Source organism: Crinia signifera, chromosome 19 (assembly GCF_055691185.1).
Source record: "Crinia signifera chromosome 19, ASM5569118v1, whole genome shotgun sequence".
Taxonomy (NCBI): Eukaryota; Metazoa; Chordata; class Amphibia; order Anura; family Myobatrachidae; genus Crinia; species Crinia signifera.
In genome coordinates, this window is record NC_139226.1 from 28,197,037 (window position 1) to 28,257,803 (window position 60,767).

The window sequence follows — 60,767 nt, forward strand, 5'->3', positions numbered from 1 at the left end:
CCATGGAAGTTCCTGCACAAAAGGAGACATATGAGAGATGGTTACCCTTTGCGTGCTGCTACACTTACCAGGAGGTGAACTCCACCACGTACAGTATGTCCTTGTGGCCAATAGGATCTGCTCATCACTGAAATTGGGGCTTTTTTCACCTTATTGGGGCAGGAGAGATGAAAAGCGCTGTGACCATACTGACACCAGCAGTTACTATGCACGATGGATGAAAAGAGCCCTGTCTGTCATCTGTCTGTGGCTTGTGGTAACTACGCCCTCACTAGCTAAGAGAGGGGGGTATTACATAGGTGGCCAGAATCCCCTCTCTAGACCACAAATGCTTTTAAAATGTGAATTATAGCATACCACCACCACCACGCCTAGGAAAGCTCTGATACAGTAGTTATTATGACTCCTTTCTGCTTATTTATAGATTGGCAGATGTAAATAGCTAAAGGAGCCCATACACGCTCCGTTCCTGTCCGTCCGTTCTGTACTATGAGATGCGCGCTCCCGCACATCTCATCGTACGCTACAAAAAGTATGTGCTGCACATACTTTTTGTACTAGCTTTTCATCGCATCGCATTGCATGCACAATGCATGCACAAGGCATGCGATGTGTACTAATTAAGTACCGAACGGATCCGACGAACGGACCGTGTATGGGCACCTTAGGCATAAGTATTATGTACCATTCAATATGGGCTCTCCCTTGCCTTAACTTTTTTTTTCACTCAACTATGACATCAGAATCTGTTGCAACTGCAAGAACAGGTTTGTGTGACCTCTAGTGGCAGAGAGGTGCCAGTGCAGCCGTTCATTTGTAGGGATGGTCATCGTTGCCTTTGCCATCGATGGCAAAAGTGCAACTGACCACCGATAGTGTATTTGTATTCAATGGATGACCATCAATGTTTTTGCGTATCGATGGTCATCCATTTTCTTTGATTGATTGGGCTGTGGGCCAATCAAAATACGGGGGGTGGATAGCAGGATAGTGGATAGCAGGGCATGAAATACCGCCTGTCGGCACATGTCGGCTAAAAAAGACCACGAAAAACGTATAAATCTTTTGACTGTCGACCTTCCGACTGTCGTCCTTAGTCATGTCGACATATTTCAGGTGTCGACCTTCAGTGGTCGACCTAATGTCCCTATCCCGATTCAATTACCCACTGGATTTTCCAGGGGGTTAGTTGCTTTGCCTAGAGCCAGGCATGTCCAAACTGTGGCCCTTCAGCTGTTGTGGAACAACAAGTCCCATCATGCCTTGCGACAGTTTTGCTATTAGGGAATGCTAAGACTATGGCAAGGCATGCTGGGATGTGTAGTTTCACAACAGCTGGAGGGCCACAGTTTGGCCCTGCCTGGCCTAGAGGTATCCAGATAGCACTGCTACCGTACACATGAAGCTCCGGAGCGTGCGTGTAACGCAGATCTGTCCACAAAGCCATAGCAATAATCCATATTAAATGACCCATTGGGGCTTACAGCATAGGGGACGCCATAGACGACCTCCCACAGTGTCACCTCCTGAAATCGGCAAAATCCAGTGGTGCCTATGGCGCGCACTTATAGTACCACTAAGAAATCATTTCTACTTGCGCCACTGACAAAATCCACATTATTAGATTGTCTGCAAGTTGTCCTGTCCGGCATCAGCCTCAAAACTTACTGACTGCTCAATAACTTACTAATAATACCTCGAGTAATGTTATCTTTTATTATGTACGGAACACAGACTAAAGATATTATATTCAACTATTTAAAGAATGGAGGAGGTGCTGGATGGAGGTGACTAGACCATGGTTGTCTACCCTCCTGCATTCTGCAGGAGACTCCCTGACATAGCAGCAACCTCCCTCTCTCCCTCATTAGTCTAGCAATCTCCCTCATGTCACCTAGCCCACATTACACTGTTACACCATAGTTACCTACCCTACTGCATTCTGCAGGAGACTCCCTGACATAGCAGCAATCTCCCTCTCTCCCTCATTAATCTAGCAATCTCCCTCATGTCACCTAGCCCACATTACACTGTTACATCATAGTTACCTCCCCTCCTGCATTCTGCAGGAGACTCCCTAACATAGCAGCAATCTCCCTCTCTCCCTCATTAGTCTAGCAATCTCCCTCATGTCACCTAGCCCACATTACACTGTTACACCATAGTTACCTCCCCTACTGCATTCTGCAGGAGACTCCCTGACATAGCAGCAATCTCCCTCTCTCCCTCATTAATCTAGCAATCTCCCTCATGTCACCTAGCCCACATTACACGGTTACATCATAGTTACCTCCCCTCCTGCATACTGCAGGAGACTCCCTGACATAGCAGCAATCTCCCTCATTAGTCTAGCAATCTCCCTCATGTCACCTAGCCCACATTACACTGTTAGATTTTCAGGGGGAAAAGGAATGAGAGACAGATACATTTACATTGAATCATCAGCTCCATTTCCCAGCGCTGTACCAAGTATAGTATCTCTTACTAGCTGCTTTGGGGCTCATCTAAATTTGGATATTAGAATTTTTTAAAGATTCCTCTCAGATGTAGCAGTACACACCCACGCATCTACGTATCACATTCACAATCTCTTTTCACAATCTCTTCATCCGCTGTCCAAAATTCTACTACCAACTATAATCTCTCTGAAACTAGTTTTCAAAAGTAGGCAAGTATGTACTAGGTCATAGGTTGAAAAAAGTGTTGTACTTCTCCACAAGGGAGGGGTACGGGGTGGGTGGCGCTGTGACTTGTGTTGAGTCACTAGCAGCTGCTGGTTTATGTCGGAGTTGTCACGTCCGAACTGTGCAAGAAAAACAGGGGGGAGTGTAGCAGCGCTGGTTTGGAGTAAATAAAATTAAAATACCATAAAAACAGTGCAGATTGGACTGATTGTACAATTTAAAAGAAATAATTTATTAAATGGTGAGACCAAAATATGCTGGTAAAACACAAGGGGTAGGTCCTGGGGGAACAAGTGGTGTGGGACTGTCCGTTCCTATTACGCCTGGAAATATAGTCATAAAGTGCAAATGCAATAAGCGAAATTGGGTTACCGTCCACCTGCAGACACGTTGTAGGGGTGTGATGTAGTTCTCCCTGGGACTCAAGGCCCTGAGTTGGAATGTGGGCCGAGTCACCGTCCAGAGTAGGGGAGACACCCAGGGTGGAACTCCCAAAGATGATGTCGGGGTCTTTCAAGATGTAGTTTGGTGTCCACGGTTAGGTAAAACCCGAAATTGAGTCCACGGCTGGTCTGGAACAGTCCAATCAAAAGTAAAAAGGGGGGGAATTGCAGTACACCTGACGCGTTTCGCCGTCTCAACGGCTTTATCAAAGGTGACATACTGGTGTGGCTGAAGGTTTTTTATACCAGACTTGACAGGAAATAGATTTGGTCACATGGTACATAGTAAACACATAATCAGTCCAATCTATAATTAAAATTAATGAAGGTATGTGGAGGAGGCAGAAAGAGCATAAAATTAATTGTAAAATAACATTTTTTGTGAAAGAAACACAATATAATACATAATGAAATAAAATAAAATAAAAAACGGGGGAATTAATTGTGGGTGCGCTTGAGTCATGTGGCTCTGGGAAAGAGCCATCTTCCTATTGGTTATATTAAAATACCTGGTTAATCAATGTGTCCCCGTATTGGTTGGGCATATATAAACAGGAAGAAGGGCAATACTTGTAAGGGCGGAAGTAGTATGTCCGTCCGTTTATTTATGTATCATGGAGCTGGTAGGGCAGCGCCGGCCGTGTACGCGGTGACGTTGTACCTCCGGCCGGCTCCCTTCACAGCAGCTATCTATTGTGCGTCTAGTAGGAGCAAGGGTGGTATATTGGTTCCACAGCTTAACTACAAGGCAGAGTGTTTACAGAACAGCCGGGTGTATGCGTGATGACGTAATACATCCGGCATTTCCGATGTGGCTGTGAGTGGCTGGGTTTAATCACATGGTGTGCGTGCGTCACAGCGTCACGTAACCTTCGTGTGCAGACGTGTTACTTAGATGACCATAATTATTGTCTATTGGTCACATGATCGGACAAGGGAAATCATGTGATCTACATTGTGATTACTGGTTGCTATGGTTATTTGAACAGACGGGGGGATATAAACAGTACTAAGTCCGGAAATATTTAAAGCAGAGTTCTAGTAGATGGAATTATCATGAACTCACAGTGCAGTTCCAAACAAATATCAATCGCATATTCAGAGAAAATACATCCTATATAGGGGACATATAATGTCTTCATATAATTTGGTTTATGCAGCAGAAGGTACAGTTTTGCCTAAAAAATGTTTATAAAAAATGTGAAACAATATATTAAAGAAAATATATATATAAAAAAAGGTACATACATTTTGTTAACCCTTACATATGGGCAGTGTTGGAAAGGGTGTATAGTGGTTTCTTAGTTATACATGGCCACATTTTATTAGTGAAAATTCGAAAAAAGAAAGATATCTATTGTGTCAAAGCAGTATTAGACACGTTTTGGAATACTTTTAGTAGGACATATACGAAAGTGGTCGTTAGGGGGTGAGAAATAAAAATTTGTTGGGTATGTACAGATATCACATGTTCCTTGGATCATAAATTGTTGGGCTCATATAACTTCATACTAGTAGTAATTGAATAGGAACAACAAATTCCTAAGAGAGAACATAAGGAATTTATAAAGGAGAGTCAAGGAATCCATGGAGAGAGAGAGGAGAAAGGCAATTCATTCTGTTTTTAGATCAGAACGTTCAGTTCGACGGCCTCGTTTAGGCCTTCCGGATGTATTGAACCAAATTGGTGCATCCAAAACACTTCTTGGCGACAGAGGTTCCTATATCTATCGCCACCTCGTGAGGTTATGTCAATATGCTCAATCCCCAGAATCTTTAGACTCTGGGGGTCTTTGTTATGGTAAGTGAAAAAATGTTTAGACACACTATGAGTTGTTAGGCCGTTTATAATATTGCGCCTGTGTTCCAGGAACCTTGTTCTTAGCTTTCGGGTTGTCCTGCCTACATAAAAGATGTTGCAGCTGCAGGTCAGGACATAGATGATATATTTAGTATCGCAATTTATAAAATTTTTGATTGTATATAGAATCTTAGTGGTTGGAATTATATAAGTTTTGGTTTTAAGGATATGTGAACAGGTTATACACCTATTTCCGTTACAGTTGAAACACCCTTTTGGTTTCTGGGGTATCCAGGTATTGCTATCGCCTATATTTGATTTTTCTTCTTTCAGAAAGCTTGGAGCTAAGATTTGTTTCAGGGAATTGCTTTTTTTAAAAATAAAGATGGGTTCTTTAGGAAGAGATTTAGCCAGAAGGGGATCTTGTTTTAAAATAGGGAAGTTTTTCTTTATGATATTTTTTATTTCTTTGCTAGAGTTGTTGAAGGTTGATATATATGCGACTTCTCTATTAGATGTTTCTTTTTGTTTATTGTGGTAAACCAGAAGATCTTTCCTATCAACGCTCAGTACTTCATTATAGGCTTTATCCACTATATGCCGGGGATATCCTCTTTGTAAAAATGCTGACGACATTTCTTGTGCTTGTACCACAAAGTCACTGGTGTTAGAGCAGTTACGCCTTAACCTGATAAATTGGCTTTTAGGAATGGCCCGTTTCCACGGGAAATAGTGTTGACTGGTGAAGTGCAGGTAGGCATTTTTTCCTACATCCTTTATATAATTTTTCGTGATAATTTTATTATCAGATATTTCTAATGAAATGTCCAAAAAAGTGGTTTTAGTGGCGTGGAGGTGGTGGGTGAAGGTTAAGTTAAACATATTGTGGTTAAGGTGATCAACAAAAGATTGTGCTGAACGTGCATCCCCATCCCAAATAATAAAAAGATCGTCGATGTACCGGCCATAGAGGACCAGGTTTGCGCCAAAATCACTGCCCCAAATTAGTTGTTCTTCTACCTGTCCCATGTATAGGTTGGCGTAACTCGGCGCAAACCTGGTCCCCATGGCGGTACCCATGACTTGCAAATAAAAGGTGCCAAGGAAGAGAAAATAATTGTGTTCCAAAATAAATAAAATGGAGTCCCGAATAAAGTGTTGGTGTTCCACCCTCAGGTCATCATCACTCGCCAGTCTATCCACAATTGCTTGGATACCTGTGTGATGTGGAATATTAGAATAAAGGCTCTGTATGTCCAAAGTAAGAAATTGGTAGGTGTTTTTCCATGTAAAATCTGTAATTAAATTTAGAAAGGAAGTTGTATCCTTGATGTATGACCTGAGGGTGGGCACCCGTGGTTGTAAAAAATTATCAACATAAAAAGAGAGATTAGAGGTGAGTGAATTAATACCCGAAATGATAGGTCTCCCAGGGGGTGCTGTGAGGGATTTGTGCACTTTGGGTAAATGATAATAAATAGGCACCACTGGGTGTTCAGAAAAAAGAAGAAAGTGAAATTCGTCTTTTGAAATGATTCCATCTATTCTGGCTTGTTCTAAAAGAGTATGTAGTTCTGTAAGGAAAACAGTGGTCGGGTTTTTGGTCAATTTCTTGTAAAAAGTAGTATCTTCGAGCTGTCTGTGGGCTTCGGATACGTAATCCTCACGATTCTGGATCACGAGTCCTCCGCCCTTGTCGGCTTCCTTGATTATTATTGTGGTGTCAGATGTGAGTTTTTTGATGGCTTGTTTTTCCAGTTTTGATAGGTTAGGTTTATTTTGTATCTTATAGCCTTTTGGGGAAGGTTTGCTGAATAGAGATCGGAAGTCTGATAGAGTGGTTTTGTAGAATGTCTCGATAGTTGGGCCCTTAAATTTTATGGGAAAGAACTCGGATTTTGGTTTGAAACTCCCTCTTGTAATATCGAAGATCTTCTCCATCGTTGGTTCTATTTCGACTGAGAGGTTTGTTGATTGGAGTTCTTCTAATATTTTTAGGGCCTGTTGGTCATCTAGGTCCAAAGTAATGGGGAAGGCTTCTTCATGTTCATTCTGGATACTCTTGTTCGCGAAGTACCGATTCCTACAGAGGCTACGTATGTACCGATTTAACTCTACAAATAATGTGAAAATATTAGTGGTGGAAGTGGGGGCAAATTTAAGGCCACGGCTTAGAAGAGAGATTTCTGGTTTGGTTAATGTTTTGTTAGACAGATTTATGATGTTAACTGTTTCTTTTTCATTTCGTTTAGTTATTGATTTCTTGAGTGCCAGTCTTCTTCCTCCTCTACATCCTCTATGCTGTACCTTCTTTTTTTGGGGGGGTCTGGTATTCTGTCCGGACGTGAGGTCCTCCTCTGGCTCAGCTCTAAAAAACCTAAAGGTTCACTTGATCTAACTGCTTCTGAGTACAGTCTTTCCTTCCTCTTCGGTCTTGCTCCAAGTCTATTTGGGGTTTCGGCTGTATATGATGTTTGTTCAGGTCTTTGTCTAGGTGGTGGTGTTGGGTAATTGGGTCTTGGTTGATAGGGTCTTGGTTGATAGTAGTTCTTTTTTATCGATTGTGAGTCAGGGTATACATTTTGTTGCGATCTGTCCCTGTAACGTATGGGATGTTCCTCTTCGTTTCTTCTTTTTTCATATGTGTTTCTATTATTATACTCTCTTGGGTTCTGGTAATTATTTCTTCTTTTAATCAAATTAGTTCTGTTTAGAAGTTTGTAAGTTCGCTCCTCTCCTCTTTTGTAGTCTTCTAGGTCTCTCTTGAACTTTGAGCATTTATTATTCAAGAGTTGCTGTTCAAAGTTCTCTACTTTCTCAATAACTACCTTGTCTCTCTCCTTAAATTCCTTATTGTTACTCAGTGGTTCCATTGAGATCTTGAGATCTTCGATCTCTTTTGCTATGGACTCTGCTCGTTCTTTCCTATATTTAATCACCACCTCCATCAGGGAAAAGGAACAACGGTCGAGAATGTTGTTCCATTCCTCCTGGTAGATGGTCTCCTCTTTTATATATTTATATATTTTCTTTAATATATTGTTTCACATTTTTTATAAACATTTTTTAGGCAAAACTGTACCTTCTGCTGCATAAACCAAATTATATGAAGACATTATATGTCCCCTATATAGGATGTATTTTCTCTGAATATGCGATTGATATTTGTTTGGAACTGCACTGTGAGTTCATGATAATTCCATCTACTAGAACTCTGCTTTAAATATTTCCGGACTTAGTACTGTTTATATCCCCCCGTCTGTTCAAATAACCATAGCAACCAGTAATCACAATGTAGATCACATGATTTCCCTTGTCCGATCATGTGACCAATAGACAATAATTATGGTCATCTAAGTAACACGTCTGCACACGAAGGTTACGTGACGCTGTGACGCACGCACACCATGTGATTAAACCCAGCCACTCACAGCCACATCGGAAATGCCGGATGTATTACGTCATCACGCATACACCCGGCTGTTCTGTAAACACTCTGCCTTGTAGTTAAGCTGTGGAACCAATATACCACCCTTGCTCCTACTAGACGCACAATAGATAGCTGCTGTGAAGGGAGCCGGCCGGAGGTACAACGTCACCGCGTACACGGCCGGCGCTGCCCTACCAGCTCCATGATACATAAATAAACGGACGGACATACTACTTCCGCCCTTACAAGTATTGCCCTTCTTCCTGTTTATATATGCCCAACCAATACGGGGACACATTGATTAACCAGGTATTTTAATATAACCAATAGGAAGATGGCTCTTTCCCAGAGCCACATGACTCAAGCGCACCCACAATTAATTCCCCCGTTTTTTATTTTATTTTATTTCATTATGTATTATATTGTGTTTCTTTCACAAAAAATGTTATTTTACAATTAATTTTATGCTCTTTCTGCCTCCTCCACATACCTTCATTAATTTTAATTATAGATTGGACTGATTATGTGTTTACTATGTACCATGTGACCAAATCTATTTCCTGTCAAGTCTGGTATAAAAAACCTTCAGCCACACCAGTATGTCACCTTTGATAAAGCCGTTGAGACGGCGAAACGCGTCAGGTGTACTGCAATTCCCCCCCTTTTTACTTTTGATTGGACTGTTCCAGACCAGCCGTGGACTCAATTTCGGGTTTTACCTAACCGTGGACACCAAACTACATCTTGAAAGACCCCGACATCATCTTTGGGAGTTCCACCCTGGGTGTCTCCCCTACTCTGGACGGTGACTCGGCCCACATTCCAACTCAGGGCCTTGAGTCCCAGGGAGAACTACATCACACCCCTACAACGTGTCTGCAGGTGGACGGTAACCCAATTTCGCTTATTGCATTTGCACTTTATGACTATATTTCCAGGCGTAATAGGAACGGACAGTCCCACACCACTTGTTCCCCCAGGACCTACCCCTTGTGTTTTACCAGTATATTTTGGTCTCACCATTTAATAAATTATTTCTTTTAAATTGTACAATCAGTCCAATCTGCACTGTTTTTATGGTATTTTAATTTTATTTACTCCAAACCAGCGCTGCTACACTCCCCCCTGTTTTTCTAGGTCATAGGTTGGTTTAGGCCTCCATGAGGCAGATGAGAATCTCATCTGAGGCTGAACAAGGGTGGCAGAGATAAGATCCTCACCTTGTATACTCAGCCTGCCTGCCTCCCCTGCTGCCATCCCTCTGCCAGTCACTGTCCTTCGGAATCATTGATCGCGCTGTGACACACGCACCAATTACCCCGCTTCCGTCTCTGCTCATTCTATTAGCGGCAGGTAAAGGATCCTTTCCGTTCTCAGTACTTCAGTCAATGCGCAGCTAATACAGTGACTGCAGGCGGGCCGGGTGACAGGCAGAAATGCTGGAAGACAGGATCTTGGGATCATGGCTTCCCAAGCAAAGCTTTTAGCTGCCTCACTTTCATCAAAGGCCCAGGCAACCCGAATAGTCACTCGTTGGGTCTAGTTTTTATGGGTGTGGATTGAAAGATAGACAATGTCTGTAGATTTGAGTCATTTTGTTTCTGTGCAGGGTCAATACTGTCTGCATTATTTTTACACTGCAATTTAGATTTCAGTTTCAACACACCTCACACAAATGTAACTCTCTCTGCACATGTTTCATCTGCCCCACCTGCATTGCACATGGTTTTGCCCATTTTTAGAACAATTTTGTACTGCGATCAGATCTGAATAAGGGCCATACTGTACAAACATTTAGTCCCATTTAAGAATAGGCATACCATTGGCAAGAACATTTTTCCCCTTTTCACCCTTAGGAGTGCAATTTAAAAAAAAAAATCACTGCTCAGTGGTTGTCTGCAAATAACTGTTTCCAGACCACCTGACAGGTCACACATTTTCCAGAGCACAATGGTGATGCATTGTGATTGTCTGGCAGACGTTTTGCCACATAATAACTCCAAAATGAAGCAACACATTACCACGCCAATACTTTTCTGCAAATCTATGGGCCAAGACCTTTAATTTGATAAAAGCTCAAACAACAGCATAAAACTCATCCTCCTTCTACTAACAGACAATAATAAGAAATGGAGAATAATAATCTGCAATATGCACAGGAAGCGCCGCTGTTTTGTGCAGCAATCCTTACGGAACTAATGTGTGTTTACATTGGGGAATGCTGCCACCTGCTGTCCTTATTAACAACTGCATATGTATGGATTTGCCGTATGGAAAAACTTTTATATTTTTAAAACTATTGTACATAATTGAAACAATATACATGATTCATTCCCCATTGCATGTATTTCCTAAAAATGCACCCATCATCATACATTTACAATATTTTTCTGCTTTGATCCACTGGTTGTATGAAGAATAATTAGCGGAACTTGTCTTCCACCTGGCCCAATCTCTACCTAGACTTGTGGATGTTTTTTTTTTATGCAGCCCTATGGTTAAGGTTAGGCCTTAGGTTGCGAAAGGAAAGGGTTAGGGCTAGACTGGGGGGATTAGGGTTAGTTCAGTTCAGTGCCCCTATCAGGATTTTTGGCAGTTGGAATGTCGGTATTTTAAACATCAGCATTCTGACTGCCAGTATCCCGTGCCCAACCTGTACACAAATTCAGTATGAGGAGCAGCCAGGGAGAGTAATCTAGAGACACAGCCCAACATTAATAACACGAGGCAGTTGCAGTTTCTCCATCTGACAAAAGCCTTCAGCACCACGTGGCAGGGGCACTGATTTATGTTTTTGCTGGTGGGTGCTCAAGTGAGCGTGTTCTTTAGAGAAGGGGTGTGGCCCTGCAATGGGCCCCCACAGACACACACCAGCCCCCCCCCCCAGTCCGGGACGGAGGCAAGCGGGGATCCGGACAGAGCCGCAGCGGGTCCCTGCAGCGCTGGGGAAGCAGCGGGATCCCAGCAGCAGATGGGCAGTCAGCGCCGGGGTCCCTGCGGCGGATAGGAACTGGTAGCGGTATTAATACTGCTACTGCTTACCATCTGCCACAGGAACCCCGCCACTGACTTCCCATACCGCTGCCGGGACCCCACCTCTGACTGCTTTCAGGCTCGGCTCAGTGGCACAGGTTGGCGGCGAGCGGCGGGCGAGCTTCGGCCCTGGCTTGTGGGTGATCATCCTTTTCCATGGGTGCTTGTGCCCCGGAGCACCCACGGTTTTGGCGCCTATGCACAGTGGGTTTCTGTCCTCGCTGAGATCACCTTAGGCCGCCTGCGTTATGGTTTAACAGGTGTAACGCCCCAGTCCTACTCCCCGCCTGCCGCTGTCCCCAAAGTGGGAGATTGTGGCTGTGCGTCTCGGAACACAATTGCTTGTATTGACACCCCCCCCCCCCAACACTCCCATAACACGTCCACTGAACAGACCATTTGTGTGCATACTATTACTAAGACCTCCAGTCTCCACCCAGGAACACCCCTCATTTTTCCTCCATGACATCTAATATCATTTATCACCCCCTGTAGAGCTAAGAAGAAGTTAGCCTGTTGGTATATATAGAATTAGCGCCTTGAGTCCTGCTGGAGAAAGTGCACTATATAAATTATACTTACTAGAATTAGATGGTCAAATTTTCTAACTTAGTAGAGATGTGTGCTAAGCAAATTTGCTAATCTATTTAGGGTAGGTGTTTTCCCTGTGTCCAGATCTCACAATGTGAGCACATACACATGCAGAGATTTGTGCTAAGAGATTTTGCTAACCAATTTTGCTTAGCCAAAAAAAGGCCGGGTAGTGGTTCAGAATGAGAGATTGCCATCAGTATCTCTCATTCTGTACACACAGAGAGATTTGCAGTCACTTGCTAGGCAAATTGACTAGATTTTGACTGCATGCACTGACTTAGTTAGCAAGAGATAATTAATCTCTTGGAGCATACACACGGAGAGATCTGTGCTTACTTTCTAAATAATTTAGTCAGATTGCATAGAAAATATCACAAAATCGCTCCGTGTGTATGCCCCTTAACAATTTCATGTTAATTTGGGTGACAACATCCTAATGTCTGCAGATGCAGATGTGAAGCAAGTAGAGTATGTTTGCTAACGCTTATTATATGTGATGATTAAAGAAACAGTTAAAATAAGCCCGATGCCGAAACACTTTAAGGAGCAGCATCACATGAGGATGTTACGTATATGTTGCGCTACTCATCGTCAACTCAAATAAAGCATTGGTTGTTTTATTGACTTGGTGTGCTTTGTCTTTGTGCTTGAATGTATGCTACCTATACCTGGCCCATCACAATGGGGAAGTGTGGCCTCCACAAAGCATAACACTTTCTTTGAGGCAGTAGAGCAGATCTCCTGCTCACATCCCCCTCCCTCAAACCAGTCACACAAACAGTCAGCCTCAGCCTGGCAGAGGTACCAAGGTCCAGACTTCAGTGACTTGTCCTGGGTGGGATCGCGGATCGAAAAAGCTGCAAATCAACATGCCACCCTTAATGTGGGCTGCACCTGCCATGATAGTCCTGATGGTCCTCCCAGGTGAGTCTACACATATATGATTGTGCATCATTTACTGTAGACAGTTTGGGGAGCAGGACTGTTGGGACCTAGACTTGCCTGAAGAACCCACTTATCGTCTATTGTCACATTTCATTGTCCCTCTGGCTTCTAGGTTTTGTTTAGTTTTTTGGGTTCTATCTAAAATGTGTCCATCTCTCTTCTCATCCATGGGAGGGACAGTAAGGAACCGGTTCCACCTAGCTGCTATTTGTAACACAGCTGACCTAGATGAAGGAAGCCTGTGGGATTGTAAGTTCCTGGCTACCCCTGTAATTGGAGTGGTAGAGACCGTACGATAGAGCCACTGCTATCAGCCTCTTGGTGCAGAAATAAGAGGAGGAAACACCTGCGATTAGTGTTTATGCATCTACAGTAAATCTCCGGGGAGACTAAATGTTGAGTAGGAAAATCACCGCGTGAACCTTGGAAACATGCAAGGTCGCCTGCCCGCGCCACGTACAAAATGGTAGATTTTTAAAATTCTCCAAATCTATTAACACATGTCATGCGGTTTTATTCATAGCTGTACAGCAGATTAGCTAATGTTCTTTAACCCTTTGAGTGCCACGTGAATTTGTCCAAATAGGTGTGAAAATTGCCAAGCAAACATTGTTATTCATCATAATGACCTGCAATGGTTGCCTTATATAGGAAATATAACCTTTTTTATTATTTGAATTTATATAACAAATGTGAGTGACGCCGGCACTCAAAGGGTTAAAAGAGGTGTCCCCTGGAATGTTTTATATTTACATCGGTATGTTTTTTTTATATTTTCCATACGGAGCCGTTATCTAGGCAGTACAATACTACTTAGGCACCTATTTATCAAGCACAAGAGCCCTTTAAATCATGAGGGAACTGTAGTTTCCTGGCAATTCCCCGGAGACTGATTTGCTGGTTAGAGAGCGGTAACGGCCTGAGGGATCCGGCATTAGAGCGGAGGGTTAGACAGGTTTATGAAGCAGGTGGCAGTGCTGCTGGGTTCAGGGGCAAACGCAGGGGGTTTCCAGAGGGGCGGAGCAAAGCAAGGAGATGGACACTTAGGTGACCTAGTATATGCCGGGTCAGTTAAAGTATTATAGATATACAGTACCAAATGTATATTAATAAAAATAATAATAATAAAATATATATATATATATATATATATATATATATATATATATAAACAGCAGTGTAGACCCCTGGGCATAGCAAAGTATTAGGGCCCCTACCGATCCTCCAGCGGTAGGGGAAACTTTGATGTCCCGCGGGTGGTAGGGGGTATTATATCAACCGCTCAGCATGTAGGGCCTGGATCAGTAATTTCCACTAATTACCCCTTTACTGCACAGATGGTGGGAGATGGGGTGGGAGAAGGGGGCATTGGGCTGAATAAAGGGGTCCTGATACATAACTTCCAGGGTGGTAGAGGATGTTTAATATGCAGAGGAGGGGTGTATAGTGGAGTTTCTGGTGGGAGGACAGCTTGCTTGACTGCAGATATCTCCATTTTCCGGAAATTGATTTCTTAGATTTTAATGGAATTAAAAACTAGAGAATCCCACCTACCAAATGGTATTAGGGACTAGGTGATCAGAGTTCAGGAGGCAGAGCAATCTGCCAACGAGAATATAAAACTACATACCAGGTGTGTGGAGCTGGAGCAGTAACCAGCTGCTGGAAGGCTGATATCTCTGGTTCTGAGCAGAGTAGAGACAAGCTACTATGGTCCATCAAAGGGGGAGAGTCCCAGCTTTTAGAATATACCCTCAGAAAGAAGTCAGACAGAACCTGAAATATCTGACTGGGACAAGCAATTAACAGGCTTGGATGGGGACCACTGCTTTGAAGTCTGATATCTCCGGTTCCCAAGGGCCGATTTTTTTAATTCTTGTACCCATGGAAAGAGGGGACCCTCAGCTTTCATCCTTTCAGCTGGCATCCTTAGACTCCTGGGGGGGTTTCTGCGTGCGCTACTGTGGGTTATATATTACAGAACCCTTGTGGACTTACATTAGAACGGAGCAAGCTATGATGTATATGCAGCAAACCTTGTGGTTCAGGAATAATGCACTAAATACCAAATATGTATTTATGTATCCAGCATTCACCTAGGCCCAAATTTATTCTCCCACTTTGTAGATGTCATGCTTACAGTATTAAGCTTGAGTGGCGAGGGTCTGACCCCTTATTACAGGACAATTGTTCCTTTATTTAATGTATACTGGACCTTATAGTAATACGTGGTCCACAAGAGTAACCAGACAATGATCTCTACTGCACTGTCCTGTGTAATGGTTAGGTGTGTGGGGCAGTGATTTCTTTGGACAGACAAGTTGGACAGTGGAATGGTTGGGGAAAGTTGGTCTAATGCAGTGGTTCATATTTTACAGGTCACCTGGCAGGTGCACTGTGTATCAATAACTGTCACATTTTAAAAAATCCAGGTGATCTGGAAAACTTAACCTGTGTAGGTCCTAAAGGTGCCCACAGACGCTACAATTGTACTGTGCTATGCGTTTTTGACTGTACAATGGTTCTATACAATTTTTCTTCCAGCTTGCTATGAGATGTGCACTTGGATGCATGTGATGAACCCATGTTTGTAATGTTAAATTTCAGATGTAGTCTAAAAAGTACGTGCAGCACGTACTTTTTTAGACATACAATATCGGGCTCCCGGGAACATAAACACCATCCAATTATTGTACATAAGATGCAATTTGTGCTTAAAAAGTACAAAACGCATTCGATAATTGATGCGTCTGTGGGCACCTTCAGGATCGAGTTTGAGAATCTGTGGTCTATTGTATGGGCAGCATAACAACTCACCCTTGATAAATGCAGTTTTTAGCATTTCCACAGCGGTCGCTTCCCCTGCACCCCCCACCCCCGGCTGCACCACTGCCTCCACTCTGTCTCACCTGGTGAACCCTGTATGTACGTATTATTTGTGTGCTATTTTATATGAATTGCCATTCTGACTGACCGATGTTGAGCAGTTTTCTGTGATGTATAGGAGCACAATATCACACATCTGATTGCTACATTTTCCCCTCAGTGACTGCACATCTTGATGTGGAAATGCTGTGGGTACCCACCTCTATATCCACATTCATTGGGAATGACGCCTCTATTCCATGCAACTTCACGAACGTGTCTGGTGAACCGGTGACTATTGAATGGGTCCGGATCAAGAGGGTGCGGAACAACAACAATAACACAATATGCTTGCACACAGTAAAGGAAGATTTACCTGACAACGCACAAATGAAAGTGCTGAAACTCCGCAATATACAGGAAAGTGACAAAGGGCTGTATATATGCAAAGTGACAGCAAAAAACAAAACCTATGAGTCCTGTGGAACCTACCTGAGAGTGAAAGGTGATTATATATGTGTGTGTGTGTGTGTGTGTAGATTTTAAATCTAGAACTGCGAAGAATTAATTTTCCTTGCATTCCTGACTTCCTGTTGTGAAATAAACCAAACAGATACAGTATTAACATTTTATCATTGCTTTACAAAGTCAAGGCAAAGAATGGGTAAAAAGCACTGTATTATTAAAAACAGTGTTTACGACTTTTAAAAGCTCCTCTCTGGGAGAAGCCCGGAGAGGAGACTTTCAGCAGGAGCTCGGGGGCGGGGCTTAAGCATGACGTCATTAAGTCCCGTCCCCATGAAGGAAAATGGTCCAATTTGGTGATCTCCGCTGAAGGGGCAAGGCTAAATTACATTATTATGACACTTTAGCCCCGCCCCCTCTCAGGAGATCGACAGATAAGGTTATTTAAACGCTGCGGTCAGGGGGGAGAAAGACGCAATCAGGGGAGGAGCGGGGGTCCCCGGTGTCCCCCAGAATACGTGATACCCCGGTGTCCCCCAGAATACGTGAGGATTGCCCACCTTTCCGGGGGGCCGGGAGGGTGACCCGATTTTCGGGACCCTCCCTGCCATACCGGGAGGGTAGGCAACCCTGATTAAAAATGTACACATAGGGGCCGATTTATCAATGTGTGATTGACCAATGAGATCATGACTGTCATATTTCAAAGACATGACAGCTATGAGCAGATTGGATCATTCATATCTCCTGCAACATGTTCTGTCGGCTGGCTGATTGACAGGAAGTGGGCGTGTGGAGTAGGAACAGACTATGTTTTTGGGAGTGCCAAGAAAAACTCAGGGTGTGCTGCAAGAAACGCTGGTAGTGTTCGGGAAAATGCAGGCATGATATGTAGCCTGTAAGGGGAGGGTGTGTTATGTCAGTAGCAGTCTGTGCCTGTTTTCATAGCAAGTAATTCCTGGGCTACATGGTGTTACCGTGGTGACCAGTGTAAAAATCATTTGATAATGAGCCTGTTACGACAGGATTTGGAGATATTCGCTTGGGTGCGAACGGGTGTGCAGCCGTATTCATCCATTCGCATACAGGGCCGGCGCCACCACTAGGCAGCTCTAGGCATTTGCCTAGGGCGCCAGCCTCTGGAGGGCGGCACTTTGTAGTGCCGTATGGAAGCGGCGGCCCCTGCACCTCCGTGGAGCCAGGTGAGCGTTCCCCTGTGTCTCTCTCCAACCTTCCCCCCCCCCCCCACCCTGGGTCAGAGGCACCCGGGTCAGAGGCGCGAGAAGCTGCCCAGTGCTTCCACTGCCACGCTGCGGGGAGGAGGGTGGGAGAAGCTGGCCAGTGCCATGGAGCAGATAGGCGGGACCCCCCGCCGTGCCATGGAGCAGGTGAGCGTTCCCCTGTATCTCTCTCCAAACCGGGTCAGAGGCGCGAGAAGCTGCAGAGTGCTTCCACTGCCATCCTGCGGGGAGAAGATGGTGTAAGGAGAAGCTGGCCAGTGCCGCACCCGCCCGCACCGCCGTGGAGCAGGTAAACGGCCGAACCGGGTCAGGGCGGGGGCCAGGGGGTGTCGCCTGGGGTGCTGAAACAGCTTACACCGGCCCTGGGCACATACATTTGCAAGGTGAGATTTCACTGGAGCAGGGCGGAGTCTAAACTGAGCGCTGGTTGTGCGTATATGCGGCCGTGCGCTCAGGCTGTTAGCCAAGCTGCAATTTTTGCAGATGGACAAAACCCTGCTGCACTGCAGGTGGGGCAGATGTAACAGAGAATTAGATTTGGGGGAGTTATTTTGTTTCTGTGCAGGGTAAATTCTGTCTGCTTTATTTTTTACACAGCAATTTAGATTTCAGTTTGAACAAACCCCACCCAAATCTAAAGGTGCCCATACACTGAGGTGATTTGGTCCGATTGCGACCAATCGGCCCGTTAAATCGGACCAAATCGTCTCTCCCTGACATGCAGTTGGGTCCGATGAGTGGTCCAGTGCGCATCGGACCCGACCAGGTGGTCGGACTGTCTGGCCGTCCGACCACCCGTTCTGGGACCTCCCTCCAGGCGGCGAGGCGGGCGGGAAGCAGGGAGGCATCCATCAAAACAGATTGCATGCATCCCTGCCACCGGGAGGGTCCCGGTGGCTTGCAGGGTGTCCGAACACTGCTGCGAGACGTCGCAGCAGTGTATGGGCACCTTTACTCTCTCTGCACATATTACATCTGCCCCATCTGCAGTGCAGCATGATTTTGCCCATTCTGAGAACAAATTTGCCCTGCGATCATGAACGAATTAGGAACATAGTTTTAACTTAATTTGGTTAGTGTCATATTATTGACTGAATTAAATTGTTAGCTAGACGACGGTAAACACTACATGATTATAGATTCATATATTTGCGCAAATGTAAGATTAAGCCCCCAAGCCATCATCAAGACTTCTCTGTATAATGGAGTGCTATATCTAGGTGCAGGGTGGGGCACCCAAATGATAGATGGCGCTCCAACCAATCAGCTTCTGTCATTTTTTTCAACACATGAAAGTTAGGAGCTGATTGGCTGGAGCACCATTTATATAATGATTGATATCTCTCATTGTTAAATCTGCCCCTTCGTATGATGTCTTTATGTTGTCCAATGATGCATGTAACACAATCTAAATGAGGTAATAAACGTCCCAAGTGTTTTAGTTATGTTTAATCAAAACAACTTCACTGGCTATTAAAACATTTGCTAGAACTTAATGCACAAATGGACCTATGATGGAACTGGATCCATGTAGCATGAACCATTGTCGTCTACATTTCAGTACCGCCTTCTTTCCTCTTCTTTAATATTGCGGAGGCGACAAAGAACAGAGTAATCACGGCTGAGGGCGTCATACTGCTACTCTGCGCCATCCTACCCGGAACGTTCCTACTGTACAGGGTATGTAAATGTTTATTACAACCAGGGGTAAAAGTGTGTGTGTGTGTGGGGGGGGGGGGGGGGCAGGGTGGAACTGAGTTCCACCACCTTCCATGGTTTATAGCCGATGTCAAATACTTTTACCATTGATGGTGGAGAACCAGATGGTTTTCCTCCATCACTGGCACAGCAAAACTATGTTTTGCTTTTTTCTTCTTCAAAGTGTCGGGGCACAGAACATAGCTCCGCCCCCAGACATGCACGAAGCCCCGCCCCCATGTTTTGATTGGCCCACAGGCCAATCAGTCAAACACAATGGATGACCATCGATAGGTAAAAATATTAATGGTCATCCATTGCATAGTTTAGCACTATCGATGGCCAGTTGCACTATTGCCATCGATGGCAATGGCAATGTTGGCCACCCCTAGTTTAAACACATCATTTTGCTTCCACTTTGTGTTAAGGAGTAATTTGGTCCATCACTGGGGCCTCTAGTGGTCATTGGGGGTACTTCATGTACCTATGTCCTCCTGTAAATGACTTGATGTTGTACATGACCTCTTAGTCTCTGATTCCCCACACCCATAAGCTGGCCAGGGTAGAGCAATGCACAAGCGAGGAGGTACACTACTACCAACTACACAGGGGATCACATGGAAAATAAAGCAAACTGCTCCAATCAAAGTTAAGATGGGCGCATCATCAAAAACTGTCTGGGCGGTATTCAATGAGGCTGATTCGCCAGGTTTTTTTGGCGATTTTGTGCTGTAAGGCGAATTTTTTACTAAAACGGTAAATCACCCTATTCATGACCAGATGGCGAATACATTTCCAGGTTTTTTTTCGCCATGATTCACCGAGTAGCAATCGATTTCTTTTTATGGTGAAGTGGAATGTGAACTTTTAAAATAAAGTGTTTTGTTTTTTACATTTGGTGTAAAAAAATCAGGAATTTTATTCTGAGGAGGGGCATGCTATTTTTATTCATGTGCTGTAAGCACATGAATATATATTTAATTTAAAAAAATATATATATTTTTTTTACACAGCAGCCAGCAGGGGGCGCCGGAGCCGAGCCACTCATTAGATATTCATATATTCACTGCACCCGATCGTTACATATGCATGATCGGGTGTAGTGAATATACCTGGTCCCCTGCTGGTTCCCCCGGGGGGCAGCCTGTGCTGCCTGGCACCCGGGGAGCCCACCTCCCCCCCACATACGCTCTGGGGCAGGCAGAGAGACTTCCATCTCCCTGCCTGCCACCGTCCTCAGGCTCCCTGCGGCGTTCGCCGCAGGAGCTCATATTCGCCGGTCAGGGGCAGCGAGCCCCTGACTCGTTGAATACCGGAGCCGGCGAGGCTCCAGAACGTGGCGAATGTGCAGCGAATCCTAAACAGGATTCGCTGCACCTCGCCGGTATTCACATTGAATACTGCCCTCTGTGTCACAGAACACACGTTTATCAAAAGTTCATAGATCTAACTTGCTCCCAACACTAACAGCGGCATAATCAGCTCTGATACGCTGCTAAATCTCATTCATACCTACTGCACGCTGCCGGGATGCCTGACGTATTGTCCTAGAATAAAAGTTGTGACTTCTGTCGCGCATATATAATCTACGGTCATCGCATTAATTACATTATAAGCATTTTTTTTTATGATAAGATAAAAAGGTGTACTTGACCTGTCCAGTATTTTTGTGACCTGTCCAGTATTTTTGTGAGGATAAGAAAGCCAATCAAACTGTTTCCTGTGTTATAGCGGCATCAACACTCTCAAGGGCGCTGGCATGTTTGGAAATCTAATTTTTCATCAGGCAGAGCCAGGAACAACGATTACACCTCCTTGACCGCTGTGGAGCTGTTGGCAGTCCAACTGGCACATGCAGAAATCTAGAAACAGCTCAAGAAACTTTTAGCAGCAATGACGCTTTTCCCAGCATGCCTTTCTCCCAAGTCCTGTGCGCTGGTCCAATTAATTCAAGCTATTTCCGTATCTATCCGCAGCCTGTCTTTGTTTCTGCATGAGTGACCTATCCTTGTAACAACTACTGAAATAAAGACTGTGTGACATACCACAAAGAGTATGACTACATTTGTTTAAGTTAGACATTAAAAGTAAAATACTATGTGATTTATAGAAAAGATTTGTAACTAAAAAGGATTCAGGGACTGATTAGCACCATCTGACACAATACAGCACATTTATGAAAATCAAAGGACAATGGATAAATCAAAGGACAATGTTTATGGTGCCATAGTAGATTGAGATTTGGAGCCGTAAACTTAATTACTAAACTCAGTTTTTGCTTTCAATTTAAACCCAATGGGCATCAATTTTGAATTTTAACTATAAAATAACACCGTTAATAGCCATCGGTTTTTAAGTTATTATGGTGCCACAAACCCCCTGGAATGAATGAGCTCTGATTTGCAAGCGCTGCATAGATTCCTAGGCTGTATATATATATATAAGGATGATATATATCTTAAAAATGGGACTAAATGCACAATAAAAATAAATGATGAAGGCTTCCCATTAATTGTTAACCAACCCAAGACTGGTAGTGAACAAAATTGAGTAATGAGCAGCACAAGGATTAACTATCAAGTATTATACCCCTTTCACATCGCACTTTTAAAATGGTATATTGCCGTTTTTTTTTTCATTTTAAAACGTTTAAGGCTGCAGTGTGAAAGTGCCAGAGTTGATTTACCGGTTAAAGTTAACCGGTATTTCAACACGGTTAAAAAGCAGAGTCCTAAACGTTTTAAAGCCGTTTTTTTGGCAGTTTGAACAGCTCTATTTCAATGGCTTGAAACGTGTCCCTTGGGGGTTAAACGGGTTGAATGTTTGAATGGTATTAAATGATTTTTAAAACAGTTTTCACCTGCAATGTGAAAGGTCTCAAGGCTCAGACCCGTTTTAAAGTCCCATTTAAGAATACCGTGTCATTACCAATTTCTGCAATGTGAAAGCAGTATAAGTGAACTAGTAGGGAGACCGATAGTATTGGGGTCCCCACACCATATGATCAGTAACCCTATGCCAGCTACTGCAAGTAATAGTTTCCCAGATGAAGTGGGGCCCACACATTTTTTTGCTCCCCCCCATCCTGAGTACAACCAACCCTAGTGCTAGTAATGCTAGGATTCTTCTCTATACCCCAGAACTGTAGGTATGATGATAATAAAGAAAAGTGAATAGAATTATTAATATTGTCCTTTCGTGGGGAACTACAGGTCCCAAAAAAGCCCTGTCATGCTCAATTTAGGATTCTCATGCCAACACGTGTAGAACTGTAACTGCCAGCATGCCCTGTCAGATGGGGTCCATAACTGGTGCAAGCGATCTACAGAAATTAGAGGGATGTTTGCGTACACATTGCATAGCCTAGAATTTTGCCTACACATCTATGACTCGTCCTCACTCAGCTTATGTTTGAACCCCATGTTATGCCCTTATGCTGACCGAGTTGTGTGAAAGTGTGATTCATCTGCAGGCGCTCATAGCTGCAAATGCAGATTATGTGCAGTGATAAATACAGCAAGATCCATCTACCTCCAAACATACCTATGTACAACGCTGCACCAGCCCCTCTACAATTCACTAAGGTTGCCGCTTTGTGTCATTCTGGCATCTAGGAGCCTGATTCAGGGCTGTAGGTAAAGCAAAAAAAAGCAAGAAACTGGTAAAAACCATGTTGCACCGCAGGTGGGGCAGATAAAACACATGCAGTAAGATTTTTAGATTTTGGTGGGTTATATTTTTTCTGCGCTGGGTAAGTACTGACTGCTTTTGCATGTAGCCCAGAAACACTTGAGCTTTATTTTTACACTGCGATTTAGATTTAATTTGAGATTCCCCACCAAATGTGACTCTCCATGCACATGTTACATCTGCCACACCTGCAGTGCAGCATAGTTTTACTCAGTTCCTTGCTGTTTTGCTCCTTAATTATGCACCTGCCTAGGCTGGTATGATTAGAGGTGAACAATATACCATACTTTAAAATTGTCTCCTCTCTGGGAGAAGCCCGGAGAGGACACTCTGTGCAGCTTTTCCTAGGGCCGGGCTTGTCATAATTAAGCCCCACCTCCATTACAGTAAATGCCGCGAATGCCGGAATTTGACTGGCAGAGGGAAGGGGTGCGGGGGCTGATGTGTGGGGGAGGGGAGCTCGCTAAATGCAGGAGTCTTGATCACCCTTCTAGGGGGCTGGGAGGGGGACCTGATTTTCAGGACTCTCCCGGCCATTCCGGGAGGGTAGGTAAGTATGCAATATACCAGTGTATGTTGCATTGTTCACTTATTATCTTGCATATTTCATCCTCAGAAACGATTGGAAAATATCAATTCACTGTCACTGAAGGAGACAGAAGGGGAGAATATTTATGAGGTAAGTACTTGCTAGGAAGGCAGATCTGGAACGTGACAAATTATGGTTTTGCTGTCCATGAGAGGTGTCACTAAAAAAAGCTTAGGATGACACCTGCAGGCTGGGAGGAGGTACTGCACTCGCTCATGTCAGTTAAGACCTACAGATTTGATTGCAAGGGGTAAATTTAGGAAGGGAAGAGTTTTTAGAAGTGTGAGATGTTGCAAATATTTCTACTTCATAATCCACTCACTGCAGAAAAGTCACTTTTCAGCCTGATGACACGTTTGGGTCAAGTGGGGGAGAAGGATTTGCTATCACTAAAGAGGGCATAAAGAAGATAGGGGCACAGAGAGGGGTGAAGCAGGTACGGATTACCATGGCATGGATTTCTGTAGGGGCCTCTGATTAAAAGGGAGGAGTAACTGTGCTTTGAGCCAGTGGATATGTTGAATACATGGACGTGAAGGTTTTGCTGGGACCCTACTCTGACTGTTAGGACGCTGCAATCACCCTATTTTGTTTCATCTTTTCTGGGATAGATTATTCCACCCTGGGTTATTCCATGAAGCAAGCCCAAGATGGCTGCCTCACCGGGTACCTTGTGAAGGTGGAATACACAACCTGTGGAACCTGCTACCCAAAATACCTGCACCAATCCTGCATTCCTTACTCTGTGCTCTCTAGGTTTTCTGATATCTGTAAAGCATATTGAGTTGTGTTGGAGAAAGAGCGATTTATAAATAACATTATTATTGTTAATAATAAATCTCAGCAGCCCTGAACTGGGCATAACAGGCCTTATCTTGGAGAATGGATCCCTGCAGCAATGTGTGATGTGTTCTTATATCTGTCTCACAGGGTCTGAACCTGGAGGACTGTTCATTGTATGAGGACATTTCTCGCGGCCTGCAAGCCACCTACGAGGATGTAGGCACCATGAGGGCACTTGCCGCCGAGTTGGAAAAGCCGTGAGCGCTATTCATGCCAGAGTTGGGAGAATTTGTGGCACGTGGGAGAACATGCATCAGAAATGGGCATTGCAGATGTATTATACCTGTGGTTTCTGTGTATATCGGCCTATCAGCCAGCTTGCCTCCTTTATGACCCAATAGACTAATTCCCTGCCTTGTTTTGCATGTACATAGATCACACAACCCTGTCCTGTACACTGCAGTCTCTCATTTGCAGAACTTGCAACTTGCATTCCATTCATGTAAATTTAGCACAATAGGTGGCTGTATTCATGTTCGGGCAGAGTAGCGCTCCCATCTTCATGTTTGTGGAGTCACCGTCACCCATACCGGCCTAGGTACCCCATTATCACCCAGCTATGCCCATTCCTCCACAGGATGCAGCCATTTGGTTGACAGTAAAAAAGTCGACCACTATTGGTTGACAGTCAAAAAGCCGACACACAAAAAAGGTTGACATGAATTAGGTCGACACAAAGCAAAAGGTTGGCATGAAAAAAGGTCAACATTAGTTTCTGATTTTTTTTTTAAACCATGTTTCTACTTTACCATCCCAGTGGGCATAGAGGGGGAATAGTGTGCTGAGTGCAGCGAGGCACCGTGCCTGAAGCATGGCGAGTGCAGTGAGCCATGCGAGGGGACGCGGTACACTTATACAGTGTCCATGTCGACATAGACACCAAAAAAGGTGAAAAACTCATTGACCATTTTTTGTGTGAACCTTTTGACCATGTCGACCTTTTTGATGTGTCGATCTTTTGACTGTCGACCTAACAACTTGTACCCTTCACCAATAATTGTGCATGCTTGGCTACAGATCCTGCACCCATCGCACCAACACAAACAAGGTCCTTCCCGGGGAGCAGACTTATTCCCCTTTCAGACATGCGACCTGGCAATTACCCGGCATTTTGGGTGCAGGGTAATTTTACCGGGTGCAGTCTGACCCTTTTTCACACTGAGCAGCAAATTGCTGGGTTAAAAATGTCAACCCGGTAATTTGCTGAATGTGAAAGGATCTTAAAACTCAGGTCGCCAACGCTGGTAAAGAGCAGAGTCGGTGATCCGGGTTTTAAGACCTGGGTTACCCTTTCACAATGGACAAATTACCAGGTAGAACTGCTTCACCCAGTAATTTGGAGTTCATGGTGAAAAGGGCAATAAGGTCCAACTGTGATTCAGCTCCACGTTGTGTAATTGCCCATTTTTTATTTTCATATTAATAATGCAACATTTAAGACAGGATCAAAGTATGTAGCTCTACTTATAAGTATTTCAGTGAATAAATATCAGTCGCACCGTTATGTAATATATTCCTCATCTATATATTTTCTACAATGTATATTTAATGCTAGATTGGCCTATAGGAAGGGTATTTATGGTGCTGTGTCTCTAAGCTAAGCTTCTATAGCAGGGCTGGGCAAAACCGGCCCTCCAGATGTTGATGAACTACTGTACACATCCCAGCATGCCTTGCATCAGTTTCAGCATGGCAACATAGCAAAACTAATGCAAAGCATCCTGGGATGTGTAGTTCATTAACATCTGGAGGGCCGGTGTTGCCCAGCCCTGTTCTATAGCATAGTGTATATAATGCCTGTTGCTGTATGCTATATACACAGGTGCTGATCATTGTCGCTTCTTATACAGGGACAGCAGTGTGACATGTTATACCTACAATAAACCTCCATACAGTCTGGTATCAATGTACTGTGTTACTGCACAAAACATACAGGATAAATCCAGGTCTCACATGAATGCCGTAATAAAACATTAATATACTATGGTTCGCAGGAAGCGGGGAACATGGGAATAGATACACATAAAGGGCCTAATTCGGCACGGGTCGCTAATTATAGAATTTACAAATAGAGCAATTAGGCCACAAAAAACATAGGTGTGCCCAGGTATTTTCAGGGTGAATAAGTGATGACTTCGTTTAGTTAGTATCTGGGGGTTATTCTGGTTGTTTCGGTTCTCCGCACACACGACCAATGTTTTGGTTGTGCTCATGTGCATGAGCCAGGTGTGTGCGGCCACAGCAAACAGAGTGTTTGCCGGGTGCATGCACCCAAGACTACAGATGGGGGGATTCGCCCATGGGCGTTCCCATGGAAATCACCCTGTGACGCAGGTGCTGGGGGCAGGCAGCTGACATACACACATATATAATACCACATCTGTACGAGCCCTGACAGGCTCAGCGCTGCCTCTGATTAAAACCCCTCCCATGACAAGGCAGCTGCTGCTTCTATCCTTCATGGGCATGAGAAGCATATGATGAGCTCCACCAAGCAGAGCTCAGCACAAGCCTCTCAGCCTCTGACCTCTTGTGCAAAGTCTTATGGGACTTAGTCAACTCCCAGTAATGCACTGCACACTTGTGCAGTCAGTGTGCCTTGGGTCCTGATGCTCAGCACCATTAATCATTGTCACCTTGGCAGATAGGCGAAGCTGCAGCACTACCCCACTCCCATACACAAAACGTTTAGCAAAAAAAAAAAAAATACATGCCAACCACAGGGGCCCATATAGGGGGGGGGGGGCCAGGGGTACTGGCCCCCTGTGCCCCCATTATAATCCGGCCCTGGGGCCAATGTGAGGTAGTCGACACTTTGCAATGGTAACCATGGGCCTGTTTCAGAGTTGCACGCAAATGCATTCAAAGAAGTGATTTTTTCTGGCTGTGTAATTACAAGAACATTCTAATGGCTCAGACACCATCTTATACTTAGAGATGCCCACTGCTGGATTCTCACATTCGCAGCATCAAATCGGTGCACGTACACAGCTACTATGTTTCTTAGATGAAATTAAGAAAGTCTTGATTGTGTCTGTCACCTTATTTATTTACAGTATCTCATATATCGCAACAGATTCCGTTGCGCTTTACAATTGTAGACAGTGATAAAACAAACTGAGTAACAGACAGACTTGGAGGTAAGAGGGCCCTGCTGCAAGCTTACAATCTATAGGGACCATATGATTAATAGCAGTGTTCAATGCACCTTGCTTGCTGGTGTTGATGGCGCCGCTGTTCTCTACGGGGAAAATAGCAGACCTGTCACCCTATTCACTGCTGCTACGGCGAACGCTGCTCAATGTTATTTGTGGTATGCCTCGCCGACTTCCGATCGTCATTCGTTTGGGGTTAACTCAGCTTACAGTCATATAAATAAAATGTATTTTTTTTTATGTCTGCAAGCATTTTTTTTTTATTTTAATGATCTATATTTTGCTTTATTTTTTTAAGAGCCACATTAATATATTTTTTTATTTTTGGGGGGTAATTTTTTCCCACAATGCATTTTTTTTCTCACATTATTTTACCCATGATTATTTTGACCCTTTCACATTATTTTGACCCATGAACACAGCCCCTTTTATAACGTGCAGGAAGCGAAGGCAGTCCGCGTCCTGGTACGCTGTATTGGTCTACTCTCGCTGTGAGGGGCGGCGAGATGTAAACTCATTGAACACAGTGAGCGTGAGGCATGGTGAGGGGGAAATGCTATGGCGAGTGCACAGCGAGTGTTCAACGGCTAACAGTGTCTCACTTGCCGCAGCATTAAATACTACTACAAGCCACCATTCAGGACAACAATACACACATATTCAGTGTTTTGTTATTATGAATCCCCAAATGGAAGTCCTGTTGGCTCGATGTGCTGCAGTCTTGTCCTGTGACCTATCATAAGAACCTCTGTTTTATCAGGGTTCAGTATCAGCCAACTGGCATCATCCTCTCCTGGAGCACAGTTATGCAGTTATTTAGGGTTATTATTGGGTTCTCAGCACCCGGAGCAAAGGACAAGTACAGTTGTGCATCATCTGCATAGCAGTGGTGGACCAAGCCATGGTATCTGATTATGTCACCCAGTGGTAGCATGTATACTGTAATAGCATACAACCCTGAGCATACTTACCTACTTTCTGGCTGCCCTTTCCGGGAGAGGGCAGCCAGCTCAGGGGGGGGGGGGGGTGTCGTTTTAGCCACGCCCATCACCGTGCAATGCAGTTTTTAAGGCATTACACAGCTGTGGGCAGGGCTAAAACGGCACGATTCACGGCGGGGGGGGGGGGGGGTCGCAGGAGGGTTTCCCTTCTTTCCGGGGAGCCGGGAGGGGGACCCGATAGGGTAGGCAACCCTGACTCTGAGGGACATGGAAGTGGCACTGTTGAAGATCAATATACTCAAGGAGAAACTCTGTGACCTGCTGGTGATAAATATGTGTCAAGCATTTAATTACAATAACATGCTCCACAGTATTAAATTCTGCAGAGAGATCCAGAAGGATTAAGGGGGATATTCTAGTTGATTGGAATGATGGCGAAGGCGCACGCATTTAAAAGTGACTCTGAAGTCACTTACAAATGTGTGCACACTGGGAAGGAAATGGGTGGGCCGGTGATGTCAGCTTCCCACCCCCCCACGTCATGGTCTCACTAGCATGAGAACCCATGAAACACTAGGCGGTCCCATATCAGAATCCGCTTTATTGGCCAGGTATACTTGCGTATACTAGGAATTTGTTTTCAGTTTGCTGTGCAGCAGCCAGGTGGGTAACAAGTAAACAGCATACAGTATAAACAATATACACAGGTGGGGGAACATGTACAGTTATATAGAAAGTTATTCCGAGGGGACACCGTGTTAGATTATGTGCAAAGGGTTATAGCGCGACTAGACAGTGAGGAGTTCATGTCAACAGGTGAACTGCTTGAGGAAAGAAACTTTTTAGGCTTCTGGTGGACATAAGCCCTGTAGCGTCTGCCTGATGGCAGCAGGTTAAACAATATGCGGTACTTGTTTCCTAGCACGGCGCCCATCGTAGGTGATCGCATACCTTAACTTAAGGTATGCGATGGACGCGACCAACGCGATTTCAGGGCTATTTAAAAATTACATAAAAAATCGTGTCCATCGCATGCCTTAAGTTAAGGCATGCGATGCGACCGATGGACGCGATTTTACATAGGGAACAATGTTAAATGGGCCAATGGACCCGATTTTTCATTGTATACCCACCCTTATGGGTATTTTACATGTGAAATGCCCCCCCATCGTTAACGCCACCCCACGGTGAACGCCAACCCGAAGCGTGGCAAGCGCAGTGAGCCCGCGAGGGGCGGCAGTACGCATCCTCTGACCTTTTCCTACCCCCACTATCCACGTCGGCGTGGAGTTATTTTCTATAGTGTGGCGAGCGCAGCGAGCCACCGTGCCCGAAGTGTTGCGAGCCCCGCGAGGGGACGCGTAATACCTGTGAAGTAATGCGCTGCGCTCGCCACGCTTTGGGCTCTGTGGCTCGCCACACTATATAAAATCAACCACGCCGATGTGGATAGTGGAAGTATGAAAAGGTCGGAGGACGCGTACCGCCGACCCTCGCGGGTGTGTGTACCCAGCGAACAGTCTGCGTATGCACAAGCGCAGTACAAAAACATTGGTGCCCGTGTGAACGCAACCCTGCTGCAAATCCACCAGAATAACCCCTAAGGCTGGATTAGGCCGTTCCCTAATCAGTGAATGACCACTGCTTAGCGAATAGCTCGTGATTTCAAGCATGTGACAGCAATGCTTACCACTATGCTGTCCTTATGATTTCCTACATAATATGAATGACATTGTATATAAATATTTAGCAATAGGTGAAAGGCTCCTGTTGCACTGAGGGGAGCACAACCATCCACTTTATCTATAATGCAACTCATTTCAGGAGCAAAAGGCATCTGTACAACCGGTAGTTGTACTACAAGTCCCAGCATGCTACAAGAACGCAGAACGTGGACATACACATATCTCCATAGTGTAAACAAATGCCGGCTATTGATCGGTTAAATCGGGAAAAACAACCAGTCCAGAACCTGCGGTCCAATAACTCCACTTGTACGGAACACGCTAAAACAATGAATCCACCAATCCACCTCCACCGTCCACAGAAAAAAAGGATGGGAAAATATGGCCTATCATCATCCGCTCCAGCAGCGAGGCCTGACACGCATAGCCACACCCCTTGTACGGAAACCGCAGCCAATCCGACAGCGAGGCCTATCCGGTGCAGCAGCGAGTCCTGACCCGCCTAGTCACATCCTTTGTACGGAACACGTCGACCAACCCGCTGTCTAGAAGTTACTAGTAGGCGTGGCTTAGCCTTTCTCCCCTTCTTCAGCGCCAGGGAAACCCCGTTTGTCCCTTTTTCCTTCCCGGCGTTACAGCGAGAAGGTGAGTGCGGCCTAGCAGGCGCTTGGAGCACGGCGTTTCCTGCCGGGGACTGTGCAGGTAGCACATACCTGGTGGTAGTAGTTCACCCGGCGATTTAGGGCCGGGCTCTCCTCACTCTGACACCCGGATGTCCGTGATCGTGTGAGCCGCGTGGTGTCTGCTGTAGACCGGTCCACGGCTGCGCCTGGCGTATAAAGTGCGGCCATAGTACTGAGGCCCTGGCTATGCACATGTCGCTGGGAGGGGGGCATGGGATTCTGGCTACGTGTGCTTGGGCAGCATGGGGGTTAGGCTAGGTCCCTGGCTGGGACTATGCTAGAGTAGGAAGTGGCAGGGTGCTTGTACAAGGGGTTTGGCAGCGTGTGGTGCTTGGTTGGAGACGTGACTGAACCAGATGTACTAAACTTGAAAAGTGATAAACCACCAGCCAATCAGCTGCTAACTGGCATGTCACAGGCTGTGTTTCAAAATTGACAGGTTGGTTCTGATCACTCCACTTTATCACTTTTCAATTCTTAGTACATCTCGACCTCAGCAGCATGATGGGCTTGCTGTAAGCCTATTTGGGACTGTGCTGTGTAGGGGCTAGGCAGCCTGGCTTCCTGTTGGTAAATAGGGTCTGTGGAGGGAATTACTGGACTTTACCAGTACATATGAGGGGGTGCTTGACAGTGGAAGTTGTTGGGGTACTATGGCAAGAGGCAGAGTTTGCATAATGCTCTTCCTCTGGACTGTTATAGTGTGCTATACTAGTCTAGTATCGCTTACTATGCATCATTACTGTTTTGCGCCACTTCTGTATTTCGTGTCATTTTAACATAGTAACTAGTTATGGTATATTCTGATGCCAACATACACATTGGCAGCTGGGTGCACATGCCATTTCCCTGCCTGGGCTACCTGCATTATTTCACATGATAGGAGGAGCGTGGTAGTCTGAGGTGGGCTAAAGGAGCCCTCTGGCCTTTGCCAGATCCAATGTACTAATCGGGGGGGAGGGGGGGGGGGGGGGATGTTTATTTCACGTTACTGGTATTGTGACTTAAGTTATTACCTGTTCTCTCTTTAGATGCCTGGAGTGACAGTGAAAGACGTCAACCAGCAGGAGTTCGTCAGAGCCCTGTCTGCCTTCCTCAAGAAGTGAGTTCTGCCTACTGTGTAATATTGGCTTGTGGTAGCCGTGCACAGCCCTCATCTGTTCTAAGTACTTAGAAGGAGGTGTCTCGAAGATTCTAACACATTCTAGTAGATAATGTACTTCATAGTTTCCAACAAGGATCGGCTATGGGCAGTGTTACTCCTTTGGAAGGTGTAGTACATCGAATATGCCTTTCACACTGCACAATTAACCCAGGTCTGACCCGGGATGTTGCTGGGTCACTGTGTTAAAGGGCCTTTTGACAAATCCCAGGTCCACCAATCTGTCCCGGGTTAAATGATGGGTTATACCTGGGTCCTGTTCACACTAAGGAGGAGGCAGCGTCTGCACAAAGTGCTACTTCCATCCCACCCCGAGTGACGCGCCTAAGCCGAACTGTCCGGTGTACACTGCGGCCCTTTTTGTTGGATAATAAGGCTAATATATACTTGCACAGTTAAATGTATCTTACTTATGCTGACCACACATCAGACCAACTTTCATCCAACTAGTTGGTTGGATGGAATAAAAATCTGGTACTGGATAGGAGCAAATGGAATTTGTAATTCAGTAATTTGCTCCGAAAATCTGGAAACGGACAAAACCTGTCGCTCAGACAAAGTAATGTAGTTGTATCTGTTTGATTTAAATGATTTCACTGAAGGTTTTTGTCCATTTTCCTGGGTTTGTGAGCAAATTGCTCTTTGTCATTTGCTCCCATCCAGTACCAGATTTTTATTCCATCCAACCAACTAGTTGGATGGTTGGATGAAAGTTGGTCTGATTTGTGGCCAGCATTAGTCTGGGACCGATGCTACACTCGGCCCATCTCTCTCCCACACTCTGTTCTGGGCACGTTACGCGTACCCTCGTGTATTATGGCGGTGGGAGCCATTGAGGGCAGGTGGGGCACATTAATGATTTATTCAGTCCGTATGTACATACATGGGATTTTGACTTTATAACGATTGAAAATGATCTACTGGTCCCTTTAGTCTATTTAATCTGTTGTGAATATTACCTGTTTGTGCTGTACTAATCATGGTGTCTGTTACTGCAGGTCTGGTAAACTGAAGGTACCTGAATGGGTGGATACAGTTAAACTCGCCAAACACAAGGAATTGGCTCCATATGATGAGAACTGGTTCTACACCCGCGCTGGTAAGCCCTCATTCTTACATTGTCAATAAACTCCTCTTTGCTCCAGTGCTGGTAAGCCCTAATTCTTACATTGTCAATAAACTCCTCTTTGCTCCCTAAAGTTAAGAGCTAACAATGGGTTTAATTTAAATCTGTACTGTGTATAATATTGGAGGGTAGGGAACAATTATTTGATATCACAATAATTTGTTGTGAGATCTCCATTCCAGATCAAACCTAATAATCACCTGGAAAACACCAAGGTGAGAAGTGGTTTTTTTCTGCTGATTCTCAATTTGCAGGAAAACCACTTCACACCTTGGTGTTTTCCAGGTGATTATTAGGTTTGATCTGGAATGGAGATCTCACAACAAATTCTTGTGATATCAAATCATTGTTCCCTACCCTCCAAATGGTCTTATTTTAATTGTTTCTCCCTGTGCTCAGTGTGTTTCATTGATACCTCTATTAATTTTGACATTTGGGCTCAGTCATGCTAAACCTGAGCTATAAGGAGACACTGAATAAAGGTACATACACACTGGGCCGTTTTGCCCAGTGTGTATGTACAACTGTGATGGGGAAAATCGCTGGGCTGAAAATCACTCAGTGAATACACACTGAGCAACTTTCACCTTTGGTGAGCTTTTGATTTATTTCCCAGTGGGTGGACTACACCCTGTCACTCATCTGCTGGTAATACAGCAGATAAGTGGCCGCCGGCAATTTAGTTGGGAGCACACATAGGAGAGCGAAACTTCTGCTACACAATCCTACATGGGAAGGAGGGCAGAGGTAGCGATGCTTCTTGTAACTACAAGGCCAGGCTGCAGTGATGTGTACACCTTACAGCAGTGCTGGGGTTCGCTACTGTAGTGTATGTACACCTCTGTACCGGTGTCGTTTCAGGTTTAAATGGTTACTTGTTTGTTTATGTACTCAGTATCATTGCATATGGTCTATAAAGAAATATAGTCCCTAGAACCAGTGGATGTGGCAAAACGGCTGTTTGTTTGTTACACTTTTTTTTTTTTTTATTATTATTATTATTATTATTATTATTATATCCTGGTAAATAGACATTTCCTCATGGTATTATGTAATGCTGGATACCGATTATTCCTGGGTCCTGTAATGAACATAATGGGCATTAAATGGCAAACATTAGAAGTCATCATTGGTAAAGGGGGTTGGTTGTAATGTACTCAGCGGATTCGTTATTTCATAGATGATTTTGTCTTTCAGCCTCCACAGTTCGTCACTTGTACCTCCGTGGTGGTGCTGGCGTCGGGTCCATGACAAAGATCTATGGTGGGCGCCAGCGTAATGGTGTCATGCCAAGTCACTTCAGCTGTGGGTCTAAGAGCGTAGCACGGAGGGTACTACAGGCTCTGGAGAACCTGAAAATGGTGGAGAAAGACCCCAATGGGTGAGTATGGGGCTGTACGCCTACAGCAGACTGACAAACAGATGGATTAAATGTTTAACGCCTACAGAGAACCTCTCATGTTACCGTTGATTAAGCATTGGGCCGTGGTTTCAGCCGAACCTTTCCCTAGGGACACCTACTGGAATCCCAGTATCACTATACCATGGCAGGATTTGGCAGTTATGGAGACCTTGGCTTGTGTCACACTATTGTCAGCTATGTCTGGCCTCCCTAGACACTCTTCGGTAGGCCGCACCACTCATGGGATCTGGTGGCTTGTCGAACCCTGTTTTTCATAGATTACTGTAGTTATTCAAAACTCCCAAAGCTCTTCAGTGACTCCCTAAGTACAGTGTACAGGAGTTAATCAGGAACTATGGTCCGTTTCTAGACCCAAGCCTCTAGTTGTAATGCTGCCTTATTACATGTAGTATTGTTCTCGTCTTGTTACAGTGGTCGCAGACTGACTCCCCAGGGACAGAGAGACTTGGACAGAATTGCTGGACAGGTAGGCTTCTCCAGTAACCTGTTATTTGTTATGTTATTGTTGTGGCCTTGTTGTGGCCTTGAAATATTCCGGTATTCCATACAAATGCTAGACATATTCGTGTCTTGGCAAAATTAAAACTTTTACTATGGGACACTGGAATGTGATTATTCGCATGCCTACAACAATAACAGATTTGTTCTCAGTCCAGTAGCTGTGATGCAGACGGAGACAGAAATTGTGCAAATGTTTGTGTTCCTGGTTCAGAGATGTACGGGAATTTGGGATTAGACTTCCCAGCCATAGCTCTGATGCTGATGTGCAGCTCTGCTTAGTGTTACGTGGTCAGAGGTCACGCTGCGCAGCCTGCTGCCACCTACCCTGCTCACAGCTGCGCCTCCCACCCATTATGTAATTTATGCTGAAGTTAAGGGTGAGTACAACGAGCACGCAGGAGGCCTCCTCGGCAGACCCATAAAAAACTTTTTAGGTACATCTCTGAATCAGGCCTGGTGTTCAGTATTCTGGTTTGTTTTGTGTTGTTGCTTCTGTGGTTTTTTCCTTATGTGCTTTTTTTATCTTTACAGGTTGCAGCCGCTAACAAGAAGCAACAACTACAACAACAACATTAAGTGAATTTTACAAAAATAAACTAATATCCTGCTCCTGAAATCTTGGTCTTGTGGGTTTTTTTTTGTACTTTAAAGAGTTTGACCTGTGACTTGTTACTGGTGATGCTTTTTAAGATGTCCTTTTTGTTTCCAAGGCTTTAAATAAAATAAAAGCTTTTGCCCAGAACTTTTAAGTACATTTATAATAAGTAATATCACTTGTGGTACAAAAATATCATAATACTGGAAGTTATGTTAGTGGGAGAGTAGAACAAAGTGTTCCCCTTTACGTTATTGGTTAAATTGAAGAATACATCCGCCAAACTAAAGCTTATGGGACTGATTGTAAGTTTTCTGAGTTTGTGTGATGCAGAAGACTTAAGCGGGTATTCAATACGGAACGTCCACAATCCCAGGCTGTTTCCATCTTATCCGACAGTCAGAATTCAATGTTGTGGGTGTCAGAAAGTCCATGGATTGGTGCAAATGGCCGCAGTTTGTTGAAAAATGGCTGAGAATTTGACAATCTGTCTTTCCGGCAAAACCGATATGACGTTAAATTTTGGATCTGACTGCCTTCAATGCTGTCTAACGGCAGTATTGAATAGGAGAGTGTAGTAAGTACTGCTGGTGGAAATAGCAGCGCAGATTGAGTATCCCAGAAGGTCTTTCATATCAAAAACCAATGTAGAAAATTGTGGCATTCGTGCAAATTTGTCTATACGAATTATACCAAAAATGGTAAACATTGCCAATAAAAAACAAACACTTGGGCATGCTTTGACGTCTCACTAGAGCAGGAAGGAAATTATTTTGTATAGCATTATGGAAACCAATTCAGACAGATTCATATTTTTTCCTAATATAGATCTTGTAGTACATTCCTAAGATAAAATACCAGTCTATGCTCTGCCGTCTTTACCAAGAATGAAGAAAGCAATTATGTAAATTCAAACAATGTTTTATTTGTAAGCAAAGGTGTTATTTTGGTAAACTGGGTATCGGAAGCTGCTACAATAAATCCACCGTACTGCAAAAATGTTCTGGCAACTTTTTGGGAAAGAATCGGAAGAAAGGCAACAGTTTAGCATTATTTTTTTTTTTTTGTTGTTAAAAGGTTGTGGTGGTTTTCAAACTCGATACTCCGGACCCCCCAGAGTGCATGTTTTGTGGGTTTCTATCACAAGTGATAGAATTAGCTCCACCTGTGGATTTTTTTAAATGAGTAATGAATGTACCTGCCGAGTAACCAGGAAAATGTTAACTGTGTGGGGTCTTAAGTTTGGAAAACCCCTGTGCTAGAGCATCCTCTTGTCTCACCAGACCTAGCATGTGACTTTATTTATTTTTTTCCCCTAAAGCAGGCATGTCCAACGTTGGCCCTCCAGATGTTGTGAAACTACACATCCCAGCATGCTTTGCCACAGTTTTGCTATTAGAGAATGCTAAAACTATTGCAAAGAATGCTGGGATGTGTAGTTTCAAAACATCTGGAGGGCCAACGTTGGACATGCCTGCCCTAAAGCTTTGACCAATAGAAAATAAGTATGCAGTGACTACATAGGTTAATGTGCTTAAACAGTTATTTTTTTTTTTTGTTCCCTATAAATTGCATTTAAATTGCATTTAACTATTAGTCCTAGTCCTGCCATATGCTGCACCTGTAGTTCTGGACTTTAGGACATGCATCACATCAAAGGGGGAGGTGCTACATTCTTTCACCATCTTTGCTCAGAGAATCTAAGTTCTCGCGAGCAGGGCCCTCTTCCCTGATGTGCTTTTTATTTTACGTAAACCATCTTTGATGGCACCAAATCCTGTAGTCTTTTGCCAGGCTGAGTGTTCTCTGCTCATGCAGATCTGGTTCTGTACCCTGTACATGTCTATTGTGTTCAAATGTAAAGCACTGTTTTGCTTAATCATTTATGTACTCTGTAATTGGCTACTGCAGGTTTCTTGTAGCGCTATATAAATAAAGGTTAACAGTGAAATTTACTTTAAGCCACAACTACAGTATCCCTGCTTGAACTCCCAGCAAGTGATATAGTGCATACACACTGACTGATGTTATCCGGTCTCTGCTCTGTACATGAAGTTGTTGGTGGTCTAGTCAAAATCTTCACTACCTGCTGCGATCCTTCCTTTGCTGCCCGCAGCCGCATTCCCCATAGGTTTCTATGGGGGATGTGATGCTGCCCAATGTACCAATATGCCTTTGTTTTTTTTATATAGGCTCCCACTGGTATTCCAGAATGGCGGTAGCGTATAGGCCACACACCTCTGGCCGGAGTGGCTACTGTGGGGCCAGCACACCCGCTAACATGCCATTAGCACTGCATGAAGGAATATGATCATGGGCTGGAAGATCCCGCTCACATTGTATTGAATATGCAATCCATAAAAATGTGCCTCGTAGTCGGAAGTATGTCACCACCCCCACCTAGCCTAGATTGGGCTGTCCCGCCAAACTGGGTGACAGAGCCAGGAGGATGCTGAGCAGGGAAACTGTGATGACACCAATGGAAACATGGAGTTGTGTTGTACACACACACCCTGATGTGTGACATACTGTAGATCATGGTGCAACGTGATGCTCATCTCCTGCATGATATCAATATGTAACCCCCACCTGATACATACTACCCACCTCCCCTTCAGATCCATTGCTAAACCCCCAACCCACCACATCTCCCACATATTCCACCTCATCTCCCACATATTGATATACACTCCCCAGATACATTACTACACCCCCAACACACATCTCCCACATATTAATACACGCCCTCGGATACATTACTACACCCCCCAACCCACCTCATCTCCCACCTAATATTACTATACACCCCCTAGATACATTACTATCACGAGCGCACATACCTGGGGTAATCCAAAACTGGGTGCAACGTTTCTAACATCGCTACACCTTGCGCACAATTCCATTTCCACATAAGTGAAACATTTACCAACATTATTGTATCTACACGTCCCTGCGTCCCTGCAGCTTACCCTGCCTCCGTATATAATCCTGTGATGATCCTGTTTGTTAGATAAGAGATTAGTGCCTCTGGGTGATTACATACACAATGCGCTGCATAAATACCGTTATCACGTTTAATGGTGCAGAAGAAGGAGAACCGTATGTCTCTGTCACTCTATTGATGATCCTGAAATCCATATTGTTATGAATTACCCGTGGACACAATCTGCCGGGAGATGGGAGGTAATTAGGTACATTGTGGGCTGACCGAGAACGAGATCTAAGCCTCCATTAGTACAGAAATATCAATCGCACTTATGATAATGCGTCCTGGTTATTTACCTGTTCACTGAAAGATCAAATACAAACTAATGAGTGGTGGAACAAAGAGCTGAGCAAAGTCTTCTACAGTAGGCTGTAAGATGTTCTGCAGTAATACCACAATCGCAGGAAGGGCCATGATCTGTCAGCTGCTATTTTTAAAATACAGCTCCGGTCAGGACGCCCGTTCTGTGGGATGGTGAATATGCAATAATAGGACTCAGAGGCGGTATTGCTGGGCCTATGAAAACAGCATGTTGTGCGGGAACTAATTCAGACCTGATTGCCTCCGTCCCATTACTGTGAAATTCCACCTTGCAAATGAATGTGCTCGCTGTCCGTATGGATGTGTACGGCTGCACACCCGTTTGCACCTGAGCGAATATGTTTAAATCTTGTTGGCAGCCGCTCACCGTCTAATTTTTCCAATGACCAACAGTCATCGTAGCAAAGAATACAGACATCCGGCCGCCCCTTTGGCAAGCGTTTTGTCGGCACACCCAGTATCTTTCTTGCCACTAACAGTCGGTTTCCATGCCCACGAGGGAGGGGGGATTGGGAACTAATCGCTGCCTTGGAAAATGTTTGCGAAAGTAGCCATAATGGGCAGCACCAGGAGTATGCTGTGTAACCATGGCAACATCACTGGACGGCAGAGTTTTTGTACTGCAGACATGGAATAACAAAATAATTGGGGTCAATGAAGAGTAATGCGTGTGGTGGGCTGTCTGTCCTGTGGGGCCAAATGTGAGCAAGCAAACCAGGCCTCAGGTATGTTGGGCCGGAATACATACCCTCCAACATGGCCCATTCCATTAGGTACAAAATGCCCTGTTTCTGGACTTCCCTGTTTGTGGCAGTTGCAGAGTTGGGGCTGCAGCACAGTCCAGTATTCAAAAAGGGGGGCCACACCTACAGCCACTCCAAGCATCACTGTCCTGGACTCACTGGCAGTTTATGTGACCCCCCTCTTTGAATTTTGGACTGTGCTGGAGTCCAACCTCTGTAACTGCCACTGGCAGGGAAGTCCAGGAACAGAGCATTTCTTCTACGATCCCCATGGCAGCCTTAACACTGGGATATTCCCATCCCCCATAGATTCAGACAGGACATTTTTCTCTAGGACCGCCCACCTTGGGTATAATAGCCCCCTCCTTGCTCTCCTCTGTGTCTTTTTTCCTGTCTCCGTTTAGAGTAGGACAGAGTAGGTTGTTAATTTTGTTTAAGCAGGGTTACCTCTATACAGTGATGGGGTGGCTCCCCGGGGAGAGGAGGATGCTAAGGTCAGTATACTGCCCTTATGCATGGATTCCTGCCTTGTACAGGGACACTAGCTCATATAGTTGTCCCTATGAGAAACGCTGTTAAAGCCCAGAGATGCGAAATTGTACATACCCAGCGGGAGAAGCTGCAGGCGGGAGCACGCTGTGTCTGTCAGGCGCTGGGAAGCAGAGAGCGCTATGGCGCGGGCAGCAGCAGGAGAAGGGAGCCATCAGACCGAGCTGCAAGCCGCGTCTGTGCGCTCCGGAGGACAGGCAGAAGGGGCGGAAGTGTGCGGTGCGCGTCACTTCCGCCCACAAGCGCCGGAGGTGCGCTGGCAAATGCTTCCCCACGGAAACAAGGGGAAGCATTTTTTGTTCCGCTTGGCCATCCTGAATAGGAAAAGCGGCGATCATAGGGTTAAGGCGCCCTATTTAAAGAAACCCCAGGATGAATAGCATGTGCAGCTATTCTAGGATTCTGGACTTGATAGCACTGAAGCAGAGAGCGTTATGGATACACCTTCTCCCTACAAGCCGGTTGATGCCCCAGTGAGGTAAGCCCTTTCGTTTTGGGCATTAGTTTCTTTATTTTACAAGTTACTTAGTGTAGTTTTTTCTTATAGTGTGCCTGTTGAAGATACAATTCCTAAAAAGAAAACGGCAAAAAAGAAGTTTGTGGAGACTAGATGTATGTCTTGTGATAAACTATTTGCTTCAGCTCAAAATAAATCACTATGTGACGAATGTGAAGCTGGACAGAGAAGAGTGGAAAGAAAGGCTGAGCAATCAGAGATTCTTAAAGACTTGATGGCGTGGATGAAGGACTCATTTGTCTCCAAAGATGAATATTTGCAGGCAAAGACACCAAAGAGATCTAGAGCTCAGGCGGGGTTCAGTGGTGAAGAGGGCTCAGCTGACGAAATAGAGCATCAAGAGCCAGAGAATAACTCCACAGATGAAGGGGAGTTAGAGGAAACCAGAACCTTTAATCTGGATTTGGTTGAAGGTATACTAAAGAATATATATAAGGCGATGAATTACAAGGAAGAGCCTAGTACGTCGGGAGTGAAAAACCCCTTATATGATGAAAAACCGAAAAAGGGGAGAACATTTCCGGTCCACGCCATGGTAAGAGATATGATCGCCAAGGAATGGACGAATATGGACAAGAAATTAACATTGGGTAATCGGGTCGATAAGATGTACCCATACAAGGATGATGAGTTTCTAGGCTGGTGTTCGCTGCCCAAAGTGGATGCCGCGGTGGCAGAACTTACATCAAGGTCCACCATCCCAGTGGAGGATTCGGCGGCCTTTAAAGATGCCATGGATAGGAAAACTGAGAACGCCTTACGTAAGGTCCATTCGGCCTCGGCAGGGGCACTGAAGTCCACGGTGGCAGTGGCATCTGTAGCAAGGGCTTTAAGGCTATGGGCGTCTAACCTCCATACGGATGTTGAAGAGAAAATATCCAAGCAGTACTTATTGAAGAGCCTTGAAGTTATGCAAAAGTCAATAGACTACCTATGTGAGGCTTCATTAGACTCGGTATCATTCTCAGCGAAAACTATGGCCGCTGGGGTCACAGCCAGAAGAGCGTTATGGCTTAGACCATGGAGTGCGGACGCCAACTCTAAGAATAAACTAGCGACGCTGCCCTTTGAGGGGAAGTTCCTATTCGGGTCTAAATTAGACACAATGATCCAGAAGTTGTCTGGAGGAAAATCGATTCGGCTTCCTCAAGATAGAAGAAATCGTTTCCCTTACCCGACTTCATCCAAACAGTCGTACAAGGAGTCTAAAGGTGCCCACAGACGCTACAATTGTACTGTGCTATGCGTTTTTGTCTGTACAATGGTTCTATACAATTTTTCTTCCAGCTTGCGATGCAATGTGCACTTGGATGCGTGCGATGCGATGTGATGAACCCATGTTTGTAATGTTAAATTTCAGATGTAGTCTAAAAAGTACGTGCAGCACGTACTTTTTTAGACATACAATATCGGGCTCCCGGGAACGCGCATCGCATCGCACAAGCCCATAAACACCATCCAATAATTGTACATAAGATGCAATTTGTGCTTAAAAAGTACAAAACGCATTCGATAATTGATGTGTCTGTGGGCACCTTTAGACGTACAGACCGGGCAGGCCGTACTATAGAAGAGGTTCCAGCACTTCAAGGCAGTCCTTTCGTCAGTCCTTTCGTGGGCGATTCCAGTCGGATAGAGGAGGAAGGTCATGACTATCCTCGGGAATTGGAGGTAGGAGCCAGACTGTCACTGTTTTTAAAGGAATGGAGAGACACCATAACAGACAAGTGGGTGTTGGGGATAATTCAAGAGGGTTATCACATAGAATTTGCAAAGTTCCCAGCTCACAGCAGATTCATGAAGTCAAGAGTACCAGAAGATCGGCAGAAGAGATCAGCACTCTGGGAAAAGATAGAGCAACTATTGAAACTGAAAGCAATAGAGAAGGTGCCACAGACCCAACACAAGGAAGGCTTTTACTCCAATCTCTTCTTAGTGGAGAAAGCCAAAGGTGGGTTCAGGACCATCCTGGACCTAAGAGAGCTGAATTACTTCATAAGGAAGATAAAGTTCAGGATGGAGTGTCTAACGTCAATACTATCAGGCATAAGGAGGAACGAGTTCCTAGCCTCAGTGGACCTAAGAGACGCGTACTACCACATTCCAGTATGCAGAGATCACAGGAAGTTTCTAAGGTTCTACGTGGCAGGTCAGCACTTTCAGTTTACATGCCTACCATTCGGACTGAGAAGTTCACCGAGAGTCTTCACAAAGGTTCTGATCACAGTAATGGCGGAGCTGAGAAAAAGGAAAGTCCAGATCTGGCCATACTTAGACGATTTGCTAATTGCTGGGGACTCGGCGGAAGAAGTAAAACTGAGCCTATCGCTTACTCTGGAAACACTGACAAAACTGGGGTGGATAATAAACGACGAAAAGAGTCAATTCAATCCCACCAAGATGATACAGTTCCTAGGTGTCAGAATAGACACGGGAAAGTACTCAGTGGCCTTGTCGCTGGAAAGAGGTGCGAAGATAAAAGAGCTGACGGAATGGATACTTCTGAAGAGAAGAATCCCACTTCTAAAAGCAGTTCAATTGCTGGGGATGATGGTGTCGTGTATAAGGATTGTGCCCTGGGCACAGTGGAACTCAAGACAGTTACAGTGGCACCTGCTTCCACTGTTGAAAAGAGGGTACAAAGACCATCATATGATACAACTGCCACAACCAGTGAGAAGATCCCTGAGATGGTGGTTAGAAGATCTGGAGAGCAGATCCTCCAGCTTGGAGAATCCAAGTTTCCGGATACTGACAACAGACGCCAGTTTGTCAGGATGGGGAGCCCACATGGGCGAATCGTCAGTCCAGGGAAACTGGTCTCAGGAAGAGGCAAAGAATTCCTCAAACGCAAGAGAACTGCAGGCTGTTTGGGAAGCAATATCTATGCTCAAAACAAAAATTCGAGGCTCTCATCTCCGAATTATGTCCGACAACGTGACAGTGGTGTCCCACGTAAATCACCAAGGGGGAACCAGAAGTCAGAGGTTGATGAGATTGTCGGAAAAGATCATGAACTGGGCAGAGGCAAATCTGCTGTCGATTTCAGCAGTTTACATTCCAGGAAAAGAGAACATAGTGGCGGATTTCCTGAGCCGCAGGGCGATACTGCCTGGAGAGTGGGAACTAAACCAGGAGGTGTTCCGGGAGATCGTGAGGAAGTTTGGGGTGCCAGAAGTGGACCTGATGGCCACAGCCACCAACAGAAAGGTGAACAGATTCTGCTCAAAGTTTTGGCATCCTCAGGCAGAAGCACTGGACACTTTCGCGATCAGGTGGTCGTTCAACCTGGGTTACGTCTTTCCTCCCTTCCCAGTAATAACCAAGATACTGAAGAAGATACGGGAAGATCAGGTGCAGGTGATAGTAATTCTGCCGCATTGGCCGAGGAGGGCCTGGTATACCAATGCCCTGAGAATGTCAATACAGCAACCTTGGAGATTGCCGAACAGACCAGATCTGTTGAGCCAAGGGCCACTGTGGTATCAAGACCCAGCAGCATTGTGTCTAGAGGCATGGAAATTGAGCGGCAGATTCTGAAGAAACACAATCTTTCGCCACAAGTGGCGGAGATGATGATGAAGGCTAGGAAGACAGTTTCTTCAGCAGCCTATTATAAAACTTGGAATAAGTTTATTACCTGGGGTGAATTCAAAGGAGACTTTGCATGTATTCCCACGGACAAGGTGTTACAGTTCCTGTTTGAAGGATTTCAAATGGGTCTAGCCACGGCCAAGATCAAAGCACAGACATCAGCGCTGAGTGTTCTATTGGACAGGCCGCTGGCGGAGGACAAGATGGTCAAAAGGTTTGGTAGGGCGATGAAGAGAATCAGACCACCAATCAAGGCCATTGTAGCACCCTGGGACTTGAATCTATTACTGGCGGTCTTAACTAAGGAGCCGTTTGAACCTCTAGCCGAATGCGCACTAAAATTCCTCACCTGGAAGGTGGTGTTCCTGGTTGCAGTCACTTCCGCTAGACGGGTCAGTGAGCTGCAGGCCTTGTGGATAGAGGAACCATACCTGGTAATATTTCCAGACAGGGTAGTTCTACGTACGCACCCAGAATTTGTCCCTAAGGTCGTCTCTTCTTTCCACTTGAACCAAGAGATAACACTACCTCAGTTTTGTACCAATCCGCAAAACGAGCAGGAAGAAGCCTGGCATACTCTAGACTTGGTCAGAGCTATAGCCATTTATCTGGAAAGAACTAAGCCTTTCAGAACCTCTAATCACTTGCTTGTCATTCCAGAAGGAGTAAAAAGAGGGAAGGCACCAGTGAAGCAGACAATATCCAGGTGGATCAGATAAACCATCCTGTTTGCATACAAGAAGGCCGGTAGAACAGCTCCTCCTATTGTTCAGGCACACTCTACCCGGGCAGTTTCCACTTCCTGGGCAAATAAGGCGAAGGCGTCGGTGGCGGAGATCTGCAGAGCAGCTACCTGGTCGTCAGTTCATACCTTTTCGAATCACTACGCACTTAATGTATCGACTGCCCACTTTGGGAAGCATGTCTTACAAGAGGCTACTTCGGCTATTTAAAAGCCTACATATATATGAATAAATATTACATGCATGAATTCAGCCCTCCCGTGTGTTTACTTGGGTATGTCCCAGTGTTAAGGCTGCCATGGGGATCGTAGAAGAAAGAGGCGAATTATACTTACCGATAATTCCTTTTTCTTCATAGAGATCCCATGGCAGCCATTGGTTACCCTCCCTGTGTATTATGCTATGTTGTGTTTTTCTCCAGGACCAGTGTTACGGAGACTTCAAAAGACACAGAGGAGAGCAAGGAGGGGGCTATTATACCCAAGGTGGGCGGTCCTAGAGAAAAATGTCCTGTCTGAATCTATGGGGGATGGGAATATCCCAGTGTTAAGGCTGCCATGGGATCTCTATGAAGAAAAAGGAATTATCGGTAAGTATAATTCGCCTCTTTTGTACCTAATGGAATGGGCCATGTTGGAGGGTATGGGAATATGGTCGTAAGGTCGACCACTGAAGGTCCACAAGGTTGACATGGATGGACTGTGGCATTAGGTCGACAGTCAAAAGGTTGACATGGGTTTTTTACACTTATATTTTGTGCCAACAGGCCCTACCATCCAATAGGGGGTGAGGGAGGATATATCCGTGTACTGAGAGCAGCGAGGCACCGTGCCCGAAGCATGGCGAGCGCAGCAAGCCATGCCAGGAGAAACCGTGCATTGATTAGGTGTCCATGTCGACATTTGGGACAAAAAAAGTCCACCTTTTGACTGTCGACCTAATGCTTGTGTGGACCATCCATGCTTCCATCCATGTTGACCTATTTCAGGTGTCAACCTAAGCCATGTCAACCTTCAGTGGCTGACCCAATGCATGTCAACCTTTGGTTGGTCAACCCATTGGGCCACCGTTGTCATTCCTGTGCCAATCTGCCCCTGCCCTCCACACTGTGCGCGTATATAATACAGATTACTCGGATAGCGCTACAGGGCACATTCAAAATAATTGGCACCGGAGTCTGCTGCAGATTTATTACACCTGATAAAGTGGCCAGTGACAATGCACCAGCCAATCAGCCCCTAACTGTCATGTTTCAGACCCAGCCTGTAAATTGACATTTAAGAACTGATTGGCTGGTGCGTTATCACTGGCCACTTTATCACTTCACCAAGCCTAATAAATCTACCACACTGTGAGGTCAATTTACTAAACTGAGTTTTTTGAAGTGCGAGATGTTGAGCATAGCAGCCAATCAGATTCTACTTATTATTTATATAGCACCTTCTAGAGCAGGGGTGGCTCCCTCCCCCCCCCCCCCCCCCCCCTGGCTGGTGGCGGGCAGCAGAACTCCCATTCATATCAATGAGCAACCGCTGATTGGCTGAGAGCTCTCTCTTAGCCAATCAGCAGCTGCCAAATCATTTGAATAGGAGTTTTGAAATCTGACCGCCGCTACCAAAACTCCCATTCATATCAATGGCTGGACGCTGATTCATTTGAATAGAAGTTTTGAAATCTCCTGCCCACCACCGACCTTTCTCTCTGTCTGACAGTGGTGGAGGTGCGGCAGGAGATACCGCTGCCATGGTCACATCGTTCATCAGACAATCTTTCTTTTGTACCACGTTCATCATGTCTATACGTGGAACAATGTGACCAAATCCAGCTTGACAGGTCATTCATCTTTTCACTTGCTGAAGATATCATCAGCAGACTCGATGAAAGACCTGTGGGCACCCGCATTGTATCACCGTCATGCCCACACACGGTAAAGGTGCCCATACACTGCCTGCGACGTCTCACAGCAGTGTATGGACACCCGACAAAGTGCGAGCCGCCGGGACCTTCCTGGCGGCAGGGACACATGCGATCCATATTGATGGATCGCATGCTTCCCACCCGCCCCAGAACGGGTGGTCGGACGGCCAGCCTGTCTGACCACCTAGTCGGGTCCGATGCGCACGGGACCGTGCATCGGACCCGACTGCATGTCGGAGAGGCGATTTGGTCCAATTTAATGGGCCAATTGGTCGCAATCGGCCAATATCAGACCAAATCGCCTCGTTTTTAAACGATTGGTCATTCCAACCATGGCCATGTCGTCAAAAAAATCTTACTGTGTGTGGACACCTTAACTGTCATATATTCAAACCCGCTGCATTCATTCCTACTAAAGATCCACAGGTTGCCTGAGACACATGAACTAGTGGTAGATCTTGAGAACGGGTCTAACTGGTTTCTATGGGCATTGCTCATTTCTAAAAACTCATACGTTACAAAATTTACTCTGGAAATGCTTAGTCTTTGGGGTTGATGTGGTTACAGTTAGCTGCATAGTAGCAGGACTGCAGTATTTATTGTAGAATATGTAATAGGGTCCCAGTTCTATAGATCTACATGATCTTGGAAACGAATGGCTCCCATACATCGGCGACTGGTTATTGCAGTTCTCCGTTCCCACGATGCCGAGTCAAGGAATCAGGAATATTCAACATGTTGAAATGATTAATTCCCGGATTCTAAATACGAAGACTTTTCTCGATGGATCGACAATCCTCAATCGCTGCCGCGTGGTTGATCGGCGGTTCTGGTTAGATCAGGATATTGGAAAAATGTCTGCCTAATGCCTAATGTATGGGTCCCTTAAGGCCATAGATTTAAAGCAGCAATGACTTAAAAAGCAAAACCATCCTCCTGCTTTAAATCTGCCGCCTTTATTACCAAAATTGCACCAGTTCAAGGAACTCGCACCCTGATAGACCCCATCGATTCCTTCCTCTCCACCCTTCATTTGCAAGGAGAATTGTGTAGAGTCTTATCCAGCTTGTGGGTGAATCTTGTTCCTGTGGCAGAAAGTTTTGGGTGGCAGACAGCAGTAGACGAGGCGCAGGAAAACAGATCTCAGCGCCACACCAAAGTCTTTCTTTCTCATGGCGTAGACTAGGGGATTTGCAAAGGAGTTCATGTGTGAAAAGAGAACAGCAAGGCGTATAAGGGGCAAAGGAAGAAAGCAAGAACGGCATAAGTGCCTGAGGCTGTTGATTGCGTTGAGTGGTATCCAGCACATGCAGAAAATGCCCACCAGCAGGAGAAGCGTCCGTGCCATGTGTATCTCCCACTTCTTAGAAGACCTCAAGTGTCCTCGGACCACTCTGAAGAGATCGGCATAAATGGCAAACATGATGAGTAGAGGCAGCAGAGTGCATCCAAGGAACACGAAGTAGACCAGGTACTCTGGGCTAAATACGGCAGTGAGGGAGCAGCAGCCTAGGTGCTCCCCCTGGATATTGCTGTTGTTAGTAACTTCCCTGTGGCTGAAATAGGCCTTGGAAAGATCTCTTGCTCGTTTAGGCAAATGGTAATTCAAAATGAACCTCTCAAATCCAACTGCAGACCTTTCAGAAGCTGTTAAAGATTTGTTGCTCCCCACGTATTGCTGAAACTGGTTCCAACCCATCATCGGAGAGAAGCCAATGAGGCAGGAGAGGAAGAGGCACACCAGCACTGCGAGGGCTATCCGGCAATTGGTGACATACACCATGTAGCTGTAGGAGAAGAATGCGGTATCATTATTAGGGCAGTATAAGAACTTACTGTATTTAATCCTTACTGTAAGTAAGCCAGTGTCGCTCACATTTGTTATATAAATTCAAATAAGAAATGTTGGGTAAAACAGATTATATCCTATATAAGGTAAACATTACCGGTCAGTATGATGAATTAAAAATGTCTGCTTGGCAATTTTCATACCTCTTTTGACAATTTCACTTGGCACTCTAAGGGTTAGTCTGCAACATATATATATATATATATATATATATATATATATATATATATATATATATATATATATATATATATATATATAGACTTCGTGTGTCGGCACTTCTAGAATCAGTAGTCAACTTGCCGTGTGCCTCCTGAAGATTTATCAGTTTGAACGCTGATATCTTAGCATATCCTTCGCAGCAGTGGCACTTCGGTCTTACCCAAGAAATTGAGACAGGAACACAGGTTAAAGTGCAACGTTTCAACGCTTTATTTGGCTTGATAACGTTGCACTTTAACCTGTGTTCCTGTCTCAATTTCTTGGGTAAGACCGAAGTGCCACTGCTGCGAAGGATATATATATATATACAGGTTGAGTATCCCTTATCCGAAATGCTCGGGACCACGAGCATTCCGGATAAGGGAATATTCCGGTTTTTGGAATATTTTTTTTTTAGGCATACTTACCTGCCCCTGGTGGGTCCCCGATGGTCCCTCGGCGTCCACGGAGTCCTCCGGCGTCCACGGCAGGCCACCAGCACCGTCTCCGGCATCTCCAGCGGTCCCAGGAGTGCTTTGCGCACGTTCCCAGGCGCGCCGGTGACCTGTATATATATATATATATAAATATATATATATATATATATATAAGAATCATAAAAGAAGAGTCTACACACGGAGGTGCAGTCACTTCTGTGTGTAGACTCTTCTTTTCTGATTACTTGAATTGGTTGCGTGCGCGAGTGCCGTCCAGCAGCAGCAGCTTGTTTCTTATGTTTCCCCATAAGGGAGGACAGGACACCGCAAAAGTTGAACTTTGGCTGTGCAGAGTGCCGGGCATCATCTTCAATATATATATATAACCACAAGGTCTTCTGTCTTTCTTTATTATTGAGTAGAGTGCCGCCTTCCACAAGCATCTATATATATATATATATATATATATATCAAGAAAAACAAAATACCCAGCGCAAGAAAGTCCTTGTGTATTGATAGTCCACAAACTCCACAATGTGTGCAGTCACTCTTTAGGGATAGTACCAAAATCCCAGCGAAAATACTTGCAAAAAATAAAATAAAAAGAGAAACGCACTCAATGAGCAAAATGTATAACAAATTGGAATTTAAAAGATATAAGCTTGCCAGCCACGTGTACAACCGGATCCTAGCATGCACTTCTCACAGGTGTATAAAGATAACCCCGGATCAGCTACACGATGCCGGTCAGAAAACCAAATGCCGGAGCCACACAGGAAAGTCGTATAGAGTGCCCGCTGGATCGCCAGTGGAAGGAGGACGTAACCACACGTCAGACAATCAACAAGCCACTCCCAACGCATTTCGTCACTGGAACGGACTTCATCAGGGGGTGTGGTTACCTCAGGTAAGTATCAGGCTGGCAAGCTTATATCTTTTAAATTCCAATGTATGTGAGCTATATCGTGGTGGTAGGGCGGCACTCCAGCGACTTTCAAATAAAGGAGACAAACGGATTTAAGCAGGCTTTTGTCTCCTTTATTTGAAAGTTGCGGAGTGCCGCCCTACCACCACGATATATATATATAAACTCCAATGGAAAAACTGGCACTCGAGAAGCAATCAGATGAATAAAGACAAATGTATATATTTGTCAAGCTTTCGGGGATTTAAACCTCGCCTTCAGGACATAAACCTACAGCCCAGGCTCGAGTGCCAGTTTTTCCATTGGAGTTTGTGTTTATCTTCTTTGGGCACCGGGGACCGTTGTTACTTATTACTGAGTGCCGGAAGGCTTGGAAGTATATATATATATATATTTTTTTTTGCAAAAGGGTGTAGGTAAACCTGCGCTAATGTGTAGCCAACCACCAGCTGTAGCCAATCAGACAGTCCACTGATTGTAGAAACACTAAGTCTGTGGTGAGACTGCAGCAACCTCCAAGAGGCACTCCGGACTCCAGGAGTGAAGGACAATTAGTACAAACACAAGAAGAGGTGCGCCTCATAGTGTTAAACCGTATTTGATTTTAAAACACAGAATAGTGCAGGTTCAAAGAATCAATGAGGACCCGTACCAAGCGGGTAACCGCTGTGGGCTGGTTACCACAAGGTTTGATATAAAACTCCCAGGCAAAACTACTACCGCCTTCCAAGACACCGCTGGATCTCAAGCAGACTGCCGGCTGGCCAACGGGAAAAGCAGCGTGACGGCGTGTGGGCGAGCGTGGATGGAGCAGGAGAAGCCGTGTACAGGAGTAGCTGTCGTCACTAGCCCCGCCCTAACGCGTTTCGTATCCAAACTTCGTCAGAGGGCGTGGCTAGTGACAGACAGCACAAGACTTAAAAATGCACAGTGACCAATCAGATTTTACTGAGGTGCGGCAACATGATTGTTATACATTTCAGCAACATGTGTAACATTTAAAGATACAGAATCTTTTTCAATAGGTAACATTGGAGACAGATTTGGACAATGGAAATAACATATATCGACATAGCTTGTTACATACAAAGACGTAAAAAGACATAAAATTCTTGGTTACAGACAACTAGAGAGCGTCTTGTTTGAGTAAGTTAGCCAAACAATATATTACAAATAAAAAACATTTTAAAGCGGCATATCAACTGCGGCGCCGTAAAGGTGCCCATACACGTTACAATTATTGTATACAATATCGCATCGCATCGCATCGAATCTCGGTTTTGCGATAAGATGAGATCTAGTACAAAAAGTATGTGCTGCACATACTTTTTGTACTAGATCTCATCTCATCTGATCTCATCGCAAAACCGATATGCAATGAGATGCGATATTGTATACAATTTTGTATACAATAATTGTAACGTGTATGGGCACCTTAGAACTGCATACATAAAAGGCATATTCAAATACATACAGGTGCCGTCATATTTGGCCTAAGGAAATATATAGGAGAGAAAAATGGATATGAATACAAAGACATCATGCAAATATACAGACTTAGTGTATTTAAGGCCTATGTAAGAGACTCTACTCACATGTTGCAACTTGTCGACGCCATCATCTGGGAAGATGGCTGAAACTGGGCATCTATTGATGTTCAGTCCTTGTATACAGCCATCCCCAATGAGGGTGGTATAGAGACAGTTAGATCAGTACTAACACGCGATGTAGCAGTTTCCCCTGAAGCTAGGGAATTTGTATGTGATTGTCTCAGGTTTGTGCTCACGCACAATTATTTTGAATTCCTTGGGGATTGGTACATCCAGCTGTGGGGCACAGCGATGGGTACGATTTGTGCCCCCAGCCTAGCAAATTTGTACATGGGGGAGTGGGAAAACCATCTGCTGAAAGGTACTTGGGCATCTAAAATTCATTTTTTTCATCGCTACATAGATGATATTATAATGATTTGGAAGGGTGATAAGGCAGAATTTGAACAGTTTATGTTAGAATTGAACATTAATTGTTTCAATCTGAAATTCACTTCTAACTTTCAAAGTGCAGAAATCGAATTCCTTGATCTGGTCCTTAGTGTTAAAAACTTTCCCAGGTACCAAACTAGAACCTTCTTTAAGAGTGTTGATAGCAATAGCTATCTCGAATATGAAAGTTGCCACTCGAAGCCCTGGAAAAATAACATCCCTTTTTCCCAGTTCCTGCGTCTGTGCAGGAACTGTACTAATTTAGAATTTTTTGACGTACAGGCTGACATTTATACACAGAGATTCAGAGAGAGGGGGTACCCCCCTAAAGTGGTCGAACTGGCATTATCTAAGGCCAGAGCATCAGTAAGAGAGGAGGTCTTGCAATATAGGGTCAAAGATAAGGAGGTTGAAAGATCTGATTGTCTGTTCATTACTAAATATAATGACAGTGAGAGGCAAATTTAAAACATGCTCAAAAAACATTGGCACATACTTCAATGTGATTCAGTGTTGAGGGATCACTTAGGTGAGGCCCCCAAGATTGTATTTACAAGAGCTAAGACCATCAGCGCTTGGACTTCCAAGAGCCAGCTTGAAGTAGTAACATCTGCTAACAATACTGATTTTTCAGGACCAGGGAAGGAGAAGCAGCACTGGCACAGAGCTCCGTTTCCCTAGCCCTCAAAACTGCTAAAAAGGACACTCATCTTGTCGTCTTTGTCCTTTCCTGCACGCATAGCAGCTCCCTGCACATCGGGTATCAGCGTGGGAACGGCCACGGAGTCGGGAGACCCTTTCCACCGGGCTCCGCAGATTGTGGCCTAGTACCCCCCCCCCAAGCCGGGACCTCGATTTGGCTACCCACCCGCCGCCGGATCCCCACGCCTGCGATCGCGGAAGGACGGGCCCTAAAACAACGAACTGGGGCAGTCCACCTTCCCAGCGGGACCCCTGGTGCTGCAGGACCTCTGCCATCCCTCCAGCCTCCTCACCTGACGGTAGGCAGCACTTCAGGAGCCGTCTGAGCTCCGTACATCGTTAGCGGCGGCCATCTTGGTTTTTCGGGAGCTGCTGCAGCAGCGCTCCCACACTCTCCCCTGCCGCACACCAGATAGCGGGTGTCGTTGAGCGGCTCTGCGGGGCCCCCCTGGATGAACAAGTGCCCACAAATAAGAGCACCCCTACATCTGAGCCCACTGGAGGCAAGAATCTGCAGGCGGCGGCCATCTTGCCAGCTTGCCAATACAGTTAAGCTCAGCACTGAGGACAGAGTCAGTGCCTGACGTGCCCCAAGCACCCTCTGCCACACTGTGCCTGCTAAACAGACCCTCATAACTTGATCACCCCTCCCAGAAATAGGGGTTCCCCCCCAGCAAGAAAAATAAATAAATAAATTAAGTTAAAAAAAAAAAAACTGTAACTGACCTTCTCACCTGCCCCCACGGGCTGCTCCCGTCCAAACCCCCATACTAAACCCTCGGACACCCCAGTGCATTGGGGGCTACGGAGCCGGGAGGTCGCTTGTGGCCTCTGCGGGTTGTGGCCCTCGAAACATCCCACACTGAGCAGAACACCCCTATCCCCCTGCCGTGGTGACGTCACCCCTACACCTGCCACTTGCAGAGTTCCTGCAGCTGCACCTGTTACACAAAAAAAAAAAAAAAACACTTGCCCACCTACAAGTCGTAGCCCACCAAGCTGAGTTACCGACGCCCCCATCTCTCCAGCCCCTGAGCCGTGCTTAAGTGGTTCGTTCTGCTGGCCAGGAACCATTTTACTAAGGCACTAAGAAGATGTGAAGCCTTCCTCTCTCAATGAATCTCTACTAATCCCTGGATGGGGTCTCACACCATATCTGTTCTCCCCGAACGCATGAGCTTCTAACGCAGGCGGTATCTCAGGTCCTCCGTTTTACGTTTCACCTTTTACTTTTCACAACAATACCACCTTCAGGCTGCGTGCTCTGGACTTCTTTATTTAACAACTACCCACTGGTCACCTTACATTGCTACAATGCCAGCGAAAAGGGGTACCAAGGCACCTAAAACACCCGCCCCTCTGCACTTCCCTAAACCCTCAACTCCAGGGCGTAAAACCACCACGCCCATACCGACTCTTAATTTCTCCCCTACAAATGTATCACAATCTCTGACTCCCTCTACGTCGGCTGACCTGGAGCTGGATATTGACCCACAAGCCCCCCTATCGACACACATGATGCTAAAAATGTTTACGGCCTTTCGCTCGGATATCCTCACGGGCCTGGACTCATCTATCCAAGCCCTCCGGACGGACCTAGTGGGCATCACCTCCCGCACAGAACACTTGGAAGATAAAATGGAGGAGTTTGCATCCTCCCACAATGACCTGCTCTCTTCCCATGCGGAATTACAGACCGAAGTGTCAGCCCTTCGGGAAAAGGTTGCCGACATAGAGGACCGGTCGAGGAGAAACAACCTCAAGATACGAGGTATCCCAGACTCAGTAACCCCTCCTGAACTGAATGATTATGTCTCTAAGCTGTTTCGGAAGCTCTTACCTACGGCGACCATACAGGAACTGATTATCGACCGGGTTCACCGCCTCCCAAAACCCCGAGGTGGCTTCTCGTCGCCATACCCGAGAGATGTGCTCCTTCGAGTCCATTTCTTCCATATTAAGGAGGAACTCCTTAAAGCAGCAAGGAATGCAGAAGCCTCCGACACCTTAGGAGGCCTACAAATCTACCCTGACCTCTCCCAATTTACCCTGGATAAGAGACGCTCCTTCCGACCGATCACCACAGCCCTTCGAGATAACGACATCCATTACAGATGGGGATTTCCGGTCAAGCTAATCATAACCCATGACTCTTCAACATACATAATTTCTTCATTTGAGCCCGGAGTGAAGCTGCTGGAAGATTGGGACATTCAGATTCCACAGTCCAAAGCCACAGCACCAGAATCTGCAGCGCCAACCTGACTGTAAATCCTGCACCTAGGTCGTATCATGTTTTTCATTTATAGGTATTACCTAGCCTTGCGCCTCCTCTTGGAGGTTTTATACGAGATGGCTACCCTACTTTAGATGTGGGAAAAGCCCCGGGTTTGGGACTGTAGCCATCCACTTCGTAGTTTATTTGTTTAAAATCCAGGCAAACTTGCCTAAAAGTTGGATTTGGAAAAAAAAAAAAAAAAAAAAATTGCTTTAATCTTGTTCTACCCGTTAGCTCCAACCTGTGGGCCTTATAATATAGTCACTTTATCTCCTTTTGAGTCAGGAGTGAAGTAACCACAGAATCGACCACTCAGACACTAGGCCCACATAACATACAAGTTGGCTGCCCACCCGTAACAGTGGGATATTCTCTGTGACTGGGACAGTATTACCCGTTTAATGGCTTAATGGCTCACTTCCTGGTAAATTTGCATAAGCTCACTTTAGATCTAGGTCAGTAGAACAAGTATTATAAGGTTTTGATCTTGTTCAATTAATAGGTTTCAATGTGAGGACTTGAGAAAATGGTTATTACACTCATATGTTCGACAGTATTAAAGTTATTGTTAAGTGTGAGACCCATTGGGATCCACCCCCCAATGGTTATGGTTTTGTCACAACCCCTTTCGTGTGACAAACACAGTGGCCCTGACCGCAGGGCCTTTACTATTCCCCTGACTCCCTCCCTCCATTCCCCCCCCCTTCCACATTCCAAGATATATCCAAATATTGTTCTACCAAGACTAATCTGGTTCCTCCTCCCCAATGGTTAAATTTCTCTCGCTAAATGTAAACGGCCTAAACTCCCCTAACAAGAGACGCCAGGCCCTAGAAACTTTCCACACAGAACGCGCCAAAGTTATTGCGCTCCAGGAAACACATTTCCTGGCCTCGGCCCCCCCCCAAATTCCATAACTCCCGCTACCCCGTAGGATACTTCTCAAATGGCCCAGCCAAGAGAAATGGAGTAGCGATTCTTTTCCATAGTTCGGTCCAATTCGAGGTAACCTCTCAACATACAGATAGAGATGGGAGATATCTGATTTTGGTGGGGAAATTAGATGACATTGACATTACCCTAGTATCACTTTATGCACCAAACACTAACCAAATGCCGTTTTTACGCAAACTTCTGGAGACAATCCACCAAGTCCAGAAAGGTAGAGTAATTATAATGGGGGATTTCAATTTGTTTTTAGATGAGAAACTCGATAAATCCTATACCCACCCAAGAACCCCTGCAAATAAGCAGCCCCCCTCTCCCCTAGGCCGCTTATTAACAGAATTTGATCTATATGACGTGTGGCGCACTCATTCCCCTTCAGTTAAGGACTATACGTTCTTCTCACATGTCCACAACTCATACTCGCGTATTGACTTAATATTAGCAGATAAATGGTCATTACAATACACTTCCAAATCAGCCATCGTGCCCATGTCCTGGTCTGACCATGCGGCTGTGACCTGGACTTGGCGCTCTACCCAATCCCTGAGCTCCTCGAAAACTTGGAGACTCCCAGATTATATTCTAGACTCCCCCGAAGCCTTAACAACCATCTCAAAAACGATCTCCTCGTATCTAGAATTTAATTCCCCAGCTGATACATCTATCCCTACTCACTGGTGCGCCCTAAAAGCGGTCATTAGGGGGGTTGTTATCCAAACGGGAGCCAGGATGAAGAAACAACGGTTAGAAATACAAGAGGACTTGGAGCTGAAGCTACTCCAGGCAGAGTCCCTTAATAGATCCCGCCCCTCACGAGCATTGAAGCGGGAAATAGTAGCCATTCGGAATCAACTCCAAAAACTTTTCTTAGATCGACTAAAATACACGTACGCGAAACTTCAACAGAAATTCTATTCCCTGGGTAATAAAGCAAGCAAATTCCTAGCTCATAAAATCAGACTCCGCCAAACCAGGAATAGAATCAAATTTATTCACTCCCAAGACGGGAAAAAAATCTTAAACCCCCCTGACATAGCTGAAACATTTGCTAAATACTACAAAAATCTGTATAACCTTCACTCAGACTCTGCCACCCCTCAACCCTCCCCCGCCTTGATTACTTCCTTTTTGGGAACCCTACCCTTTCCCAAGGTGTCCTCAGCAAACTTAGATGCACTTAATGCAAAATGGACAGAAAAGGAAATTCTACAAGTAATAAAATCCCTACCCCGAGCAAAAGCCCCCGGGCCAGATGGCTTCACTAACACATTTTACAAAAAATTTAACACCGAACTTTCCCCCTCCCTATCCTCTCTATTCAACTACGCCACCGAATCCGGCTCTCTCCCAGATGAAATGCTACAAGCCCGCATTATTACGATCCATAAACAAGGGAAAGACCCCTCACTCTGCCAAAATTATAGGCCAATAGCCCTTCTCAACACGGATCTCAAACTCTACTCAAAACTAATTGCGAATAGATTAGCCCCCCTCGTACCCAGCCTGGTCCACCCAGACCAGGTTGGATTTGTGCAAGGGCGCCAAGCATCTGACAATACGAGAAGAGTATTTGACCTTGCAGAATATGTTTCCCAGTCAGGACAGGAAGTCATTTTCCTATCCCTAGACGCCGAAAAGGCCTTTGACAGGCTACACTGGGGTTTTCTCACGGAAACATTAAAAAGGTTTGGCCTCAGCGGACCGATTCTGTCTTCTATCTTAGCCCTATATAGCTCCCCCAACGCAGTAGTGTTCAGTAATAGCTTCACTTCATCCTCATTCAAAATCTCTAACGGGACTAGACAGGGCTGCCCCCTATCTCCTATTATGTATGTATTAGCCATAGAACCCCTTGCTATGGCAATTCGTCAATCACCAGCATTTCCTGGAATTAGGGTTGGCTCGTCCCTTCATAAGATCAGCATGTTTGCGGATGACATTCTCCTTTTGGCATCAAAACCTGATTCCTCCCTCCCTGTCCTTCATGAGATTCTTGATCGCTTTAGCGCGGCTTCTTTCTATAAACTAAATACCACGAAAACAGAAGCCCTGCCATTTAACCTGTGCGAAGTGAAATTATCCTCTTTTAAACAGAGATACAAATATAACTGGAAGAGAGATTACATAGTCTACCTCGGAGTTAACATTCCCAATACACTATCCACAATCCAGGAAATTAACTTTAACCCACTAATATCCCAAATAGAAGCCTTATTGAAAACCTGGTTTAGCCTAGAAATATCTTGGCTGGGACGAATAGCAGCTTTCAAAATGTCCATCCTCCCAAGACTGATGTACCTCTTCCGAGCTATTCCATACTTAGTCCCACAGAAAATCATTACCCAAATTCACTCTCTAATTCGGAAATACATCTGGAAGAATAAACCCCCCCGTATATCATATAAGAAACTGACAAGACCGCTGAAACACGGAGGACTCGCCGTGCCAGACCTTAAAAAATACCAACTTGCATGCTTAGTGGCCCAAATAAGCGATTGGTCCCTCTCCGGAGGCAAAAAGCAATGGGTGGATTTGGAGAGCCAACTAGTTTCCCAGATGCCCCTATTAGATCTCCTGTGGACCCCTGCCCAACAGAGACCCCCAATTCAATCTACCTCACGGGCGATATCTGACTCCCTTCTTGCGTGGGACATGTTGGTTGTATCGACCAAAACAGTCTCTCTACCAGCTCGCAACCTATCCACACATGCACTATCAAAAGTATTAACCAATATGAACCTATCTTCCTGGACGGGTTGCGGCATTGACTCCATAGCAGCCTTGATAGATGGTGTCTCCATCACCCCGTTTAGCTCCCTACAGGACCAATTTTTCTTACCAGATAAAGAGCTCTTCAATTATCACCGAATTGTCCACTGGTTAAAAAGCGTGGTGAGAACCTCAGGACCTATCCTTCTACCCCCCCCTAGAATACTAACAAAAATATCCCTTGGTAATTCAAAAGGCTCAATAAGCTTCTGGTACTCAGAGAGCCAGAATGTCACCTTAGAAGATAAGAACCCCTCTCAGCTCAAATGGGAAGCTGCCCTGAAGTGCTCTTTCTCCCAACACCAATGGGAAAGAATTTATCTTACTTCACATAAAATATCTAAATGTAGTAATCACCTCGAAATGCACTACAAACTCCTACATGATTTATACTTCACCCCTGCTAAGCTCCATAGAATCTGGCCTTCATCTTCGGATAAATGCTGGAGAGACTGTGGTGAGATTGGAGATACCTATCACACTTTCTGGGCTTGCCCCAAACTAAGACGATTATGGGGAGAGGTATTTAGCCTAGCCTCCAAAGTCATGGGAGCCACGATTGAGGAGTCCCCTCTCCCGGCGCTGTTACACCTATACCCACCGTCTCTCCCAAAGACTAAATGCTATGTATTAGGACATTTATTTATAGCCTCAAGAGCAGCAATAGCCCAAGAATGGAAAAACCCATCCCCCCCGTCTATTAGCAAAATTATTAAGAAATTACATCACTCGTTCCAAATGGAAACCATGGGGCTTCCCTCTTCACCTAAAGCTTCCTCTCCCCTAGCGATATGGTCCTGTTGGCAAGAATATGTGACCTCCCCAGATGGGGCATCAATACTCTATGACGTAGCCTAAGACATTGCTATATCCATCTAGCCTACTCCACCCTTACTACCAGTCAATCCTTTGTATGTTGTGACACCTCTATACTCACACAGTAGGATTTGAATGCATTGTAATTGTTCTTTGAAATAATATATATTGTCATATGTTGGAATGTACCCCCCCCCCCCTACCCCACCCGTCTTCTTCTTTCTGTACCCCCCTTCCCCTTCCGTACAATACGGAACAAAAACTTCAATAAAAACCATATTGTTAAAAATACTGATTTTTCATCCTCCTTTTTGACCTTAAAGGGCTGCTTTGCATGTGGCAGATGCAAGATATGCCCGTATATTCAAAAAGGATGCTCTTTTTTGTCACCTGATGGTACATCGCACAAAATTAATCAATATATTAATTGTAATACTCCTTATATTGTATATCTGTTAACTTGCCCTTGTGGCTATAATTACATCGGAAAAACTAAACGTCCCTTGAAGGTGAGGATTCTTGAACACCTCAGGAACATAAAACATGGTGTCCTGAATCATAGTGTGCCGAGGCACTATAAGGACACTCATGGTTGTAATTCTGCTGGTACTAAGATCAAGGCCCTGGAGTTGGTACCTGTCAACAAAAGGGGAGGTGATAGGGATCGACCACTCCTAATGGCTCCTCATTATGAATAGCCTCACACCTTTGGGGCTTAACGAAGGGTACGAGATCACGCCCTTCATAAATCGCTGATGTGCCATTATATCTTGTAACTGTCTGCTCTGATATGTCTATATATGTGCTTGTACCTGTACCTATGTTCTCCCTGCCTTAAATACGTTAAGTCTGTATTTATGCGTATATATTTGCATGATGTCTTTGTATTCATATCCAT

At 45.1% G+C, this 60,767-nt stretch overlaps 2 protein-coding genes across 3 annotated transcripts; both read left to right on the forward strand.

Moving 5' to 3' along the window:
- The first annotated feature begins 12,719 nt into the window (after window positions 1-12,719).
- CD79A (CD79a molecule) lies at window positions 12,720-25,973 on the forward strand. Of its 2 annotated transcripts, XM_083162233.1 has the most exons (5): window positions 12,720-12,909; window positions 15,977-16,300; window positions 19,063-19,181; window positions 23,506-23,568; window positions 24,409-25,973. In XM_083162233.1, exons 1-5 carry the CDS (start codon window positions 12,855-12,857, stop codon window positions 24,520-24,522), a joined length of 675 nt encoding a protein of 224 aa, XP_083018359.1. In that variant the 5' UTR covers window positions 12,720-12,854; the 3' UTR covers window positions 24,523-25,973. The 2 variants fall into 2 exon arrangements, with proteins under 2 accessions (XP_083018359.1, XP_083018360.1); XM_083162234.1 differs by lacking the exons at window positions 23,506-23,568; window positions 24,409-25,973 and adding an exon at window positions 20,931-21,260 and having other exon boundaries at window positions 12,722-12,909.
- A 4,692-nt stretch (window positions 25,974-30,665) lies between these two features.
- RPS19 (ribosomal protein S19) lies at window positions 30,666-35,613 on the forward strand. The gene is made up of 6 exons (XM_083162235.1): window positions 30,666-30,747; window positions 31,817-31,887; window positions 32,946-33,046; window positions 34,271-34,454; window positions 34,908-34,962; window positions 35,529-35,613. Exons 2-6 carry the CDS (start codon window positions 31,817-31,819, stop codon window positions 35,571-35,573), a joined length of 456 nt encoding a protein of 151 aa, XP_083018361.1. The 5' UTR covers window positions 30,666-30,747; the 3' UTR covers window positions 35,574-35,613.
- The last annotated feature ends 25,154 nt before the right edge of the window (window positions 35,614-60,767 follow it).

What these genes read in the sequence shown, in the direction of transcription:
- CD79A (XM_083162233.1), top strand. Translation starts at nt 12,855, where the DNA reads ATGCCACCCTTAATGTGGGCTGCACCTGCCATGATAGTCCTGATGGTC. An exon ending in AGTCCTGATGGTCCTCCCAG is followed by an intron (nt 12,910 to 15,976) that starts GTGAGTCTACAC and finishes TTTTCCCCTCAG; the next exon opens with TGACTGCACATCTTGATGTG. An exon ending in GAACGTTCCTACTGTACAGG is followed by an intron (nt 19,182 to 23,505) that starts GTATGTAAATGT and finishes TTTCATCCTCAG; the next exon opens with AAACGATTGGAAAATATCAA.
- RPS19 (XM_083162235.1), top strand. Translation starts at nt 31,817, where the DNA reads ATGCCTGGAGTGACAGTGAAAGACGTCAACCAGCAGGAGTTCGTCAGA. An exon ending in GTGGAGAAAGACCCCAATGG is followed by an intron (nt 34,455 to 34,907) that starts GTGAGTATGGGG and finishes GTCTTGTTACAG; the next exon opens with TGGTCGCAGACTGACTCCCC. An exon ending in TGGACAGAATTGCTGGACAG is followed by an intron (nt 34,963 to 35,528) that starts GTAGGCTTCTCC and finishes TTATCTTTACAG; the next exon opens with GTTGCAGCCGCTAACAAGAA.